Source organism: Notolepis coatsorum (assembly GCF_963971535.1).
Source record: "Notolepis coatsorum genome assembly, chromosome: 10".
NCBI classification, from domain to species: Eukaryota; Metazoa; Chordata; class Actinopteri; order Aulopiformes; family Paralepididae; genus Notolepis; species Notolepis coatsorum.
In genome coordinates, this window is record NC_140174.1 from 93,370,777 (window position 1) to 93,442,865 (window position 72,089).

The following is a 72,089-nucleotide window of genomic DNA, read 5'->3' on the forward strand; positions in this document are numbered from 1 at the left end:
GACAGGAGTAGGAGGGGGGGGGGGGGTAGAATCCGGCTGCCTCGTCCGGCCAAGGGTATCCCAGGTGAACCCACTGTAGTGCCGTTCAATGCGCCGGCGATCCTTGGACCACAGATGAAAGCAGGTGGACTCTTTGTGGGCCGGCTCTCTCCGGTCCACGGGGGAGAGACGTGAAGCGACCTCGTCTTGCAGAGCGTCTCCTCACCTTGCGTCCTCTCCAGGGGGGGGGGGTTCCAACACACGGCAGTGTCGGGGGTCTTTATCCATGGAATAATCAAAGTATACAAAGCATAATCCGTGCCTGGGAAGGCGTGCTGTCGTCGGTAGAATAATCCGGTATACAGGTCCACTCGCTCGTCGGCTCTGGGGCTCCTCGGGTGCAGCTTCACATGGGGTCAACCACCCTGGGTAAGCAGCCAGTTCTCTGCCCGAAACGATGGGGTACTGACTACGGTAGTATTCTCACCGCACGAAGCACTATATATTAACAGACTATTATTAGCTTAATAGACTACGTCCAACTCGACGATATAGTGCCAAATATGACTATTCAAATATTAATATACACGATGTCTCAATACCGATGGTAGGCGAACTTGGCCTTACTCCCACACGTGGCGTCGCGGGGAGGCTTTACGTCTGTGACTCTATTGGAGGGTAAGAAACTGGACTGAAAAGGAAGTCCTACTTTAGTAGCGCAGTATATATACGCACTATGAACAAATAGTCCCATTAGTGGTGCGGTAGCCAGATTCCTACGCGGAACTAGGACTTGTTCGTACATGTGGAGCGGTACGTTTGAACTGGGTCTGAGGGGTATGGCAGCCTGGCACCAAGGTCTCGACCAATAGTAGAATGGAGACTATTATGGGATGTTCAGTAGGCTAGAATGGATATTCAATGCATATTGTACAAGGAATATACAAGGGATATCAGGGAATATTAGAGAATATACAAATACAATTAAATATATATATATAAATAAATATATATATTCGGTTTAATCTGGCCCTTCACAACACATAGTGTTGATCAGTTGTGAGATCTTGAATGATCTTCTCAGGCAGCTTGATCAGCGGAGGGCCAAGAAAGATCCTGGTGAAGTTAGGATTGATCTCCAAGTCTGTAACAGAATCAAGGAGCTGTCCTATTGGCCCAGACAATTTGTTGTCTGACAGAGTAGCCCCATCAACTTCAACAATGAGACGGCGCAGTGGAAGTTCACCAGTGTGCAGGTTGCACACCAACCAGACCAGCTTTCTCCCCAGGTGCAGCTCCAGCTTCCGCATTACACCTGCCTTCACTCCAGTGTTGACATTGGTTGAGTCTCCTCCAATGGCCCACAAGGTCTTATCAGAACCTCTCTCTTTCAGCCAGGCAAACAGGACCTTAGCAATCTTCTCTGCATGGGACTCCTCTTTAGTTGCTTTCTCTGGTGTAAAGTGGAACAGATAGTTGCTGCCAGGCTCACTAGCAACACTATAGTGTTCTTCCTTGATCTTTGCAGGAAAAGATTGGTCACTGCCCTCAGCTTCCATTATCACATTGGTCATGTCAATCCGCCCATCAAAGAGGATACAGGAGATCCCCCCCTCCTCCCTGCACTTCTCCTCAAACTCTTCCCCCAGCTCTTGCATCAACTTTTCTTGTGCTCTCTTAACCTTGTTCTTATCAATCACTTTACTTGTGTCATCTTCTAAGATGAGTCCTGCATCAATCAGAGCTGCAGTTGCTATAGCTGCAGTTGGCCTTAGACCTATGCCATACTTTACACTAGCAAGGGCGATGTTTGGAATCTCATCATAATTTTTCCGTAGCTTTGCTGAAGCTGCAGGGTCAGTTTCAGGAATGAGCTCAACTTCAGGGACTGTAAGGAAGCTCTCAACATCCTTCCTGGCGACCTTGTCTGCTGCTGCAAAGCTTTCATCTTTGCCCCTTCTCCTTTTCTCTGCCTTATTTTCCATCCCCTGCCTTTCCAATGTTTTCACCTGTCTCTTGTGCTCAGGCAGATCAGCTCCAGCCATTTGGTGTGGTCCTTTACTTCCAACCATTTCCCTCTGTCCCTTGATGTAGGCAATATCTTTCACAGGAATCTTTTTGTCTTTGCTGCAGCAACAGTTAATGTGGGCTTGCATGTATGGCCAAGGGGTGAAAAATGGTAAAATCGGCCATTTTGAAATCCAAAATGATGCAGGTTAGAGTTATCCTATCCCAAAAATGAACTCATATTTGAATTCCCCATTAAGAAACACATCATTTAGACACCTTGCATGTTAGGATTTCCTTCAGATTCATGTTGGCATCCATGTATGGCCAAGGGGTGAAAATGGTAAAATCGGCCATTTTGAAATCCAAAATGATGCAGGTTAGAGTTATCCTATCCCAAAAATGAACTCATATTTGAATTCCCAATTAAGAAACACATCATTTAGACACCTTGCATGTTAGGATTTCCTTCAGATTCATGTTGGCATCCATGTATGGCCAAGGGGTGAAAAATGGTAAAATCGGCCATTTTGAAATCCAAAACAATGTAGGTTAGAGTTATTCTATCCCAAAAATGAACTCATATTTGAATTCCCCATTAAGAAACACATCATTTAGACACCTTGCATGTTAGGATTTCCTTCAGATTCATGTTGGCATCCATGTATGGCCAAGGGGTGAAAAATTGTCAAATCGGCCATTTTGAAATCCAAAACAATGTAGGTAGGAGTTATCCGATTAGAAAAACAATCCCATATTTGAATTCCCCACAAAAAAACACATATTTTAGACACCCCACTCGATTGATTTTCCAAAAAAAAAAAGTATGGCCCGCCCTAATGTTATAGGCTCACACTACCTAAATGCAGCACTGAACGGCACAGGAAGTCCTTCATTCCGACAGCCATCAGACTATACAATGCATCACTGTGCCTCACTGCATCACTGAGCACAGATTGACAGTTACCATCTTCCTGGACTTACACCTACTGTAGACTTCAGTATATTTTTACTGTATTTATTTACTGTATCTTTTATTCTATTTTTATTCTATTTCATTTTATTCTATTCTTAGGCCATTTGTTTTGTTATTCTTATTTGTGACTTGTTCTGTCTAAATGTTTAATGTTGAGTGATTTGCAGTGTCAAATTTCCCTCAGGATAATACATTTCTATTCTATTCTATTCTATATCTTTGAAAAGTCTCCATTTATTCAACACTTCTGAATTCACTGACAAACTGAACTGAACTGACAAAAATAAGGTGCATAAAAAAGCAAACAAAATTCCTCCACAGGCTATAAGTAGAGAGGCAAGCGGTGTTTGGGGACAGAGTGAAATCTTCTTAAAACACTGCCCCTCCACTCATTCCTGAACTTTTTCGTTAAGTCCTTCTCAAATGCCAACTGAATTAAATTGGCCTTAGTTGCGTCGATGAAGCATACTAAGGCGATGTTCTGTAAAGACGTTCTTGAGGGTAGAAAATGAATTCTCACAGAGTGCCGTGCTAGCTTCAGTAATGTTGTTGTTGACATCAGTGCCCACTAGGGCTGTCCCCGACTAAGGATTTGGATAGTTGACTTTGATTAAAAAAAAAAAAAAAAAAAAAATTTTTTTTTTTTTTTTTTTTTTTTTTAGGGTGGGCACAGCTGACTCAGTGGGCGGGCCCGCCCCCCTAATGCCAGCCCATGGCGCCGGGACTGCATAGATTACACAATCCAACGTTGTGTAAGAGACTAAGACATTCGCCGTGACAGAATCGTTTGATATTTAGTCGTTATGACGCTATCAACATATCCATTTGTTAAAGATTATTGTCCGCCATCTTGTGATCCGGCGGAGTGATGTGATGTGATTCGGTTGTGGGCGGGTCCTGGGACCAGCAGCGTGGAGTGTTCCCTATACATACGTGTAAATGGACTGTTTCAGCCAATCAGAATCGAGAAATTTGCATGCCGTTGTATAATATGGGTTAAACTCACTCTCACCCTTAAAAGACACATAGACACGTTGCAAAGCAGTGAATTCACCTCTTGGTTTAGTGGTCTGTGCTGTGCTGCCGACCCGTGGAGCGGCAGACCACGGGTTTGAAACTCCCTCGGGGCATCGAAGTTAAGGTGACGATGTCACAACCGTTACATATATATATTTATATATATCTTTGTATTCTTATATCATGTTCTTATTTTCTGCCAGTAAAACAAAATATGTGTGCTTATAGGCTTGCACTCAGAAATTCCAACCAATTTATGGCAACATATATTTTATACACTCCCCCTCCCAAGCTAGCTAACACCTGAGCCTTGTCACCTTGTCAGCTAATTGGTGCCTGTTTTGGCTAGGTTAAAGAAATACTACTATGGGGCGCCCCAGTGGCGAACCACATAGCGCGCTCAGCCGTGACACGGCCGACCCGGGTTCGACTCCCGAACCCGTCGTTATTTGCCTAATGTCTTCCCCCCACTCTGTCTCCCATTCATCCTCTGTCTCTCTCTACTAGACTGCCCAGTAGCAATAAAGCGATAAAACGCAAAAAAAGAAAATCTTAAAAAAATTAAATAAAGAAAATACTACTATGTGGCCACTGGTCATTTACAAACGTATAGCCTAAATATCGCCTGGTTGTAACCAAGATATTTGCTGAAAAACCATTTACTTCATCCAAGGATGTATCCACTGCAGTCGTGAAGTCTGTTATGCTCAATGAATTCCTGGCAAGTAATGTTAGGAAAAACTAAACGTGCCTCACAGCTCACACATGGCGATACATTGGCTAGTATAGAGAAACAGAAAATAGTATTATTCCTACTTTCATGTGATGACATGTCCAGGAATTAATTGTATGATGACGCCTCACCAACACACACAGTGACTTTATCATTTTCACAGGAGAGGGCTTCTTTCAGACTCATGGTATAACATACAACCAGGACTAGCAGCAAAGGGAGGGCTAGCTAGTATCTAGCTACTAGCTTACTACTTAGTATGACTGATCTGTAGGCTAGCTAGTGTCCAGCTTTGTAATGGATGCCACTTAGGAATGGTCAAATCCAATCCTTCCTGATATCAGGTTCTGCCTGTCTATCCTGTTTACCTCAGAAATATGTCACGTTAAGGAAGCTTGATGGGTCTAAAATTACATTTCATTGGGACTTTAATATTTGCTACTCAATATTTCAGTTAGCTTTCATGAATTAATCTGAATACCCTGCATTGTATGGCCTGTGAAAGCCTTTGTACAAGACAACATGTAACCATTGAGTAGCAAACATTCACTGACATTAGCAATGCTGATTGTGATTAGCGCAATACTAACGTTCATCTACTGTACTACTTCTGTTCTCAATTCTGTTTCAGTGTAATCATCAGCTTTGATTGGTTGTGTGATGTCAGGACAGACAGACATATACAGTAGCCTATACGGGTGAGGGTAGAAGCCCTATTGTGGAGTGCACACCCAGAATGCTGTGTGGTCCGAGAAGGGCAGAGCGTGCCCAACCGCCATTTTTAAATACCACAACAGCACAACCGTGGTCCAACAGACGAAGGCACAGCAAACGTTTTCGGCTTGATTTGATCGTTTATTCCATGGCAGCAAAACATTTTAAAATAGCTGTTTTTGATAATAGTTATTTTTAAACAATTATATAGACCTTTTCAGAAGTATTTTGTTGCTAGGGGAACAGCGTCGACTGTTTATTGCCTGTCAGCAACTGTATTAAAATATAATGGATTGTGGCTTGGTTGAGCCTGTAACCTGTAAAATGTCATAAACAACTCACCATCCATGTTCTTATATGATTCATTTACCCTGATATGTTTTAAAGATAATGGATTGTGGGTTGATTGCATGATAAAAATGTCAAAATGACGAACACAATAAAACAAGAAGCATATGGTTGAAGCCAAACTATCAACCTTGCATGCTAGTGAAATAGACCCATTTGACTGCAGTTAGCAATCTAACGTTAATGTTTAGCAGCTGGACAATGCTACGGTGATTTTATATTATTTAATGTTCCATTTGATACAACAGAGCATCAGAACCAAGTGGTAACATTAGCGACTGGCATGATATATATCGTAATAGCTTACGCTCTGCTCGTAATGGAACTATCCCTTTATCCAGTCTAAAAATGAATCATTTTCTCCACATGCACACACCCATCCGCCTGGCCACACCCCCATCCGCTCCTCTACATAAGCGGGGTCGTGGCCACACCATCAGCTCCTTCCCTATTTTCACCACCGAAAAAGTGTCTGTAGCACACCACTTTAGGGTTTAGTGCCGAAATTGTTATTGGAGAAGAGGAGCTACGTTGACATTGTATCTTTGTTTTCTCTCTCACAATTTTTCGAGGAAATACAGCGATAATGTCTTCGCTGTATTTCCTTCGCTGTATACCCCCTTCGCATTAGGGGTGCGCGGCGCTGAGCAATCCCCGCCGGCATTGTCTCCGGCTCTGCAGCTGGATACTATATGCTTGGGAGGCGGTTGGCTGTGTGAGGGCTGACGGCCTCTCTAGGCGGGTGATGTTTTTTGCGACGCGGGCGCCAGGTGTGTCAGTTGTGGGGGAACAGCTGCACAGCTTACGAAGGTCGGCTCCAGGCTAGAATCCTTTTCGCTGCCCCTTAGCGGCGTGGAGGGGGTTCTAGTCTGATGCCCCACAATAACATTGGCTCCTCCTCAGTGAAGTCGTAGCTTTGTTTTCCTGGGACCGTGATTCCGAATCTGCGGTTCAATTCCCCGGGTCTCTGGACAAACGGATACCCTCTGCCGCCGCACTGCCCCCGCTTTTCAAGATGAAAAACACCTGGCGCAAGGAGGGTGAGCTTGGTGTTTTCATTATGAGAATGTCTCCGAGCTCAGGTCGGCTGCAGCCCGCGTACAATGAGGGGCTTGCTGCCGATACCGCTGTGTCTGGTAAGCACCGTTATGTAAGAGGGGCGTGTGTTGCCTTTTTTCCTTTTTTCTTCGGATAAGAAGAGGAAAAGACAGCGGCTGTCTGAAGTGTTGGCCTGTATTGCTATTTCTCACGTTGTACAGCTTTCAGTAGTAGCCGCTTAGCTTGCCACTGCGTTAGCTGGCGGCTACGCTCGGCTAGAAACGTTAGCTTGATGTTATCAGTTAGCCTAGAGTTAGCTGTTTAGCTTATGCTACAACCATTGACGCTAGCCGTGAGGATAGTGGGCCCTGGCACTCTGACTACGACGTCATCTCTGGCAGAAGATGTCGTCGGGCTGCAGGAGGGGGGCGTCACGCCGGAGCAAGGCTCCAGCCATTGCCTCTTCTGGCCTTGCCAGCGAGAGGCCTTCGTCAACGTGGTAGACCAGACCTGTGTTGCGGCCTTTCGTCCTGCGTTCGTAGGTGCAGGTAAGATGTCCGTAGGACATTGCTCCACTCTTCCTTCCTCCCCCTCCCGAATGTTTTGGTTAATAATAATAACGATGTCTTTGTTTAAACGTTTATATGTTGCTTCACTACATTTGGAGATACGACGTGTGGTATGAAAATTGTCTTGGTCGCTTTGTATACAGTTGCAATAAAGATTATTCAACCCCCATTGCATATTGGGCTTTTTGGCAAACATTTTAAATTGTCAGCTGTTTGCAATAAACAAAGTAGACAAGAACAGTTTAAATAGTTAAATTAAATGAAAATTACAATGGTTTTTATCAAAATTCAACACAAAATGCTACCTTTAATCACTACTGCAGTCTCAAAATTATTCAACCCCGTGTCTCAAGATTATTTAACCCTGTCTTGTAGTGACTACATTATTGGTTCGAGTTCTCCTCTGACTGTGTTGTGTTGTGTAGTGGGGGGGAACTACTAATCTGGCACCGCGGCCAGAGGGGACATCTATTGCGGTGGCACTCGCTGTTGTCATTCATTACTGTGCCGGCGATTACATGTGCTGTTGTTCTGTGTTGACTGACGTGGCTTTGTACATTAAACAAGCATTACGTTACCTCCGTTTATTCCTCTTTCCTCCGGGCACTACACTGGTGACCCCGACGTGGATTTTTGTTACGGTGAATTGTGTACAATAATTAGCGAACGAACATTCTTACAAAATGTCCGGACGAGGAAGACGTTCTGGCCATCGGCAGCCATCATCATCCCCCGTCAGGGAAGCGCGTGGTGCACGCACACGCTCAAGCTACCTGAGTTCTGGGAGTCGACTCCGGCTGCATGGTTTGCTATTGTGGAGGCGAACTTCAACAAGAGCAACGTGGATGACGACAACGACCGGTACAACCACACAGTGGCAGTGTTGGGCAGCTCCACCGCAGCTCGAGTGGTAGGTTTTTTGTCTGATCCCCCGGCGACGAACAAATATGAGCGCCTCAAGACCCTACTGCTAGATACATTTGAACTGTCCGCTGCAGAGAGGGTGCGCCGCCTATTTGCTATGTCGGAATTGGGAGACGAGAGACCTTCTGCCCGCATGGAGAGGATGCTGAATCTGCTGGGGACAGAAGACCCCATGATCCTCTTTACGGAGCTGTTCATGCGCACGCTGCCGGCACAAGTGAGGATGGCACTGGCCAACACCGACATCGTGGGCCCCCGCGCCCTGGCCAGGGAGGCGGACCGTTTCGTGACCGCGACCGCCCTGCCACCGGACCGCCGCAGGAGAGCGAGGGATGACGCCAGGCCTTCTGGTCAACACGGTAACGCAGCGGGCCATTGCTTCTTCCATGCCACGTTTGGCGCCAAGGCCAGACGGTGCCGCTCACCCTGCACCTTCGGACCTACGGGAAACGGCGGGGCCGGCGCTCAGTAGTGGCCCTGAGCGCTGGCGTAACCAACAGGCTGCTCTTCATCCGAGACACCGCCTCTGGTCGCAGTTTCCTTTGCGACACGGGTACCCAGTGGAGCATCATTCCGGCAGAGAGGTCGGATGTGGCAAAAGAAGAGCGCGGTCCGCAGTTGGCGGGTGCGGACGGCACGCCTATCTGCTCTTACGGCACAAGGGCGGTGGACGTATGCTTCGGAGGACAATGTTTTTTGTGGGATTTTGTCGTTGCGGCTGTCACATTCCTCCTCCTTGGCGCGGATTTTCTGTGCGCCCACAACCTGCTAGTGGACGTGGGGAACAAGCGCCTGGTCAACTCGCAGACTTTCGCTTCCTTTGCATGTAAGCAGGGGGAGGCCGTCTACGGCGGGTGGTCCAATACACTCGCCAAAAGTGACCAGTACCTTCGGCTGCTCACTGAGTTCCCCAACCTGGGCAAGCCCACTTTTTCCGCGCCCACGGTGAAACACGGGGTGGAGCACCACATTGAGACCAGCGGGCCTCCCCTCTACGCCAGGGCCAGACGCCTCAACCCGGAGAAGCTGGCCGTCGCCAGGGCGGAGTTTGCGCACATGGAGCAGGTGGGCATCGTTTGGCGCTCGAACAGCCCCTGGGCGTCTCCCCTGCACATCGTCCCTAAGTCAGACGGTGGGTGGAGCCCATGTGGGGACTACCGCCGCCTCAACGACGCATCCAAGCCTGACCGCTACCCGGTCCCGCATGTCCAGGACGTTGCGGCGAACCTGGCAGGCAATCGCTTCTTCTCAAAAGTGGACCTGGTACGTGGGTACCATCAGGTGCCGGTGCACCCCGAGGACGTCCCCAAGACGGCCGTCGTCATGCCCTTTGGGCTTTTCGAGTTCCTGCGAATGCCGTTCGGCCTGAAGAACGCGGCGCAGACCTTCCAACGCCTCATGCACTCGGTGCTCCGGGACCTACCATTCCTCTTTGTCTACTTGGACGACATCCTCGTAGCGAGCGCCAGAGGAGGAGCACCTGTCCCACCTCCGAACCCTGTTCTCACGGCTCAGCCAGCATGGGCTGATCGTCAACCCGGCGAAGTGTGAGTTCGGGCGGGGCGCCATCGACTTCCTCGGGCACCGGGTCTCCGCAGAGGGGGTGACCCCCCTCCCCTCGAAGGTGGAAGCTGTCGCCGCATTTCCGCGCCCCCGCACAGTCAGCGAGCTCAAGGGGTTCATCGGGATGGTGACCTTTTATTATCGCTTCCTCCGCCACATCGCTCACATCCTGCGGCCTCTGTACGACGCCCAGAAGGGCAAGACGCTGAAGCAGCCGGTGGACTGGACGGCGGAGCGGGTCAAGGCTTTTCAGGACACCAAGGAGGCCCTGGCCCGCGCGGCCATGTTGGCCCACCCCTCGCCCTCGGCGCCCACCGCTCTCACCACGGACGCCTCTGATTTTGCTGTGGGAGCGGTGTACGAGCAGTGGGTTGGGGACGCCTGGCAGCCGCTTGCCTTCTTCAGCCGCCAGCTGTCGCCCAGGGAACAGAGGTACAGCACGTTCGACAGGGAGCTCCTCGGGCTGTGGCTTGCTGTCAGGCACTTCCGTTTCTTGCTGGAGGGACGCGAGTTTACGGCCTACGTGGACCATAAGCCGCTCACGCACGCCATGTCCAAGGCGTCAGAGCCGTGGTCCGACTGCCAGCAGCGCCAGCTCGCCTACGTGTCCGAGTTCACCACGGACATCCAGCACGTTGCTGGGAAGTCCAACCAGGTGGCAGATTGTCTCTCCAGGGCGGTGGTCGGTGTGGTGCAGCTGGGTTTGGACTACGTCAGCATGGCTGCGGACCAGGCCGCCGATCCTGCCGTCCAAGCTCTCAAGTCGTCGGACACTGGACTGCGCCTGGAGGAGGTAGTGTTCGGTGACGCGGGGGTTACGCTCTTGTGCGACGTCTCCATGGGTCAGCCGCAGCCGGTAGTCCCCGCCAACTGGAGACGCCCTGCCTTCGAGGCCATACACGGCTTGTCTCACCCTGGCAGGAAGCCGTCCTCGCGACTGGTGTCGGAGAAGTTTGTGTGGCCCGGGCGTTCATCGCGGTGTGGGTCTCCCGCTACGGCACCCCGGCTGATCTCTCTTCTGACCGTGGCTCACAGTTCAATTCGGAACTGTGGGCGGCGGTGGCAGAGAGTCTGGGGGTCAAGCTCCACCGCACGACCGCCTACCATCCGCAGGCGAATGGGCTCTGCGAGCGTTTTCATCGCTCCATGAAGGCCGCCCTTCGAGCCAGCCTCACGGACGGCGACTGGCTGGACAAGCTCCCGTGGGTCATGCTGGGGCTCAGGACGGCGCCGAAGGAGGACCTCCAGTCGTCGTCGGCCGAGCTGGTTTTTGGACAGCCGCTACGGGTCCCCGGTGACTTTATTCCCAGGTCGACAGAGCCCTGGTCAGCCGCTGCTCAGCGCGCCTCGCTGCTGGACAGCGCCAGGACTTTCGTCCCGGTCCCGACTACGCAGCATGGGGTCCCTACGTCGAGGATGCCCCCGGAGCTGCACTCGGCAAGGTTCGCGTTCATCCGTCACAATGGCCACAGGACTCCGCTACGTCCTCCTTACGACGGGCCTTTCCGCGTCATCGAGGCCAGGGCCAAGAACTTTGTGGTCGACGTGGGGGGTAGGCCTGAGTGTGTGTCCGTGGATCGCCTCAAGCCGGCCCACTTGGACCTTGAACTGCCCCTGGACTTGGCCCGGCCCCCGGTCCTACCTCCCCTGCCACGCCGTGGCCATTCTCCCCTGCGACCCCTCAGACCCCCCGCAGCTCGCAAGCGTCTGGTCACTGCCCCCCATCCTGCTCGGCAGGAGGATGTGACGGACGTTGTCACACCCCCTCCCGCACCTCCTGACTTTACCTACAATCGTAGGGGCCGGGCCATACGCCCTCCTCACCGTGAGGATTTCGTATATTGAGGTGAACACTGGGGGGGCTCGTGTAGTGACTACATTATTGGTTCGTGTTCTCGTCTGACTGTGTTGTGTAGTGGGAGGGAACTACTAATCTGGCACTGCGACCAGAGGGGACATCTATTGCGGTGGCACTCGCTGTTGTCATTCATTACTGTGCTGGCGATTACATGTGCTGTTGTTCTGTGTTGACTGACGTGGCTTTGTACATTAAACAAGCATTACGTTACCTCTGTTTATTCCTCTTTCCTCCGGGCACTACAGTCTCAAGATTATTCAACCCCCTGTCTCAAGCACACCTGGTGCAACTAATCAAGGGCAATTAGTTCAAGTGTGCTTGAGATAGTGCTTGAGATAGAGAGTGACGTTTGATTGCATGTTAGAAATTATAGCTAAGTCAAAAGAATTGTCCAAAAAGTTCAGAGAAGAGATAATTGCCTTGCACAAACAAGGAAAAGTGTTATGGTTTGTAACCGACCCCAATCGCACAACACAAGACAGGTATGAGAGTAAGCCAAAACAGGGCATTTATTTCTTACATAACAAAAAGCGGCACAGTCCCTTTAAGGGAAAACACAAAAACACTAGAGTCAAGGAAAAATGGAAAAGCGGCACTGTGCCTTTAAGAGGCGAACAGGCTAAGGGACTAAGGCTAAGGGCCAGGGCTAAGGACCAGGGCTAAGTGTCAGGGCCAGGACCAGGGGCACTGGAGAGGGGGACAGGGACAGAGGCCCGGAGAAGCGGGCTGGAGACAGGGACAGAGAACAGGGTTAAGGCCTTGGACAGGGCGAGGGCCAGAGCTGCTTACAGGGATGAGGACAGGGTTCCGACGGCGGAGGCCTGGCACGGGGACAGGGGCCCGATGGCGGAGGCCTGGCACGGAGATCCTCTTCGTCCCTACTCGGATGCTGCAGACGGGCAGCGCAGAACAAAGGGGGTCCCAGGGGACCGGGATGGGAACACGCCATCCTCCCGTGGAATACTAGGGAGCGACGACGAGCCTGGGTCCAAGGGGAACGGGATGGGCACACGCCGTCCTCCCGTGGAATACTAGGGAGCGACGACGAGCCTGGGTCCAAGGGGAACGGGATGGGCACACGCCGTCCTCCCGTGGAATACTAGGGAGCGACGACGAGCCTCACCCCAGGAACGAGGATCACGAAGAGACGCCTTCCTCCCGTGGAATCGAGAGCGATGACGAGCCGCCTTGACGTCTGGAGTGGGAACACTGGAAAACCTCCCGTAGATAATTAGAGCGCGAAGACGGTGTCCCACTCCAGACAAACGGCGACGCGGCAGGTGATGGTGACGTACAGAATGGTAACGTCCAGAACTCCATGAACAATGAACACAGATACAGAGTCCAGAACACAGAACGACCCGACAAGGACTGGAGGGGAGTCTGCAACCTATGTACTCTCCCGAGGTGATTGCAAACTCCCAACAGGTGCGTGAAGGTAGAGGATCAAGGATGTCCAAGGGTGGGGGCTGGTGAAGAGTAGAGGAGAGTAAATCATCGCAAGGGTGGGGGCTGTTGAGGAGAGTAGACAGGGAAAACACAGGAAAAAGGGTCCAGGGAACAGGCGAATCCTCACAAAAAGGATACAAAAAGATAGCAAAAGCACTGAATGTTCCTAGAAATATTGGAAATTGGAAGCATAGTTCACAAGTTCAAAGTTAAAGGAACAGTGGCTACACTACCTGGACGTGGCAGAAAGAGGAAGCTATCAGCGGCTGACACCAGATTCCTGAAGAGGCAAGTGGTCAAAAAACCCTTGAGTGACTGCAAAGGACCTGCAGCAAGACTTGGTGGCAGCAGGCACTGAGGTTTCAGTTTGCACAGTAAGGCGCATCAGTGTTTCCCTGCGGGCCGCCACAGTCTAATTGGTCCCGCCACAGTTTTATAACGAACCAAAAAAAATTTATTAATAAAAGACAAAAATATTATTATTATTATTTTTTTAATATTGTTTTTAATATAATGTTTGCCAATAGGGATGTATCGGTAGTATTGGCAGTGATAGTAGTCGTAATAGTAATCCAGTATATTTTTTTATTTTCTAAAAAATAAACCAGTTCAACACAGGTAACCACTTTTGCTTCATTTCTTTGATGGCTCAAATGTATGCTCTAGTCGATTTTGTGTTTTGAGCACAAAGTTCATCATAGATCTAGCTTCTTTATTTTGCTCTCAAAGTGCACCAGATTGATGCATTTAACTTTTAAACAAAACAAACAAAAGAAAAGGGGGGCATGCCCCCGGACCCCCCTAGAGGGGCCGAGGTTCACCCACCACAGTCTCACAAAATCCTGTGGGAAACACTGCGCATACCAAACACTGAAGGGTTCCATGCCCGGACTCCAAGACCTACACCACTACTGACCCAAAAGCACAAGAAAAGTCGTCTCAAATATGCTCAAAACAATATAAATAAGCCACAGAGGTTTTGGAGTTCTGTTCTGTGGAGCGATGAAACAAAACTGGAACTCTTTGGGCCTATGGATCAGCGGTATGTCTGGAGGAAGAAGAATGAAGCATATGCTGAAAAGAACACCCTGCCTACAGTGAAGCATGGTGGTGGCTCAGTGATGCTCTGGGGCTGCTTTGCTGCCTCTGGCACTGGAAACCTGCAGCGTATGGGGGGCATCATGGATTCAGTCAAGTATCAGGAAATCATAGGAGGAAACGTCATGCCGTCTGTGATGAAGCTGAAGCTTGGGCGTCATTGGACCTTCCAACAGGACAATGATCCCAAGCATACCTCAAAGTCCACCAAGGCTTGGTTTCAGAAGAAGAATTGGAAGATTTTAGAGTGGCCATCACAGTCACCTGACTTGAACCCCATAGAGTCTAGAGTTGAATAATAATAATAAAAGTACCATTTTGTGTTTAATTTGGATAACAATCCCTGTAATATTAGTTTCATTAAACAACTTAAGCAGTTCTTGTGTAATTTGTTGGGAAATTGTATATTTTGCCAAAAAGCCCAATATGCAATGGGGGTTTAAATATGATTTTGTTTACAAAATGTGTGTTGATTCACTATATTTTTGGGGATACGGTGTAAATCCCTCAGCTTCTGCTGGGGTTGTGCTCTTGCTTAGAGAGAGGCAGTTTTCTCTGAAAATTGTTTGGTCGCTGTTATGTAGACTTAGCAAGGCCTGTGACCAGCACTTGATCGAGGACTTATGTATTTTCTCATCATAAAAAACGGCGTTCCTCTTGCAGTAGTGAGAGTGAACTTTTTGCCCTTTTTTATTGTGATAGAGGGTTGTGTGTATCGTGTTTTCACGTTTAAGTAAACGTGGCATTGAATCCACAAATGGGTTAGGTGTTGGCCTACAGAAGTTTACATGTGTAGCTCTTGTACCAAGGCCTTTGGCCCCTCTCTTTGGTCTGTGTTTTTCTTACTTTAGGGTAAAGGTGTAAAAAATTCAGGTGGCAAGTTCGCACATGAGCCTGAAGCCATGTATAAAGCCAGTTTTTGCACAGACAAGGTTATCATCTGTGGCTGGCTTGCAGAATGTGAAGCTGTTACCCTAACAGGTATAATGCGCTTTCATGTAGCACGCTACGACTGGAGTCATGGCTCTGCTTTGTTGTTGCATCGTATCAGGGGTGAGGGGTCATAAGGGGTGGGCTAATAAATCCTTTCCCCCCCTTTACTGATTGGCCGGGAGGTGGGACCTCCTGCCTGTCAGTCTCCCTGTCGGCTGAGGGGCAGCGCGTCACAGGGAGGGGGAAGGGGGGGGGGGTTCCCTGGTTCCACTCCATGTTAGGATGGGTGGGTCACAGGATTTCCCCCCGGCCATGGGATACCAGGGTTTCCGTTAGAAAAAATTGTTGCCGGTCTCAGGGTCCGGTAGATTAAAATCTACCGGTCAAATGAGAGAAATTCCGGTCAGAGTTTATTGAGCTTAAAAACAATTGATAGGCAGACTATATAAAGAATGACATCCTCAAGGCATGTAGATTTATAATATTTAACTTAAAACTAGGCTACTTTTGCTTATACAGTCATTATATTCCAAATAAAATAAGTCCCGAGACTCCGTGCTGCTGCCGACTTTAAATCAAATAGGTGTCTGTGGGCAGTCGGCCCGACATTAATAAACAGCAGTCTGTTATAATCACATTTTTATGAGCTAACAAATTCCGTTATATTGGACATTTGTATTAATTATATCAAGCGAAGAACTGAGAAATTTGGCAGAGAGAGACGGCAACATTATCGTGGGTTTGCGTGAAGACCTCCCAACGACTTATTTGCGAGAGTATGGCGCTGCAGAGCAGCAGATTCAGCTGTTTTCAGGCTCTATCTGGGGACCGCTCAGCAACGCCCCTCACCCAACAGCTGAATTGCCAATGGCTGAATTGGAGTACTGCACAGTGCCGGCACTGCTGGTGTGCAGCTCCGGCTCTGCAGCTGCACATGCACTCGCAAACCCAGCACTAAGCTTTCGCTGACAACGTCATTGTCATAGACCTGCTTGGTGAAGCAACGATGAAACAAATGTAATGATTGTTTCGTTCATCGCATAGGCTATTTAATTTTAGCCTATTTTAATACAATTCAAATAATCAAATTGTGCTTAGAGGGAATTATTTTCACCGGACATTAAGACCGGAGAGATTAAATATGTCGGACTTCAACAGATTTTGCCGGTCAAATACCGGTAATTACCGGACAACGGAAACCCTGTGGGATACGTCACTGGGCGCGTTTTCCTATTGGCCAGGAGACATCCATGAGGTTACAGGCTCTGTGCTGCAGACCGCTGTCTTTGTCAAAGTTGGATGATGCGATGCATTCGAAAACTTTTTTTTTCTGCTCTGCTCTCTATTACAGTGTGTATTGGGCCGTTGGTCACTTGGCCGAATTATTATTACATGTATCTTTTTCAATTGTTACTCACGTAGAGGTCTCTCTGGGGGAACTTCTGTCTTCCCCTCTTATGTAAGGAGCAGAATTGACGGGTTTGCCCTCAGACGTGTCATATAAGACCCGTGTCTGTGTCTTATTGTGAGGTTTGGTTCTTTCCCCACCACGGGCTTCTTAAAGTACTGTGATGATTGGTCCGCTCCCCACCCACTCGCTCTGTTCCTTTAAGATATTTCGGTTAATTAATTGCATTCTCCTCTCCACACGCTTCTTCCTGTAGATGCCGTTGATTGGTGCTCCCCCAACCACACGCTTCTGGAGCAATGATCAATCTCATCCCGCAGCTGTCACAGCTTGTCATTAAGCACCCCTTGGCTTTATATACCCTGATTCCCCATTTATTGATGTTGGATCGTTCTGAAATATTCTCAGCATTTGCCGTTTCCTTCCGTCGCTGCTTTCCCTGTTCTTTGCCTTCCAGGACTCTCGAGAAATATTCCGTTTGGAGAACCTGCTTCCCCGTTACGAAGCGCTCGCCCTGTTTGATCCGCCCGCTTCACGCACAGCGCTCTGGTGAGTTTTGTAAAGACAGTCTTTTGGATTCAATCGTTTTTGTGTGTGTTAAAGCACTGAAGAGATCCTGTTTTTCGTTCAGACTGCTCTCACCCTTTTTGCCTGTTGGATATTCACTTTGGATTTATTATTGTTTGGACATTGCTCACTGTGTGTTTCACACCGAAGATTCTGTCACTTGGATTTTTTGTTTGGACATTGCTCACTGTGTGTTTCACACCGAAGATTCTGTCACTTGGATTTATCTGTTTGGACAAGTCACTTCACCTGTCACCTGTCAGTTTCCAATTGTGCACTGAGCTAACTCGGACTCTCTCTCTCCCTATCCGCCACCACCCCGGAGTATATGCTGGGAGGATTCTGCAGAGCGGCTCAGACGTCACGGACAGATTCCACAAACGTAACCCCCCGGGAGAAGCTGCAGAGCAGCAAACATTCCTCACATGCCTGTTTCCCAGTTTGTTCTGTTCTCCACCAAATTCTTTCTGTTTACTCAGTAAATAAACAAGCCCTTGATTTTGGCTAACTCTGAAACAACTCTCTCTGTGCCGTTTGCGTTTGGGGTCGGTGTCAAACCATAACACTTATTGACCGGCTTCCTGCTGCTCATCCCAGACAGCATGGAGGGAACGTTGTCTGGTGTTTCTTATTAGAATTCACCATTGATGTGTTTCGGGTTCTTGACGTGCATATAGAGCTGGCCCTGGGTGCTTCCAATGTGGAACCACGTTATGGGCCGGCGCGCCTTGGTTGCCCAATTCATAGAAACAGCCTTATTATGCGAGCGACTACGAAGGAGATTTTTATCTCTACCGAGCGCCAGTGCACTAGGTTAGACTCGATGACTCACGTGCATCTTTGGGGGGAGATGACGGAGTAGATCATTACATTGGCGGAGGGGTCTCACGCCCCCAAGAGGTGGGCCGCCAGGAGCAGCGCATTCACGTTCTGTCCATCTTGGTGGCGCCCTCTGTGATGTTTTAGATCGACACGCGTACCTACCCCCCTCTTAGGACTGGGGATGGTGGCGTGATTAGGACGCGGGACTGGTTCTGGTCGTGCCGGACCAGGTCAGTTAACCCGTTGTCCGCCGGGGCGCAGATCTGCTGTTCTGGTACCCCGAAGGACTTTGTGCTTTTCCGGGGGGAAAATGCCGGGTCGGTCCGGGCATCGCGGGGATTGATGTCATGGATGTGTGTGTCATATGTATGCCACTACGACTTGCCCATAACAGTGACGTGCTTGGTCCATACTGTGTTGTACCTTGCGCTGTTAGGGGGCCTGGTCCTTCTCCATTTGTTTCACCCCTCCCTCCCCCTGCTGGGCGGGGATGGGAGGGGGCTGTCGGGGTGGTTGCTGTCAACCCCTCTAGGCATCCATGTGTAGGTCCTGGTCCGCCAGGCCCAGGTCCGGACTCATTCTCGTCGACCTGTTGGCCTGGGTTAACCCTTTGAAAACTGAAACACTGCTTGTATAGCCTGTGTATACGCAGTTATGTTAAATTTTCTTGGTTGGTTAAGGGAACAACCACCTCCTGTTAAACTAAACATAGGGAGGTGGTTGGTTCTCCGGTGTGTTGGTAGCAGAGTCGACTCTCGGGTTGAGGCCGGGCTTGACCCTGTCTGCCCGAGAGTATGCCCCGCATCTTTCATGACGTCTGCCAATTGTGTCAGCCTCTCCTTTGAACCTCGACCCTGCTGGAGGGGTCGGGTTTGTGGAGGTCATGACATGGTGCACAGCATACCGAACACCCCTTCCGCCGGGTACTGTTCTCACAGTAGACCCCTTAGGTGCCTGTCTAGTCTGCAGTGCTCCAGGCACAGGTCGAGTTCTGGCCTGTTGCCTGGATTGAGGGATCAACCCCCTTGGGGGTTGTCTCCCCGGCGCGCCGTCTGGCCCCACAGTATTGTGGGGGGGTTGCCTCTTGGGGCTTACGGCCATGCCAACCTGGACACGCCCGATCTCGTCAGATCTCGGAAACTAAGCAGGTTCGGCCCTGGTTAGTTCTTGGATGGGAGACCCCCTGGGAATACCAGGTGCAGTAAGCTAGAGTGCTTCAGAGCGGCGTGCCAAAGGGGGGAAGGGCCTACTCTTGATTTGGGCCCTGTCCAATACGCTGGCGATGTGGGGGGTGGTGTCACCAGTGACCGTCTGGTGGGGTCCCGATGCTACGGCATCGTTGACCTCACCGGGCCCCCTTGTTCCTAGGGCTGGGTCCTCCTCCGCACTCCGCTGCTACGGCCTTGCCACGGGGTTGGGTTCTTGACCTTCGACCCTGTGATGTTGGGGACTGTGACAGGGGTGTTTTGCTTCCCGTCCATTCCCTGGTGGCATGTGGGATGCGCGCCTGAGTGGTCGCGGGTCCTTCTGTGTGAAGGTAAGTCCCACGGTCTGCTCACCCTGTGCGTTTTGAGGTGCTAAACCCTCTTCGCACAGTCGGATCCGATTCCCTCCCGTCCTCCTCTAGGGGGGTCCAGGGGGCTCGGGTCCTCCCCGGTTCTTATGGTTGTGGGGGGCCTCAGCGGGTACATCTGTCGAGCTTCCGCTCTGCTCAGCTCCTGTGTTCCACTACGAGCAGAGCGTAAGCTATTACGATATATAACATACGGTTATTCTATAACCATATTTATATGAGTATAACGAGCGCTCTGCTCGGACTCACTGAGGGCCCCATGGTCTTCGCCTTCGGTGGTGAAAGACTTGGGAAGGAGCTGATGGTGTGGCCACGACCCCGCTTATGTAGAGGAGCGGATGTGAGTGTGGCCAGGCAGATGGGTGTGTGCATGTGGAGAAAATGATTCATTATTAGACTGGATAAAGGGATAGTTCCACTACGAGCAGAGCGCTCGCTATACTCATATAACTATGGTTATAGAATAACTGTATGCTATGTATCTTGACTTTGCTGGGTCTATTGTGGCTAGCTCTAGTAACGTTACAATCACAAAGAGGGTCTGACTGTAGTATGCATGCGTTAAAAGCATCCCGATGGGTCCTCGGTCTTGCTGGCGTGCGCTCTGTCCTAAACTGCTGCAGACATGGCGCAACATTTTGAGATTGTTGGTTTCGCAGGAAAGAAAGTTCTACTTTGGTCACTATGCAAAAGTGATATTTCTTATCTTACGTAAATACGACAGTCTCATGTAAAAGTAAATACCTGGCGCCCAAGTGGCGAACCATGTAACGTGCTGGCGCTGCGTCGCGAAGCGGCTGACCGGGGTTCGAATCCCGGACCTGGCGTCCTTTGCCGAATGTCTTCCCCTCACTCTGTCTCCCGTTCTTCCTCTCTCTCTCTCTCTACCGGACTGCCCGGTAGTAAAAACAATAAAAAATCTACCAAAAATATAATTATTATAATTATTTTTTTTAAGTAAATACCTATCTTGTTTTATACAATGTGTTAGTATTACTGGTATATTCTAGCAGATAGGCTATACTTATTTTCTATAAAGGATTTACAGCCTTGGTCAATATAGGCAACTCTCGTTTCTGTTAGGGTTTGAAACCGACCTCAACCGCACGGCACAGACAGGTAGTTCAGAGTTAGCCAAACACTAGGGCGTATTTATTTACAGAATCAAAAAGAGTCAAGTAACAATTCTGAACAACAAAAAAGGAGACTGCCTTCGGCAGAGTTATCTGCGGCTCTGCAGATCCTCCCGGTGTTAGAGGTGGGGAATCGGCGTAGACGCCGTTGCGGCTCTGCAGATACTCCCAGCTCCAACTCGGAGTGGAAACGGAGAGAGAGAGAGAGAGATCAACAACAGTCCAACAGTACACAGAGGCAGTGCAGTTCAGTCCTCCCTTAGCTGAGTCCAGAACAAAACCAAACGGTACTTCTTCAGTGTTTATCCAAAACACACAATTTAGCTGAGTCCAGTGCAAACAAAAACGATACTCTTCAGTGTTATCCAAAACACACAATTTAACTGAGTCCAGTGCAAACAAAAACGATACTCTTCAGTGTTATCCAAACACACAAAACAGATAATCCAAAAAGGGTTTGGTTCCAAAACTCACCAAAGCGCAAACGCGTAAAGCGGGCAACGAGGCGCAGCTCCAAACGGAGGATCAAGATATTCACCAGCGGCAATCCAAAGATGTCCTGGAGGGAAAGTAGACGAGGCACAACAACGGGGGGAAAGCAGGCAGAAGCAGTAGTATTCAAAACGACCTGACATCGATTGAAAGGAGGTCCCAGTATATGAAGCCTCTAGAGCGCTAATCACAAACTATGACAGGTGCGTGATGGAATTGGTAATCGCTCCAGAAGCGTGTGGCGGGGAATGCACCAATCAACACAGTACCTTAAAGGAGCGTGTGGCGGGGAACGAACCAATCCTCACAGTTTCGGTCATCTACCTTGTAAAACTGGTGTGTGTTAAAGTAACGGCTAAGTGGGGAGATTGTTCAGCCTTGCTGGAGGTCTGCACTCTAATGGATTCTTCTGGTTATAATTAGCATGATAGGTTGGTATACATTAAGTGGTCTGAGAAAGAATAGGGAGGTGTAGTCTGACCACTACACCTCCCTATTGAGTGTACTCTGTGATTATCCTATACCCTGGATAACACTGCTGATTTATGGATTAGTTATGAAGGTGTTATGACACTGTTATTCCACAAGCATAGTAGACAAATGCATTATGAGCATCCAGTTAATGTACATTTTTACCAGATAGGGTACTTTCTATTTAGTCAAATGGAATCAGGTGTGGAACATTGCCTTTTTCTCTTTAAATTAATTCATAATTACAAGTGAAGCCTGTGGTATTTGAATGTACCTAGAAGCAGAGATGTTAGCAGTGTTGAAATATAACAAATTAGACATTTTAATCTAAACAATCAAACTAAACAGAAACAGGTAATGTTGAATTTCCATGCTATTAGTGTACATTGTAATTACTTACATTCCCAGATAGCGAACCAATGGGCTTCACTCCTAAAATCCCCCGACTTCGCTTCTAGAATAGGATGGCATTGGCGGCGGATCAGATAAGGCAAGTCGTACTCAATGTTTCTGGTCATGTGGTTCTGTTGAGTAGAAGGTTTGCGGTTCACGTTTAGGTGAGTAGCCTATTTATCTAAATCTAGCTACGAAACCTGAGTCTTCATGCTGCGGTCTTCATGTACAGTACAACACTTGGAGCCAGTGTTGTAGTATACTCAAGTCCAGGATTCGGACCCGACTCGGACTTGGACTAGAGCGTTGACTGCATTGGGATTCGGAAGGTGCAGACGAGGACTTGTTAATTGATAAATACCGTTTTTTTTTTTTTGTAATAGGCCCTAATAATTTGGTATAAGATATTGATGGCGAGTGAATGTGTCACAAAGTAAATAAACTGCCTTTGAAATGGTGACCGCTGTGTCATTTATGTTTAATATAGACCTTTTTTTATTTGTATGTCAGCTCTTTGACTGCCAGAGTGGAGTGGACTCAACCTTGATGACTTGGACTCGGACTCGGACTAGGGTAATGGGGACTCGACTCAGACTCGACTCAGGCTCATCTTTGGTGGCTCGAATTTGGACTCGGACTCGAACACTGGGGACTCAAGACTCGACCTCGAGATTTAGTGACCCGACTACAACACTGCTTGGAGCAGATAATATCTCAACTCGTTCTCTTCCACTCGCTGAGAAGAGTTCCGTGCGGTAAAAGCACTCATTCCTGTTTATTCCATGATCGTTTCTTCTCCACAGGTTTCTTTGCCTTCCCGTTTCCTCCACGAGCAATGTATGAGCCGAGTCTGTCTTCCCTCTTTCAAGAACTGTCTTTATGCTGTGAACTGTGACAGCTACATATGATGACTCCAGAGGTATATGGCTGTGGTTCCAACCAAAATAAGAACTGCGATGGAATAACAGATAGAAATCAGCAATATAAATTACAATGTTGCTTATATAATATGCATCTTTTGACTACAATACTGCTAGTATTGTACTGTACTAGTATTGTACTGCTAAAACAAAATTACTGTTATTTCAACAACAAGCTTGGAAGTTGGCATTGGCTGATAGTTGCTGCCTCTGAAGTCAGGGCTCCTTGTGGCGTCTGAGGCCCTGTTTCCACCTGGCATTGAGATCCGATCTGGGTGGTCCGATCACAAGTGGACAGCTCTAAGTACAGGTGGGAACGCACCCAAGACACAGTGAGGACACGTTGAGAAAATGTGTCCTCAGGACAAACAATGCATTATTTTCGGGAACAATTTTAATCCCTAGTATGGAATAAATACATAGGGAAAGTGCTATGTGATTTTATGATAGGTCTACCAGCTTTTGTAGACAGTTGTCATCACTGGAGAGAGACATGGTCATCCTTCTTGGATAACAGAAAAGCTACATTCTTGCAGAATGCAGGCGAGGTGTAGGCTAAGATTCACAATGACGATATGGAAGGAGTGGATAGCCCACCCCACACCCCTATATCATGCCCATGCTCATCGGCGCACTGCAGGATAGTGTGTCAGTGTCACGATAAACAGGTACATGAAAAGGACACGCCGGTATGAAGGTGCAGTTAAGGTGCTCTACCAGCAGGGAGCGTTAACCCCAAAACAAACTACCAGCAGGGAGTGTTAACCTACCAGCAGGGAGCGTTAACCCAAAACAAACTACCAGCAGGGAGCGTTAACCCCAAAACAAACTACCAGCAGGGAGCGTTAACCCAAAACAAACTACCAGCAGGGAGCGTTAACCCCAAAACAAACTACCAGCAGGGAGCGTTAACCCAAAACAAACTACCAGCAGGGAGCGTTAACCCCAAAACAAACTACACGAAGGATGGGTTAACCCCAAAACAACTACTAGCATGGAGCAGGGTTCGAAATTAACGGGGGCTTGGGGCATAATGCCCTTGAAAATGGACAAAATGCCCTCGAATATCAGTTAAGGGGGGCACTTAATGCCCCCGACAGTTTACTAATTATATATATTTATCCGGTAATGGAGCGTCTGTGTATCAGGTTCAGATGACGCGCAAATAAAAAAATTAATTTGGCGGAGCCGGTGTTCTGCACTGGCTGCAGGCAGCAGCACTGCAGCCAGCCAGGTGCTAGTCAGTTTGTGTAAAAATGGCACGCACAATATAAATCAATCTTCATTACGACTTTAAAAACATAGCCATTAACATTACATAGGCCTACACACATCTTGCCATAGCGTTAGCAGTTTGTACAATGTTTGTAGCTGTTGGCTAGCTAGCCCTTCACAACAACAGCTAACACCGTAGCTACTAGCTACTGTAGCAGAGGAGGAAATGGGAGTCTGAGAGGCGGGTTGTTTAAAGACAATGATAGGCGTTTATTTAACATCCAAGAAGGCACACATACAACTGTGTTTTACTAACTCCAACCGGGACTATTATCGCTTTCGCGCTGCTTGTTGATGTTATGAACTGCTCCTAACGTGACCGAAGCTGAAGGTGCCACACGCTAAAATGTCCGTGGGGACCCGGCGCCAACCCATAGATAGTTCCAACTCACCGAATTACGTAATCCACCACAGTTGCACTCAATATTTAAATAATGTTAGTCTAAATAAATGTAGACAGAAACATAATCATTTCAAGCCGAAAACGAATCTTTCCATTAAGAACTGACAATCAGGGAATTTAAACATGGTTGACATTGTTTTTGTGTGTTTATATTAATTAAAGAAAGGAAAGTCTAGTGCTGGCTGAGCATATTGTTTGTTTGCACTAAGTTAATACTTTGACAAATGTAGCCTATATTTTTCAGTCAGTTCGGTCTTTGTGTGCCAAACATTATTTAAGGCTGTAAACACTGTAACCCTTTTATTTTATTTTTAATAAATGAGAAGCATGTTTAGATTTGAGTGTTACATTTTTTTTTAATAAAAATTAACGTATATCGAACTGAAAACCGTGACCCCAAAATCGTGATACGAACCAAACCGTCCATTTTGTGAACCGTCCCACCCCTACCGTTTATCATAAAAATTCAGTGCCCCCGAAATACAAAAAAAAGTGCCCGAAAATCAATTAAGGGGGGCAAAAAAAGCCCTTGAAAAAAAATGTTAATTTCTAACCCTGGCATGGAGCATTAACACCAAAACAAACTACCAGCAGGGAGCGTTAACCCCAAAACAAACTACCAGCAGGGAGCGTTAACCCCAAAACAAACTACCAGCAGGGAGCGTTAACCCCAAAACAAACTACCAGCAGGGAGCGTTAACCCCAAAACAAACTACCAGCGGGGAGCGTTAACCCAAAACAAACTACCAGCAGGGAGCGTTAACCCCAAAACAAACTACCAGCAGGGAGCGTTAACCCCAAAACAAACTACCAGCAGGGAGCGTTAACCCCAAAACAAACTACCAGCGGGGAGCGTTAACCCAAAACAAACTACCAGCAGGGAGCGTTAACCCAAAACAAACTACCAGCAGGAAGCGTTAACCCCAAAACAAAATACAAGCAGGGAGCGTTAACCCAAAACAAACTACCAGCAGGAAGCGTTAACCCCAAAACAAAATACCAGCAGGGAGCGTTAACACCAAAACAAACTACCAGCATGGAGCGTTAACACCAAAACAAACTACCAGCAGGGAGCGTTAACACCAAAACAAACTACCAGCATGGAGCGTTAACCCCAAAACAAACTACCAGCAGGGAGTGTTAATCACAAAACAAACTACCAGCAGGGAGCGTTAACCCAAAACAAACTACCAGCAGGGAGCGTTAACCCAAAACAAACTACTAGCAGGGAGCGTTAACCCAAAACGAACTACCAGCAGGGAGCGCTAACCCCAAAACAAAATACCAGCAGGGAGCGTTAACCCCAAAACAAACTACCAGCATGGAGCGTTAACCCCAAAACAAAATACCAGCAGGGAGCATTAACCCCAAAACAAACTACCAGCAGGGAGTGTTAACCACAAAACAAAAAAGAAATAAGTTCCACTACCAGGACTTAAACCAGCAGATTAACGGTTATGTTTAGGATTAAGGTTAGTTTTAAGGTTTGATTAATGGGTATGGTTAGTTGAATGTAATAGTGTGGTTAAGGTTAGGGTTTGGGGGAGGATGTCATTAAAGTGTGTCTCTGACGGTAGTGTCGAGGTCTGAGGTCTATGCACTCGCCTACTAACCAGGTTCATCTCCCGCAGATGTACAGGGTACACTACGGATAGCAGCGAGCGCCAAACACAGTGTGTGAAGAACACATGCCTAAGGGTGTATGAGCCTGAAGAACACACTGCACTCATGTGCGCGGATCATCTCGCCTCCTTATTCATTTTCAACGTGAAGGTAGTTGATGAGAGACAATCAAGACGAACATGTAATGAAAATCATAACTGGCCAGCAGGTTATTTAGTGTGATGCCCCTTCATTATCACATGTCGGAAAGCATTTGAAAAGGGACAGTTGTCATCACTGGAGAGAGACATGGTCATCCTTCTTGGATAACAGAAAAGCTACATTCTTGCAGAATGCAGGCGAGGTGTAGGCTAAGATTCACAATGACGATATGGAAGGAGAATAATGAGTGGATAGCCCACCCCACACCCCTATATCATGCCCATGCTCGTCGGCACACTGCAGGATAGTGTGTCAGTGTCACGATAAACAGGTACATGAAAAGGACACGCCGGTATGAAGGTGCAGTTAAGGTGCTCTACCAGCAGGGAGCGTTAACCCCAAAACAAACTACCAGCAGGGAGTGTTAACCCCAAACAAACTACCAGCAGGGAGCGTTAACCCCAAAACAAACTACCAGCAGGGAGCGTTAACCCCAAAACAAACTACCAGCAGGGAGCGTTAACCCCAAAACAAACTACCAGCAGGGAGCGTTAACCCAAAACAAACTACCAGCAGGGAGCATTAACCCCAGAACAAACTACACGAAGGGAGTGTTAACACCAAAACAAACTACCCGCAGGGAGCGTTAACACCAAAACAAACTACCAGCAGGGAGTGTTAACCCCAAAACAAACTACCAGCAGGGAGTGTTAACACCAAAACAAACTACCAGTAGGGAGCGTTAACCCCAAAACAAACTACCAGCAGGGAGCGTTAACCCCAAAACAAAAAAGAAAGAAGTTCCACTACCAGGACTTAAACCAGCAGATTAACGGTTATGTTTAGGATTAAGGTTAGTTTTAAGGTTTCATTAATGGGTATGGTTAGTTTAATGTAATAGTGTGGTTAAGGTTAGGGTTTGGGAGAGGATGTCATTAAAGTAGTGTCGAGGTCTGAGGTCTATGCACTCGCCTACTAACCAAGTTCATCTCCCGCAGATGTACAGGGTACACTACGGATAGCAGCGAGCGCCAAACACAGTGTGTGAAGAACACATGCCTAAGGGTGTATGAGCGTGAAGAACACACTGCACTCTTGTGCGCGGATCATCTCGCCTCCTTATTCATTTCAAACGTGAAGATAGTTGATGAGAGACAATCAAGACGAACATGTAATGAAAATCATAACTGGCCAGCAGGTTATTTAGTGTGATGCCCCTTCATTATCACATGTCGGAAAGCATTTGAAAAGGGATGTAATCTCTCTTCTTAAAGGGGTTTCCCAGTAACACTGCTCGCAAGGGTTCCCCCCCGATAAGATAAACCCAATGGAAAAACATGCACAACAATAGATCGCTAACGCTGTGGCGTCCTTGACGAAGACGGACAGGAGCACTTGGATTGGTCCCCTGGCGCGGCTCACGTTGACGCCTGTCTGCTCCCGGCTGCCCTTGGGGGGGAAGGACGACGGGATGGGTTAATCGCAGATACGAATTGCATGCATGCATCGCATGTGTGCCGATTGATGACCTCTGAGCAGGTCCTAAATTATTATTATTATTATTAATTGTAATGGAAACACTGCATGCGCTCTCTTATATTATCTAATCCGCATGCGTCTTTAGTGATGTAGGCATAGGACTAAGTGTTTATTTGCATATTGAGCGGGAGAGCGAGATCCAATCACAAGTGGTCACTCGAGACACATGCGGAGACACATTCTAATGCCAGGCGTGATCAGATCACCCAGATCGGATCTTAATACCTGGTGGAAACAGCCTCTGAGTGTTTGCTGCAGGTTCTGTCTTGGTCCGGACATTGTGTACTGTATGACAGCAATCGAATATGAGAACGATGAAAAGGCGCTGTTGCCTCACAGTCACAGAGCACGCCGGTGTGGAACTCCCGTTGTGATCACATTGGAACATTTGACCTCCCTACCTCTATGTATAACCAGAGAGAGTCTAATAATGAGGACAGGGATCACTGTGGGAGTTTTGAATGGGGAAATGTGTACCACTAAAGATGACGGCAAGGACAAAACTAATTGCTACAGAATAAACATTAAAATGATTAAATGCGATGTGATTTTATGTCGAGTAAAATTATAATTTACTGCATCCTGAGGTAAAACTTTAGTTTAAAATGAATAACGATCTCTGTTCAAAGATAAACAGCAATATTTGTGATTCAGTTGAGTTGTAGTCGAACTTCGGCCTCCTTTCCGACTCTGATTATTCTTTCATAATGTCTTGTAATCTTGTGATAACCGTAAGTAAAATGTCTCTCTTTTAATCAGTAATGAGCTCAGGGCAAACTTCAGCTTGGATGCAAAGTGGTCCGTAATCAGAAAATCAGTCCAACCACCTAAATGTAAATTAATGCAAAGCTGTCACGTTGCAAGGTAACAGTAGGCCTGTTCACTCTCTGTAGCAGATTGTCCTCTCACTGAACTCTGCCCTCCATCTCCAACCCCATGCCAAAGTTGGCTGTTGTATGCTAAAAATAAGGTGTATTACCTCCTTCAGCCTGACAAAGGGATTCATTATCCTCCATCCAATGGAAATATAAGGAGATATACTCTCCTCAAATGTGTTTGTGGTATGGCTACGTTCCCAAAGGAAGAGTCTGCAAAGTGCTAACAAGGACAGGACTAACTTCCAAACTCATGAATACACACAGTGCTCGCCAGGCACGTGCACACATAGAGGCCAAGGGGTGCTTGAGCACCTGCCTTTTTGAGCCTCATCAAAAAAGTGCCCTTTTTGAAAAAAAATAAATAAATTTAACGATTTTATTTTATTTTTATTTATTTTTCGTTACGCATATAGACTGCCCTTCCAACTGAAAAATTTCAGGATAGAATAAAAATATTAGGTAAAGAGTGAGAGATGCCCCATATTCCATTGCCGTTTGCACGGCCTCCTCAGCGTGCCTCTCCGCGGACCTATATATTTTATGCATAGCGTGGGTGGTAATGATGATGATAGAAACCGCTGTGGCGCATACAGTTGAATGCTGGTATTACACTCATTGAGGGACACGAAGAAGTCAAGTCCGATGGGATTTGGGAATCTCAAATACAAATCGGGATTGGAATAAAAAATGCATTTATATTAAACAATACAGAATATACAGCACTTCTTGGGGTCTGTAGGGTAAGCACTTATTCCCTCCCCCCTGAACATTTATGGAGATGTATGGACCTTTTAAGTCAGTGATAAACGTGTCTTTCAAGGATAAGTGAGCTCCTGCACTGATTAGTTCAATATTCAATATTTGATCACCAAAACCCCCCAAAAAGCATAAAAAGGTTAATATAGGTTAATATATACACACAAGTGTAGTGCCCTTTTCAGCCTTTGAGCACCTGCCCCTCTAAAGTCCTGTGCACGTCCCTGGTGCTCGCGGGATATTAATAACAGCAGAAACATACTGCAGACCCACCACTTAGTCGGTTCAGAACCATAGCAAAAGCAACAAATAGCCTACCCAGAACTCGGATTCATGGAAAGCATTATATTTAGAGCTGACTGAAAGTGATACTTTCTAAACAATGGTGTTCTCTTGAAATATTGAGAATTCTAAAATTGTCAACAAACAAGGAGCAGAACATATTCAAGTGCAAATCCACCCTGGTGTTTATTTATATAGTATTTTACGGTTAAATCTTGATTTGAGATCCAAGTGTATTCCAGAGCTTTAAAAAAAAACAATAAGTTAAAGAAACAGAAGAAAAAGAGAGCTAAGACTCCCTTGGTGATGTCATCAAGACACGAATCCTGGAGCTGCTCCTTTGACTGATAATGAAAGACAGATACTCACATACTGTTCCCAACTGTCAAGGTTTGGAACATGGCTTGGATCTCTAGTAAGGAATATCTGTGAAAGGTTAATGACAGCTACAACAACGGTTGTTAAGGTCGGGGGGGGGGGGGGGGGGGGGGCGTTGTTCCACTGTGGGCTTGTGAAACCCATTGAGACATGTATTATTGTGATATCGGGCTATACAAGTCAATTGGACCTGACTCGAGGGTTGCGCTGAATGAGGCATGTGGCCTCCGAGATAAATGACGATGTGCATGGTTCGAGTCCTGTGTGCTGCCACGGCTGCTGCTACTGGCTTGACTCCTCGCCAACATTCTGCAGGCTTGAGGAGCGGAGGAGACAGTAATAACAGCTATCCACTTTGTGTCAATAGCACAGGTAGTTTATCTCCGTGTTAAGTAGATTCCCCCCAGTAAAATCAACAATGGCGTCATTATTAACCGTGGTTCAGCAAAATGCCAATGTGATAAAAAGCCCGGGTCATTTGACTATTCGGGCTTGGTATTTGAACAAAGACGTTTAAGTATGACAAAGTACGCACCACATTTGACTAGAACGCAGGTTGGTAGAATAACTATTGGTCTATTAGTGGAGTGCATTACACAATATGTTTCATCCAGTCACCCGCTTCGTCTGTTCCCTCCTGGAGCATCTGTGAGTAGATGTATGAGACCAAGGGCAAAGTGGCAAGGTCATTAGACAGGTGACAGTATGGTACTTGTAGGTCATTATGAATTTTGAGAGGTGTAAATCCAGATTATATTACCTTTGTTCATCTGAGCCGGGCCATATACTGTACATGCATACCAGTATATATGCAATTTCAAAATATATGTCCCCCTTAGAAGCATTGCCCGTATTGCAAAGCTCGCGACAGTGCCATGTCAGTCATCCATAAAGCATGCATTGCATGTTTTGTATAGATCAGCAGTGGAAAAAATGAACCAATAGGCTTTGTTATTACAACAAACTGTTGAAACAATTCGTGGATTTGTGTATAATGGATAGCCTGCAAATCTAAGCCAAACTAACAAGGAAATGGTCAGAAGAAAAATATTGCCCAAAACCTTGATGCTGATCTGCAATGCACTGTGAAATGATTTTGTCAATTAGTAGTGGAAAGACTTGCACGGTCTTGAAAACTGCGCTCTGATTGGTCCAAACGGGGGACTCGTAATATGCAGCAGTCCCATATAAACCCATGCAGACTTGACATCGGTGCTATCTGTCATGCAAGTCAAAAGGATATAGTCTAGAGTCAAATGTAGAACAGCCGCGTTATGGTCGCCTACTTGTAATAATAGCCTACATTTATTCTAGTGAAAACACACGCGTTATTATAGAAGCTTTGGAGCAGTACTCTTATGAATCATCAATCAATCAAGAAACCTTTACTTACATTTTGTTCTATTATCTGTGTTGAGGGGACGATGCCTTTGAGGAGCGGACTTTTTCTTCTGATGGTGCTGATCGCATCTGCATACGAATTGGATCAGAACGAGTCCTATTCACCCAGGAGAACACGTTTCTCTGCCAACAGCCCTTGTAAGTAACGTTGTTGCTCTCACATCTCAGAGAGTGCACAGTTTTTTTTAAACACCGGCGATACCTATACAATTAACAGCCTCACTGCAGCCTACCTGTATGTATGGAGAGAGATTATCTTCTCCTCTATAGACAATAGCCAATAGGCCTATGCAGCAGCCCTTTTTCTTGTTCAAATCAACGCCTTGAATAATCACACTATAGGCAACGGAACGAGCAGGAGCGACTGTGCTTTGCCGGTGTTCTACCGGCAACAGATGAGCACGAGCTTCGTGCTGCTGACACATGCGTGCGCGTGGAGACCGTGTCATCGTTATTGATGCCGGTGTTGGAATAATACCCGGTAGAATAGAATAAAATAGAATATTAATTAGTACTTTATTAATCCCGAGGGAAATTCAGCCTCACAGATCGCTCACAATAAACATGTAGACAGTAAAAAATAAGAATACACAGATATACATTCTAAAATATGTACATTTTTAAATACAGTCCAAACATTACAGTCAAATGTAAAATGTACAGGAAGATATACAAGGATAGCCCCTTTCTGACGGCTTGGCTCCGTATAGGTCCGGGACTCCGGGCCGTCCGGCGTTTCTGGCTAGTTTGAGAGGCTTCCAGGAGCGCATTATCAGTCAGCCGACTCATGTAGTCCATAGCGGGCGATTGATTGATTGATTGATTGAAAACTTTATTAACAGATTGCAGAATGGATACAATACAGTACAGTACAGCTCAACACATACAATTGTTAAGGGGATGCAGACCAGAGAAAGACTTTCGTCTTGTTTACATCAGGGTCCCCCATTTTCAATTCATCAGGACATATGACATGACATACATGACATACAGATAGACAGTACTGCTACATCTATACATTTATGACATACCAGTACTGTTTGTGATACAAAAAGAGTCCAGAAAAGAGAGTATATACATTTGACGTAAAAACTGTACATTGGAGGAGGTTGGGTGGGTGGGGGTGGGGGGGGGGGGGGGGGGGTTGGGTAGGAGGGGTTGGGTGGGGGACACTGTACAACTGTACAAGCAAAACTGTACATTGGAATATTGACAACCATACTAGGTAATTTACTGTACATTGGAGGGGGTTGGGTTAGGACATTTACAGGGGCCAGTTTCGAATTGCAGTCTCCCGTAGGTGTTCTTTGAGAGTGGTTTTGAAAGTGGTTAGTGATTCACATTCCTTTACAGCTTTGGGTAGGGCGTTCCACATTGATGTGGCATAATTGCGAAACGTGTTTAGTCCCTTGTTTGAGCCGAATCTGGGTTTAACATGATTTGTGGAGCTCCCTCTGGTGTTGTGATCGTGGTATTCACTGACCTTTGGGAAGTATTTTGACATGTACATGGGTATCTTGGTCGTGTAGTGTATCTTGTAGACCAGGCCCATTGCAAGTTGCTGTACTCTGTCGTCTACTCTAAGCCATCCTAGGTTGTCAAAGTGGGCAGGGGTGAGGTGGGTTCTAGGAGTCAGGTCAAGCAGTAGTCTGACCAGTTTGTTTTGAGATGTTTGTAATTTTGTTTTTAGCGCCTTTGAGGTGCTTTGGTACCATGAGGTGCAAGCATAGTCGTAGTACCCTTGAATGAGTGCTCCTGCCAGAGTCTTCAGGGTATTCTTGTTTACCAGAGAGGAGATCCGGTACAAGAATCAAGTTCGTTGGTTGACTTTTTTTATTACATTGGATGCCATTTTGTCACAGGAAAGATTAGCCTCTAGGATGGAACCCAGGTAGGCAATTTCATCTTTCCTTGTGACAATATTGTCACCCCCTGTAACTGAGAAGCCGTCGGTCTTGCTGAGTTTGTTATTTGAACCGAAGAGAATGGACTCTGTTTTGCCCAGGTGTAATGATAGTTTGTTATCAGCGAGCCATATGCAGATTCTGCCTAGTTCCGAGCTGAGGGTTTTTTCAACCTGTAACTTGTTCTTGTCAGAGACCAGCAGGGCTGAGTCGTCCGCAAACAGGAACAAGTTGCAGTCACAAGATCGCGAGATCATGCCTGTTAGAGTTAAAGTTACAAGCTCAATCTCTCGGACACGAGAACTCCTGCTGGCCAGTCAGACTGCATGGGGCCTCAGGTTTGAATCCTGTCAAGTTGGCCAAAGCTACTTGGATGTATTTCTTACTAGCTGTTACAAGGTGATTTGGGGTTTATTGGATGGAGAACGTGATATTTACACAATTGAAGATCGTATTGCCATTTTCAACAATCAAGCTGAATGGGATTTGATTCAGTGCAGCTCGGTTAAATAATGTGCATATCTCCAGACAGTGTTTGGAGGGCTCAATTTACATAATGTAGCCTACAGTAATAATTGCAGTAGGCATTATATTATAGTACAATAGTGGCGAAGGTGTCGGAGCCATGGCTTGCATGGGTAAGGTAAAAAGTGAGGATTGTCTCTGTCATTTAGCTTATCTTCATCTGGAATTACTGTGATACACCTGCAGCAAACTTGAGCATCGCCTAGGCTATTTGTGTGATAGTTACAGTAAGCAATAATTACGTGTGTGTGTGCGTGCGTGTGTGTGTGTGTGTGTGTGTAGGTGTAGGTGCGTGTGTGTGCGTACAACTACAATCTATAGACTGTTCTTGCTTGAATTGGAGTTGGAAAATTAAGATTCTGGTCCCTGCTGTGGATAATGTGTGTGTGTGTGTGTTTGAGAGAGAGAGAGAGAGAGAGAGAGAGAGAGAGAGAGAGAGAGAGAGAGAGAGAGAGAGAGAGAGAGAGAGAGAGAGAGAGAGATTACTAACACTAACACTGCTGAAGATGAATAATGTCTGTGTGTTGATGGGCAGTGGACCAGTTCTTGATAATTAATGGTATTCTGAAGTGTGTTGGTGGTTGTGTAGGCAATGCCTTCCAATTGAGTAATATCTTGTTATTTTATGCCGGTCTATGTGTGTGTGTGTGCGTGTGCGTGTGCGTGTGCGTGTGCGTGTGCGTGTGTGTGTGTGTGTGTGTGCATGCCTATGTCCATGTGTGCATGTGTACTTATATGTGTGTCTGACTAACATCATTTTGACCATGAATCCATGCCAGGAGATAGGGATGTATAGATGCTGATACCAGGCTAAAACAGGGTATCAGTATCAGAGAATTCCCCCAATACTAACACAGAGACCCATGTGTTACATGTCTGTAATCAAAGCAACAATGGTGTCAAATTCCTTAATTTTTTTTCTGCAACCAGCAGCTCTATAGGTCACTCTCTTGGTTGGTTGGTCCACAAAAAATTCCCCACCCTCTAGCGGGCACAGGTTTCACCCTAGGAGGCTGAAATCAGGCATGGAGGCCAATTGGCTAAAAGGGGGCATGGCAATGGGAGTGGCCTATTGGATAAAAGGGGGCGTGGGAATATGAGTGGCCTATTGCAACTCCACGCTTGTTTCCTGCATACTGTAAGTGGCCGAAAGAAACATGTTAGAAATAGATTCTCTCTCAGTCATTTCCGTCCAGTGACCCCAAACTAACGGTCTATATAAGTCTGCACTGTAAAAGCAGTGGATCGGATCAGTATGCAGTTCAGGACTCAGGAATCTGTATTGACAGTGAGAATGTGGTATCTGTGAAAACACCAGAAGAATCTGTGCAACACCAGAAGAAGTTAGGCTGATAGAACCAGCCAGGTCGCCATGTGTTGCTATACGTTCTCATTTGATCGCGTTGTTGTCGAATTAACCCTTTCACTACCACACTACAGAAGGTTAACCCCTTCACTACCACACTACAGACGGTTAACCGACTGTAGTGTGGTAGTGCCGTCTGTAGTGTGGTAGTGAAAGGGTTAATCTTCTGTGGTGTGGTTGTGAAAGGGTTAACCCTTTGTCGTGTGGCCGTGAAAGGGTTAACATTCTGTATTGTTGCAGTGAAAGGGTTAACCATTTGTTAGTGTGGCAGTGAAAGGGTTAAAGCCTCAGTGGCACTTGTTCAACCTGCACTGTAATGAGTGAGGCTCATGTAAAGACTGTGACGGACATCTTCAGATATTTTTTTTCCCCACAGTCTTTACAGAAATACTTCAAATACTTCTAGTACTTCTTTTCAACATGATTCCAGATGTGTTGTTGTTGTTTTTGTTGTTGTTGTTGTTGTTGTTGTTGTTGTTGTTGTTGTTGTTGTTGTTGTTGTTTGTGTTCTGTATTCTATGTGAGCGACCCGACAGTATGTGAAGCAGGTAACGTCCGGTACGTCCGATAAACCAAAGCCGGTTGTGATTGTGGTTCCTTCCCTCTGTTCCCACAGCGGATGTGGCACGCTGCCTCCACAGCGCCCTCCAGGTGGGGTGTGGGGCCTTCGCCTGCCTGGAGAACTCCACCTGTGACACCGACGGCATGCATGACATCTGCAAGGCCTTCCTGTACAGTGCTGCTAAATTTGATACTCAGGTATTGAATCTATAATGTGTGTGTCAGTGTGTGTGTGTGTGTGTGTGTGTGTGTGTGTGTGTGTGTGTGTGTGTGTGTGTGTGTGTGTGTGTGTGTGTGTGTGTGTGTGTGTATGTGTGTGTGTGTGTGTGTGTACCCATACATGTTTAGCCCTTTCACTACTACTACTACCAAAGGGTTAACCCGTTCACTGCGACAATACAGAATGTTAACCCTTTCACTGCCACACGACAACGGGTTGACCCTTTCACAACCACGCTACAGAAGGTTGACCCTTTCACTACCACACTACAGACGGTTAAGTGTGGTAGTGAAAGGTTAACCTTCTGTAGTGTGGTAGTGAAAGGTTAACCTTCTGTAGTGTGGTAGTGAAAGGGTCAACCTCCTGTAGTGTGGTAGTGAAAGGTTAACCTTCTGTAGTGTGGTAGTGAAAGGTTAACCTTCTGTAGTGTGGTAGTGAAAGGTTAACCTTCTGTAGTGTGGCAGTGAAAGGTTAACCTTCTGTAGTGTGGCAGTGAAAGGTTAACCTTCTGTAGTGTGGCAGTGAAAGGGTCAGGAAGTGCTGGCGCCTTACGAAGCAGGAGTTGTGAAGCAGTGTTGTGTTTTTCTGTCCAGGGTAAAGCGTTTGTGAAGGAGAGTCTCAAGTGCATCGCCAACGGCATCACCTCCAAGGCCTTCCCCTCCATCCGTCGCTGCTCCACCTTCCAGAGGATGATCTCGGAGGTCCAGGAGGAGTGCTACAGCAAGCTGGACATCTGCACCATCGCTCGCTCCAATCCAGACGCTATTGGCGAAGTGGCACAGCTGCCCGGTCACTTCCCCAATAGGTGAGCTCTCCTACGGAACGTGCAAACAGCCACTGTTTTTGAATTGTAAAACGCTTTTAGCTGCTTTTTGATTTGATGCATTAGATCAGGGGGGTGTCAAACTCGATTATCAAGCGGGCCAAAATTTCAAATACAGATGATTTTGTGGGCCGGACACATAATACCTAAAAAGAAAAATTAGTCAGAGGTGCGCTTGATTTCTATCACAGGCCAGTTGAATTGCGCATTGGGAATTAGGCAGCGGGCCAAAATGAACCGATAGGTGAATTCAGTCTGGGGGCCCGGATGAAAATGCATTAGATGTTCCATTCTCGAAACTGTGATCTCACGTGTGATGACATCAGTAGTACGCTACACACACCAATGGGTTAAACGCAGTTTCCGGTGGGGCGCATTGTTTTGTGTGTGTGTAGGTTCTACGGGAAGCTGCTCCAGAGCCTCATGGACTGCGACGAGGAGACGGTGGAGCGCGTGAGGATCAGCATGGTGTCGCGGCTCGGCCCCGAGATGACCATGCTCATCCAGCTGCTGCAGAACAAGCCCTGCCCCTCCACCGCCGTGGCCGCGGGCGCCTCAGCCGCCGCCGCCGCTCCGACCGGCACGGAGGGCCGCGGGAACTGGCGCTGGTCCATGGGTCCCCACATGTACAAGATCCAGCCGAACCTGCGGAACAGAGACTCCTCTGCCGGTCACTTCGGCAAGAAGCGCTCCGCTGCCGACAGCTCCTAACTCCCGGAACTTCAGGAACTCCAACGCACTTCAATCATGAAAAAAATGAAAAATGAAAAAAGCAAAGCTCTGCTGCTCTCCAGGGCTGACTTAAAAACTAAAACACCATTCCGTAACCAGACTGGACGTTACAGTAACGTGCACCTCAAGAGAAATGCCCGTTGAGTTCCGAGTATATTTGATATCAGAGTTTGATTGTTGTTGTACTGTATATCCTACACGCTTTAGGCTTGACAGGACCCCCCCCCCCCCCCCCGTCGACTATTTTTCCAAACCTTTTCACTCGCAGTTAGTGTCGAACGTGCGATTGTTGCATCGGTTGCAACACGGTCATTCCTGTTCACCTACCTAAGAAGAATCCTGAAGAGGTCTAGTGATTCCAAGCACAAAACAGCCATAGTGGTTCACGCCTCTAGAGCACAAGTGGTCCATACTTTGAAAGATAAAAAAACAAACATTATAGCATTGTTCAGATATTTGTTCGTTAATAGAAATCAGTGGTTGGGTCGTTAGTTAATTGACAGGAAGTGCAAAATGGTTGTCAGATGCATCTGATATTTCGTTGATTATATTTGATGAGACCAAACTAATTGTGAGCATGTGCTGTTTGTTGAAAGAGCGTCATATCTAACTGATGACCCTGACATAATACTTTTATGTACTGTAGCCTGTATAGCCATAGACAGGCCTCTGAAAGAGTGCTTGGAAAGAGAGAGGTCCCTAGAGGTTTCCACGATAACCTTTTAAAGGGATGTTCCTTTAAAACTGACCAAAAAAAATAACTGCCCTGAATGCTATTCATGAAATACCAAAATAATGTAGAGCTACAGTATAACACCTGTATTTGTTTTTCCTGGTGACAGATCAAGACGCGCTTCTCGACTGAAATCCTTTTCGATTCATCGTCGTTCCTCCGTTTCAAATACAGAAACACGGCAAAATCACGTTCACGAAAGTCCCATTTTGTATCTCGTCACCAGACACCCTTACTGCACAAGACTGTTGAGCTCTACACTATAATACACAGGACCACGCTTGGTGGGATCCTCATCCATGTTTTTGATTGAAGGTGAAACAGTTGTGTGTGAGATCCACTAGTTAAGTTCAGCCGTGAGATTGAGATCAGCCATCTCCTGCTTGGACCGATGATCAACATTCTCTCTGATATGAAAAAAAAGAAAATGACAAAGGGGTCGCGTCATACACACTGGCCTCCAGTGCTGAGAATCAGAATGACTATTTAAAAGCCTTGTGGGTATGATATTGATATTTATTTTCATACAATATTATTTAATTATTTTTTATTACTTTATGGCATTGTCGCAGTTCTTGGTTAGTTTACAGATAGATATGTTAAATGCAGTTTGGTCACGGCTGCTATTTGTACATCTGCGTATGTCAAATAGAGCGGCCGCCATTCTCCGGCGACTGAATAGGACCCATGTCATGACTCTGTGCTGGCCATAGGGGAACAGGTTGGTCATTCACGTCAGTTGATCTACTTTGTGTGTGTGTGTGTGTGTGTGTGTGTGTGTGTGTGTGTGTGTGTGTGTGTGTGTGTGTGTGTGTGTTATATGTTATATGGGACCACGTTTTAAAACAATATAGTTTAGTATAAGTTTGACATTTACTGGTGCAAAAGTCATAATTGCAGCTGTCGTGATGTGGCTGAAGCTGGGGGCTGTGTTCTTACTTTCTAGAACAGAAATGAAAGATGTGCAGGGTGTGATAAGAATAAAGGAAACAGCCAACAGAGGGCTAGATCCACAAAGAATGGATTGCACGGTGCTAGTTGCACCCTACTTACAATTCATTATAAATTGAAAATGGGGGACCCTGGTGTAAACAAGACGAAAGTCTTTCTCTGGTCTGCATCCCCTTAACAATTGTGGAATTAGCTCAACCATCCCAAGGATTATATACTAATTACCACTAACGTAGACTACCATGCCATGCATGTCTTTCTCTTGTCTTTTAATTTTTTTTAATTAAATTGTATGTGAGATAAAATTTTTCATACCATATGTGCTTTATCTCATAGTACACAGTTTAGAGAGAGAGAAACTGCACGTCAGATGGGAGATGAGAGAGAGAGAGAGAGAGAGAGAGAGGGGATAGCATGCAGTAGTATGGCGCCTAAACACTCAACACACACACAACATACAGCAGATTTATTATGGCCCATAATCTCACGCATATCCCAAAACGACAAACGGTCTCGTGCAAATTAATTCGGTTTGCGAGTCACTGAGTCAACCGGTTGGAATGTGTGATATCACAAATTCCAGGAAGTATCAATTACAGCTTAGTGAAATGAAGAAGAAACAATATCAAGACCTTAGTGAGTGATTAACAGGTCCTGAAAAGGCACATGGAGAGAGGGCCTTTATTTATTTATTTAAGTTTTTTCATAATTTCACTGAACTGTATTTCATATTTCTTAGAATATGGGACACCATGATAACGTCACACATTCCAACTCTAACTCAATAAACTCTCAAGACCAATTTAATTTGTACACGGCAGTTTTGGCAAATGTGTGAGATTATAGACATAATAAATCAGATGTATTCTTTTTTTTTCTTTTTTTTTGTGGTGGTGGCGTGTTCCTCCCATGTGTTAGAGGACGCACCCCGCTATGTGTCCTCTCGGATGGGAGCATCTTCGTCCGCGATAGCCAAACTCCCATCAGCAACGCACAGCCACCAAGTGAGAAAGCCACCTTCAGAACCTGTAAGCTGCTGCTAGAACCAGCCGTCGCTAGAACCAGCCAGTGCTAGAACCAACCGTCGCTAGAACCAGCCGGCACATCGCAGCGTATCACACGATCGCCACCGTGAATATTCCTTCACTTTTTGTCGCTTTGTCACAAATACCTACCTACAACAGCCACGACCTGATGCTGTCTCTTTTTTTTTTTATCTACTTTTTCTCCCCCTTTTTACTGTATTTTTCTCCCATCCCAATTTAGTCGTTATGCCAATTCCCTTCCCTCCCTTCCTGGTCATTGCACGCATTTGCCCCCCACTTGCCGGTCTGGGGAGGGTTGATGGATACTATCACATGTCCCCTCCGATACATGTGGAGTCAGCCAGCTGCTTCTTTTCACCTGACAGCGAGGACTCTCACTGGGGGAGCGTAACGCGTGGGAGGCTCACACTACTTCCCCCAATTCCCTTCCTCTCTGAGCAGGCGCCCCGACCGACCTGTAGGAGTCGCCGTTTACAACGACCAGGATACACACCCCACCGGCTTCCCACCCTCTAACACTGCCAATTGTGTTAGTATGGACGACCGACCAAGCCGGAGGTACCGCTGACAGCTGGATTCGATACCAGTGTCTCTGCGGTGGTAGGCAGCTGATGCTGTCTCTTTAACCATGCAAGTCGGTAACCATGCAAGTCGGCTCTCATATCTAGACGGTCACCATAGCTGGCCGTTTGTCCGTCGTTAATGCAGCGCTTTTCTTGCTAACCTCGTTTAAGATTTCATAATTCCTGAGATACTGAAACACAGTCTGAGACAGCATTTTCCACTGCCATCAAAGATAATAATAATAAATAATAATAAAAAAGACAAGATAAAATAAAACTGAAATAAAAAGGGCCCAGATTATTATTCTATAGTTAGTGGTATAGTTATCTATATATATATCTTACCCCACCCCCCACACCATTACAAAGCCACCATGACTGAAGGAAGTAGCTATTCTGTTTAGTTTTCCTTTATTCCTACCATACCCGTGTGGACAGTGGGTGGCGCTGTGGGGACGTCCGTTTTCCAACGATACAACAAATGGCTCGGTTTAGTAGAACTGCAAATGTTTGCGAAAAGCCAAATTCTCAGCAAAGGGCGTTCCTTTGGTGAAACGTATACGGGCTAACATGGATGGGAGGACACCATGTGAAGACTGACTCAGAGTCGTGTATTCACAGTGTATATTACACCAGGGCTCATCTTAAGGATCCAAGCGCTACAGACCGGAGGGAACGCGTTTTAACGAGATAAATGTTGGTTTTTCAGTGTAAAACTATCAGCGATGTTAAGAATTCAAAACTATGCAATAATCTCTTCTCACCAAGGATTCCCAGCAACACCACAAATTGACCTTTTAGTTCATTCAGTGCCAGCTGATGCTGTCTGAATGAGACAACAGCGTACGCGCTCTCATGCTCGTACACAGTGGTATGAGGGCGCTGTCCACCCGTAGTCCCCTTCCTGTTTCTGTGTTGTTTTCTTTCCCTGTTAACTTGTTTCTCTGTTTCTGTGAATATATTATGTAATTTAGTGCCAGAGAAGAAACCGGGTCGGAAGGAATCGCCCCGGAAAAGCTTAGAACTGTATTCACACACACTGTGGCGTATCCTACTATTTCATGTTAAATATGCACTTTGCATCTTAACCACTATAAAGGGCATTGAAACATTCAGCACACGTGCAATCGAGGCATACGTTTTATTTACCCAGTGAACAGGAATCAGCTCGAGTGTTTTTGCATTCTGAAGGGTCGCGGGTTTCTATATGTATTATTGATATGTCTGTATCCATGGGTGAATCCAAAACCCAACAGTTGCTGCTAAACTATAGCCTGTTATTTCCATGTGTGATGCTGTCCAACTACAGATGTCCCAATATTGTTGCTATTATGATCCATCGACATTCAATGAACTCAGCATCAGTCTAGAGATATTTTCATTTTTTTAAACATTTAAAAGTCCTTTTTATTTATTTCCTTTCTCTCACGACGTCGCCTGCGTTGAATCTTTTTTGCCGCCAAGGGTTATTATTTTGTGTATTTCTTCACCTTTTGATCACAAATCAAATGTATTGGTTAATAACTTCAGAGAATGTGCCTGTATATTGAATGTCTGTTGTGATGAGGACGCCCCCGAAAACCCATGACCCATGACATCCATTGGAAAAAAGGCAAAGTGGAGAGGAGAAAAAAAAGCGAAACAAGTAAAAAGGCTTTTTGATTTCTTTTTAGATTTGTTTTTAACTCAAGTACAGGGTGCTTAGGGTGGTACTAGATTATTGGTCAACTCAAACCCATGGTGAGATCTGTGAAATTGTCTCATGTTTGTAATTCTCATTGGGCGGCAGACAGAAGATAACGGCTCCCTCAACTCTGGAACTTCACGGTACACCTCTCTCATGACTTGAAATAGAGCGATAAGTGTTGTCGTGCTTTAGCCCGAATCCAAACAGCTTTAGTGACTAGTAAAATTTTTATTTTGTATTCATATAAGTGACCATTTCTTTACTATCCAATTCAAATGCCACAGGGGATTTGAGGAGATTTACTGAAGTTCCTGATACAGAAGCTATGTTACGCATGATTGATCCTTGTGAGTCACTTGCACTTTAAGATATACCCATATACATATATACCCATACTGTGTATATGTTTTTTTTTTCTCTGTACTGAAAAGTCATGAAAGATACAAATGCATCAACTATGTGTCTTTTGCTGATCAGAAATAAAATATTGATCATATCTGGCATATGGTATGAAATGTGCAGCCTGTTGTCATTTCACTAATGGAATCGTGTGCACGCACAGAACTTCAAGTTATTCAGGAGGACCTTAGCCTCCTATATTCTTCTCCATCGTTCCCCCTAAAGAATTGGAGTGGTTCTGCCTTTTCGTAATTTAAACATCAACCCTTTCACTAGTACCACACTACAGAAGGTTAACCCTTTCACTACCACACTACAGACGGTTAACCGTCTGTAGTGTGGTAGTGAAAGGGTTAACCTTCTGTAGTGTGGTACTAGTGAAAGGGTTAACCAACCCTTTGTCGTGTCGCAGTGAAGGGGTTAACCGTTTGGTAGTGCGGCAGTGAAAGGGTTAACATAACTCTCTCCAGATATAGCTTACTAGATTTCTCATGTGTGCTGAATAGACGTTGATTAAAAGTGAATGTAGTTGAGTCTTCTTCTCCTTCTTTTTCATCTTACATCAGCTTTTTAGGATATTTTAGTTCAAGGAGATTTACAGATTTTCTTTTTATATGTACATGGTGCTGGACGTACCTTGAGCTAATATATACCTACCCTGACCCACGGCTGACCCGTCTAGGATAATCACAGCCTCATGAAACTTTTCTCCCGCAAGTTAGAGACCCGGGCCATTAAGAGTGGCGTCTTCCTTCCTCTAGGTGTATTGGAGATGGTGGGTCTCTGAGCTCACCATCCAACTGAAAATCTCCAGAAGTCAAAAGATATTGATGTTATTGATGCATAATGCCATAAGTATTATTCAAGGTCTAGAGGTCTTTTAGAGTCACTTGTGACCATTGACGTTCAAAATTTCATTTGAATAGTCAGAATTCAAAACACAACGTTTATTGCATATTCATGAATACAAAATAATGTCACATATTGTTAAGCTACATCTGAAATTACCCTCCAACCCCCTCCCTCCCCAAGAACCCCTGCCCTGTTCCCCACAACCACCTTTAAAGGGCCATCGATCTCAGCGGGTATGAAAATTAAGCTTCCTTTGGGATTAGCGGTTATCAATAGCTACCATGTTTCCTGTCCGCGTATAGCTGTGTATTCAATTCATCCACTGAACGACTGGTAGATAGCTGGTTTGTTAAATGAAAACCCTCCGCGTGTAACACTGCCACGGCCTCTGACGCCACCCCGGTGCACGGGTGCATGCGACAAACTGAGCAGGACCTGTGAAGAGAGACGAAGGACAAAGAGAGAGAGAGAGAGAGAGAGAGAGAGAGAGAGAGAGAGAGAGAGAGAGAGAGAGAGAGAGAGAGAGAGAGAGAGAGAGAGAGAGAGAGAGAGAGAGAGAGAGAGAGAGAGAGAGGGAGGGAGAGAGGGAGCACCTCCCTGTGAAAAATGAACTTTGTTAAACTTGAACACAAACGAGCTGAAACTGCAAAGTGCCTGTTTGGTTGGAGAGCCTGAGGAGAAGGGAGAGCAGCATAGCTCTCCGTGGCCACTAATCTCAGTCAGAGGGAGATATAATTTCATGCCTATTTAGAGAACAGTCCTGTAGGGCTTTCTCATCTCACATCCCAGTCCCATGGATAGGTGATGCAGCAGCTCTGCACACAGAGATCCTATCGTCCTCTTCTTTAAAGAGACATTCACTCTTCACTCTCAACTCATCAATGGATTTACTTTTACACCCACGATAACCAGTACGGACTAAAGGGTTTTTAAGATTTACGTATAGATGCGGTTTGCGACATGCAAACGTGGAAATCAATGATTGACAATCATGAATGGACTGCAATATTCCGATATTAACCAAGACAATAATCTGAATAAGAAATGTCCCTGAATAAGGTCATAGTTGGAGTGACCAAAAGTCAAATTAAGACATGAAGTATTATGATTTTAGTTGCATTATTGAAGGGCATTTTAGACATGTCTACACCTTAATTGCACTTAATCACTATTGTAACTGAGGGGTACAATTCCCTGACTGTATTGATAAGTATGGTATCATTAAACCACTACCGTCTTATGTACATTCCTACTGGCCATACAGTACACAGGTATCTAATGATGAACACTTCCCCACAATGACTCGGTTCCACACAAAGCTGTATTTAAGTATTTATTAGCAGCAAAAGGTACATAATATACTTTACTTTACTTCACTTTGGATGCGCTTATAAGGCAAAGGAATGTGCGTAGGCAAATCAATAACGAATGTCCATTCTCATATTACGCAGGAGATAATCATACAACCTGAATCTTAGGGAATTATATCTATGGTACACTAGTAATATAGCGGGAGATACTGGTAGGGTCCCCCCGGTTGTAAGCCAGCAAGGGTAGAGGATCTGTCGGTAGTAGAGTCTGGGTCAACGATGATAAGGAGACTCCGAGTACAGGAGACGGTGCAATAAGATCTTGATCCACAGACGAATACAGCTGTTCTCCGTAGCATGTAGCTCCACATGGAAGAAAGCTAGCCGGCCTCAGACTTCTGAGAGGCAGACTCGACGTGGCTCCTCACAGGTTAAATCCCACACACTTGTGGGTGTCGGCGATTCTCCGCTCCATCAATTACAGGACCAAAAGCAAATATAATCCAGCCGAAAAGGGCTATGCAGTCGTCGGTAGGTTATCCAGTGTACATAATCCACACGGTCCTCGTCTAGGGCCCCTCGGGTGAAAGCGCCATGGTAAGCAGCCCAGCCTGGATAAGCACTCTAGCTGATACGAGGAAACGTTGGTGATGCTGGTCACTGTAGAACTTTAGCCGCACGATACACTATACACAAATAGACTATTACTGACTTAATAGAATAGGTCGAACTCGACGGTACAGCGTTAAACTCTGACACTTCAGTTATTAATTCGCACGCGGTCTCAATGCTCTATTTGGGGCCAAACAGGCCATACTTCACCGCACGTCGTATCGTGGGTGAGGCTTCAACTTTAGTTACTAAGAAGTGCTTCTGTATTCACCTGCGCCGTATTTATACGCTTAGGTGAATAAACTAGTACCAGCTTTATTCCTGTCTCATATCCTTGCGCAGTACCGTTCATGTCCAGGCATGTCCCCGGCGGTGACTTTGAACCCGACATTGAAGGTATGGCCATGGCGCCTGTGGACCGCTGTCCAATAGGAGAATGAAATATTATGGTCTGTACTAGGCTAAAGGGATATTCCGTGTATATGTACAAGGAATATGCAAGGGATATCAAACGATATCTAGCATACCGTGCGGCAAAGGGAACTGCTCCCGCCTACCTCCGGTCAATGGTCTCTAACTACACACCCTCAAGACCCCTACGCTCTGCATCTTCTGGCCGCCTCAGACCTACTCCTATCCAAGCTCCGGGAGGGTCATCAAAGAGAAGTCGCCTATTCTCAGTCCTTGCCCCACAATGGTGGAATGAACTACCCACCCCAGTTAGGACAGCCGAAACACGTCCAATCTTTCGCCGTCGACTAAAGACTCACTTCTTCAACCATTATCTAAAAAAAAAAAAAAAAAAAAAAAAAAAATCTAACCCTAACTAACCATACTGTCATGCACTTGTCCTAATAAACTAACCTACACTGTAGCACTCAACACTTTGATGAACATTGTTACTCAGCTGATAGAGTTGTGCTCTTCCTGATGGCTTGTCGTACAGAACTTGTAAGTCGCTTTGGATAAAAGCGTCAGCTAAATGACTAAATGTAAATGTAAATGTATATACAAATATTATGCAATATATATCAATCAATAAATATATATATTCGGTTTAATCTGATCCTTCGTAACAACTATCATATTTTGCAACACATCCAGAGTAAATGGTACAAGGTTACATCACAGCAGACAAATGACAAAGAGATTGAGGTTTAATACTGGAGGGAAACTCGGAACGCAAGATGGAGCAGGATGGAGCAGGCGTCTTCCGCTGTAAATTATACCCTAGAGAGGGAAGGGCATTGTGCAAAATCCATCCCTTCTGTATGATTGGCTGACTGGTAAGTAGACTGGTGTTCAGAGGGCTGGTTGGAAGGACATGTTTTGGAAGGCTCTCCACATCCACAACGTGACTTGTTGTTGAATGTTTGTAGCCAGTTAGCCTGTCGGTTAGCTTCCCAGCGTGCTAGCAGAGGCTTACTCCGGCCGGTGCGTTCCTTGATTTGTAGCTTGTCTGTCTGTACGACATATCCGCCTGGATGACGACCAAGTCAAACTGAAAAATAGAATTGCTCCACCTGCCGGCCAAATCCTCCCCCCTGACCGACCTTTCCATCACAGTCGAGAATGCAGCTGTGACCGCGTCCCAGACCGCCAAGAACCTTGGTGTTGTTCTCGACGACCAGTTGAACTTCTCTGCTCTCATCGCAGCAACAACCAGAACCTGCAGATTCCTCCTGAGCAACGTCAGAAGGATCCGCCCCTTCCTGACAAAAGAAGCCATGCAACTCCTCGTCCAATCAACAGTAATTTCCCGCCTCGACTACTGCAACGCACTGCTTGCTGGCCTCCCGGCCACTGCCACCAAGCCTCTTCAACTCATTCAGAACGCAGCGGCCCGCTCCTCCCTAAAAACAAAATGGCTGCCGTGATAGCTGTGTGAAATGACAGCTCCTGAAAAGTTTGTTGGATTTTATTGGATTTTATTGAATTTTAATGGATTTTTAACATGGAATTGTACTGCCAGTTGAAAAGGTCTGTTTTATTTAATCTGCTTTAAAAACAGTGGACTACTTATACTGTTTTTGGGAATTTTTCTGAAATTGTGCTCTTGCTTGTTAGCAGTAGCCTAGCCTAGCTGGCTCTGTTAGCAATTAGCTAAGAGCTGGAAGACCTGCAGTAGTTTAGAGTTGGAAGAATAATCTCCTGCTTACCTGCCCATCACAACCATCTTACTGCTGCAGTGTGGCTCGTCTATAGCCTAGATCTGCAGCAGAGGCTTATTGCCCTGTGGACTGCGAGATATATTTTTTACTTTGGCCTGACTTGGGCCTCCAGCCTGCTACACCTGGGCCTCCAGCTCTACTGGGCCACTAGCTGCACCTGGGCCTCCAGCTATACTGGGCCTCCAGCTATACTAGGCCTCCATCTCTACTGGGCCTCCAGCCTGCTCTACCTGGGCCTTCAGCTCTACCGGGCCTCCAGCTCTACTGGGCCTCCAGCTCTACTGGGCCTCCAGCCTGCTCTACTGGGCCTCCAGCCTGCTCTACCTGGGCCTCCAGCTCTACCGGGCCTCCAGCTCTACCGGGCCTCCAGCTCTACCGGGCCTCCAGCTCCACTTAGCCTCCAGCTCTACTGGGCCTCCATCTCCACCTGAGGACCTCCAGCTCCACTAGGCCTCCAGCCTGCTCTGCCTGAGCCTACAGCTCCAGGATGACATCGGGCGCCGGCCCCCCACTGGAGTGTTCCACTACTGGCTGTTGCCAGATCGCCAAGCAGTTGGAGGATTTGCTGGAGCGGGTCTCCCTCCTCACCACCATCCATCTGGATGAGCAGAGACATCGGGAGACCATCCTGTCGGCTGACCTGAGAGAAGCACCCCCCCCCCCCCCCCCGCGCGCCCCCCGTTCGGCTGGATCTTCTAGGGAGAGCCTATACAGGAAGCAGGGAGCCAAGCCCAAGCTCTACAGCTCCACTCCTACTCACCCCCCTCCCCAGGCCTGGTCTAAAGTGCGGTCGAGGCGTAAGAGGCGAACCTGGGACTCTCGTCTTAGCCCTCCACCCCATGAGTCTCTCTCACTCTCCAACAGATTCAACATCCTGGAGAGTGTGGAGCTTGACCACCGGACACCAGGGGCCAAGAGGCAACGTCCGGGGTCAGGCTCACCCACTCCTACGGCTAGGAGCTGTCTGGGCCCCCCACCAGAGGAGCGGGAGGAGGATCTGCCAGCTACTCCTAGCATTTCTAGGCGCCCTGGTTTCCCGGTCTTCACCCCCAGACCGAAACCGACCTCCTCTCCCGGGGCGTGGGAGCAGGTGTTACAGCAGACTGGTCATGCAGGAATGTCCTTCACTGCTGCTCCTGGTACCACGCCTGTAGCCGACACGCAGGAGGCGTGGATGGGTCCCCTGCCTCACTCTCTGAAGGATCCCCCTCGCTAGCCGCGCCCCCCTCCCACTCGGAATGGTAAACCTCTACAGAGACCCACAAGGCATGGTGAGCCCTGCACCGCTCCCCCCCCCCCCCTCCCTCTGTGCTTGTCATCGGGACTTCAATGGTGCGTCATGTGGCTGTCCCGAGGGCCAGAACCTACTGCCTCCCAGGAGCCAGGGTCTCGGACATCAAGGCAGCACTCCCTTCACTCATTAAGGACCATCCTCAGGCATCATCCATCATCATCCACTCCGGGTCTAATGACATTAAGTATCAACAGTCTGAGTTATTGAGGGAGGACTTTAGGGCCCTGATCTCCACAGTCCAGTCATCTAATAAATCCTGCATTATCTCTGGTCCCTTTCCCTCCCCTAGGTATGGGGATGGCAAGTACAGCAGGATCCGTGAACTTCATATCTGGCTGAAGGGTTACTGTCGCCTAATGATGATTCCCTATATAGATCATTTCTATGTTTTCTGGAGACGTCCGGAGCTCTTTGCTAGGGATGGCCTTCATCCCAACTGGAATGGAGCCCGGCTGCTCTCCATGGGTATGGACATGGCTCTGAGATCCGCAGTGAGTGGGAGTAGGGAACTGGTCCGAAAACATAGAACAGTGGATGTGGCCTGAAATGGGGTGAGTCCGATCCATCTCATAGTTCCTTGTGTCCATGTTTTTAAAGCCACTCCCAGGGATCAGGCGGATCAAAGCCCTATTGATGGACCTACTCCTAAAAATATCTCTGTTGTATGTGATGGTTTGTCCTGTGGTAGGCGCAGTTATGTAGAAGAGAGGGGTGTGGTCAGGAGTAACCTGGTGGATCTTAAAAATGAGAGATATGTACACCCCTTGTCTCAGGTTTCTGTTCCCATAACCTCTGTACCTAATGATACAGTCTCTGCCACAGTTAGTCTGAACAGCCCATCTGCCTTCAAGGATAGGAAAGGGCTTGGCCTAATCCATTTAAACATACGAAGCCTCCTTCAACAACATAAGTTAGACCATCTGAACATTTTAGTATCTCAGGCTGATCCTGATGTTCTGGTTTTATCGGAAACCTGGTTAAAAAAAATCAGCTTTACAGCACTATAATTTATATAGAAGCGACAGAGCTGGCAGAGGGGGTGGGGTTGCAATGTATGTAAAATCCTGTTTGTCTGTTTCAGTATTGAATACCATCACAGTTCCAAAGTGTTTCGAATTACTTGTGCTGAAGGTTGATTTGGGGCCTTGTAACTCTTTAGTTTTGATTGGTGTCTATAGGCCTCCCAAAGCTGAGGCTAGTGCTACTGATAAAATTATGGATATACTGTCATTATATTATAATTCAGAGATGCTAGTGCTGGGTGATTTTAACTTGGACTGGCAAAATGCTGCTTCTAGTTACCTGAAGGAGGTGAGTGGTAACCTCTGCCTTACTCAGTTGATTACTGAGAGCACTAGACCAAACCCTAAAGATCATGCTAAATCCACTCTCATTGACTTGATATTTTCTAACAGATGTGACAGGATCTCTGCTAGTGGTGTTTTTGATTTAGGCATTAGTGATCATTGTCCTACGGTCTGTGTTAGATCCACAAAGCTGCTGAAATCAAGACCACGTATTGTTCAAAGGAGACATTTTTAAATCTTTAACCCCCAAACCTTTTTGGAGGACATTGCTACTAATAATAGTCTATGTTTAGCAGGGTCTGATAATGTGCAAACTGCACTGGATTCTTTTATAAAGACATTTAATTGCTTTGTAGATAAACATGCTCCTTATAAAAGGACTAGGATTAAGGATAGGGTGGCAGCATTCTTTTCTGAGCGGAACTCTGCGTGGTCACGTGCTAGACGCACTGGGGATACGCAAGACTGGCTTTCCTTCAGACAACTTAGAAATAGAACTACTGCAGCTGTGAGGAAGGCTAAATCTGATAACTTTTTAGACTTAGTCTCGAATTCCTACTCTAACCCAGCTAAATTCTGGGGTGCAGTAAACCTGTCAAAAAATAACCCTGCTACATTGCCATTGTGTATTAATGTGGCTGATTGTAAAATCTCGGATCCTCAGGAAATTTGTCTTGCTTTCAATAAACACTTCATTGAGGCTGGGTCCTTATTTGACAGGTTGTCTACTGGGCTGGCTCCACTGGATGTTGACTCTGACCCTAGCCCAATCTTCGATCATGCCTCGTGTGTACCTACATTTTCCTTCCAGCCATTTTCATCTAGTGAAACTCTCAATATCTTGCAATCCATAGACCCTAAGTGTTCTACTGGTGTGGACAATTTAGACTATTTTTTTTATAAAACTGGCAGCCCCTGTCATTTGTGAGCCATTGTCACACATCTTTAACCTTTCTATTGCATCTGGCATAGTCCCGCAAGTGTGGAAATCTGCCAAGGTGCTCCCCTTGCATAAAGGGGGGGATAGGGATAAGATGGATAACTATCGTCCTATCTCCAAACTATCATGCCTAGCCAAAGCACTGGAGACCTTGGTAAACAACCAATTAAAAACCTTTTTCTCAAGTTGCTCAGTGCTAAGTACTCACCAATCAGGTTTCAGAGCAAATCATAGTACTATTACAGCTGTTACTTTGGTCACTAATGACATTATTTCAGCCCTGGACAATGGGAAGCATTGTGCAGTTCTCTTTGTAGACCTCTCAAAGGCGTTTGATACAGTGAGTAGACCATCACTTGCTTTTGAATAGTCTAGCTAGCATTGGCCTGGATAAAGCCGCTTGTGCTTGGTTTCAGGACTATTTATCTTCAAGGTGTCAATCTGTGAATTCAGGTAACTTTCAATCTGATTTCCTGCCATTGTCTAAGGGTGTACCACAGGGTTCGGTATTGGGGCCGGTCCTCTTTACAATCTATATTAATGATATTGTTTCTAGTCTTTCAGCACTAGCAGGTTGTCAGGCTCATCTTTATGCGGATGATACAGTTGTCTACTGCATTGCGGATACTGTTCAGGAAGCTATTGTGAACCTGCAGCTTGCGTTTGACACTCTCCAAAATGCTCTAGCTAAGCTCAAGTTAGTGCTTAATGCTAGTAAAACCAAGTCTATGATGTTTTCTAGAGCCAGGGTTATAGATTATGACATGCTACACCTAACAACAGCAAATGGTTTGTATATTGAAAGAGTTAGTGAGTATAAATATCTTGGTATATGGCTGGATGATAAACTTTCTTTTAAATTCCATATAGCTAGCTACAAAATTACGGCAAAAGATTGGTTTCTTGTACCGTAACCGCGCTAGTTTTCCTATGTTCTGTAGGAAAATAATTGTACAGGCTGTTTTTTTGTCAATATTGGACTATGGTGATGTCATTTACAGGCATGCGTCTGTGTCTACATTAAGGCATTTGGATTCTGCCTACCACTCCGCCCTAAGATTTATTACGGGTGACAAATATGATACTCACCATTGTCTTTTGTATGAGAGGGTAGGCTGGCCATCTCTCTCGTTGCGACGTAGTTATCATGGGTATCTTTTTATCTACAAAGCAATTATTGGCAAACTTCCACCTTATATTACATCTTTGTTGGTCTGGAGTGCTGGCACCTACCAAACTCGTTCGAATGATCGGCTTGTGCTCAGGGTGCCTCGAGTTCGGTCTGAGCTTGGAAAGTCTGCCTTCTCCTACGATGCTCCGTACACATGGAATACCCTGCAAAAGACTCTAAAGCTCTGAACATTCCCGTCATTCATGGAGTTTAAAGGCATTGCACTTGACCTATGTACTGAATCATGTAATTGTTTTTAATCCATCATTGTAGTAATTGTAATTCATTGTAATTATTAACTGTTATGATATTTGTGTCCTTTGTTAACTCGTCATCACTGTAAATGAGGGAAACCTCAGTGCTTTGACGAGTATAAATAAAGGTTTGAAATGAAAATGAAATGAAAACCTACCGAAGTCGGCCCATGTCACCCCACTTCTTAGGGACCTGCACTGGCTCCCCATTGCTGCACGAATCCGCTTCAAGGCCCTCGACATGACATACCGTGCGGCAAAGGGAACCGCTCCCGCCTACCTCCGGTCAATGGTCTCTAACTACACACCCTCAAGACCCCTACGCTCTGCATCTTCTGGCCGTCTCAGACCCACTCCTATCCGAGCTCCGGGAGGGTCATCAAGGAGAACCTGCCTTTTCTCAGTCCTTGCCCCACAATGGTGGAATGAACTACCCACCCCAGTTATGACAGCCAAAACCCTTCCAATCTTTCGCCGTCGACTAAAGACGCACTTCTTCAACCATTATCTGAAATAAAAAATATATAAATAAAAATCTAACCCTAACTAACCTTACTGTCATGCAGGGCTTGACATTAACTTTTTGGCTCACTAGCCACTGTGGCTAGTGGTTTTTCAAAGTCACTAGACACTCAGCATTTTCACCAGCCAAAAATCACCACACTAAATAATTTTTTCATCAATACGTTCCCATTTGATAGCGTGATGATGAATATGTTTAAAATCAAAATGCATATGATCGGTATCATGTTCCACCATGAATGCATGAAAGGGGGGGGGGGGGGGCGGGGGACGTCGTTTCTGATTATTGATTACCAATAACGGCATTCGTTATTGTAGCATCATACACTGATGTGTCATGATGTCATGTATGTTGTGTATGTCATAAATGTCACTATAAATTGAAAATGGGGGACCCTGATGTAAACAAGACAAACGTCTTTCTCTGGTCTGCATCCCCTTAACAATTGTGTGTATTGAGCCGTACTGTATTGTACCCATTCTGCAATCTGTTAAATAAAGTTTTCATTCATTCATCGGCTGGTTGGCTATGCTAACAAGGCCTGATCAGCATGAAATCTATGTGAAATCGTTCTTACCTGTGGCCGGTTGGATCCCAAAAAGGATTTCCCAGTTATTGATCGCCATCTGGTAGATCGATATGTCCATTGGCTGATGCTATATTCCTTTACTGCATACTGAATTCGGCGTTGCAAAAGGTATTCCATGCGATCTGGTGAAGGCATAGCTTCACGCTAACAGAAAAAGTAGGCCTGAATGAAATTTTTTTTACATCCGGTCTGAAAACAAGGAGTACTCCATTCTCGAGACAGCACCACTACCAGGATCTGGCCGGTAATGCATTTTTCCGAATTGTTGTGGGAGTTGTAGTACTATGTAGTATCACTTGGATTGACTTAATTATTGCCAATGCCTTTTGTATACTACAATGTTTTTTTTTTCATTGAAAAAAGTCACCGGCCACTGTGGCCGGTAGAATGACGGAGTTACCGGCCACAGCCGAATTCTACCAGCATTTGGCCGGTGGCCGGTGTTAATGTCAAGCCCTGCTGTCATGCACTTAATAAACTAACCTACACTGTAGCACTCAACACTTTGATGAACATTGTTACTCAGCTGATAGAGTTGTGGCCTTCCTGATGACTTGTCGTACAGAACTTGTAAGTCGCTTTGGATAAGAGCGTCAGCTAAATGACTAAATGTATTGCTTTTTATGTTTTAGTGAGTCGTTCCTTATCTTCATTGGGGAAAGTCTGGGAGTGTTGCGTATATGGATTTTATGGTGTTTTTTGTTCTGGATCTATTGTGATGTTTCTTCTTGACTTGTAAAGCCTATGGGGGCAATTCCATGTGATCTCGGGCTATACAAATAGATTTTATTTGATTTCAAGCGCCTATCGCTGTTTGGGATTTACCCATAGTGCTAGCTTTGAAGCAGTGCGCTAACTCATATAACTAGTTACAAATGTAACCAGCAATTGTGGTGACCCCATGACATTTCCTTGTGCACCACCATCAGGCCACACTTATTTCATATTCAAATTAGTGTATCTTCTGACCCGTTAGTCACACAGTCACAAAAATCATGCGATGATGATAACATTTAAAATCTGTTCTCCCTTTGTGATATCCCACTAATAGTATGAATATGTATTTTGATAGTTGCTAAGCCAAAATGTATGAACTCAGGTCGAATAAAAAAAATAACTATTTCACCCCTACTGGCTGATCAGATATGTCAAACAGCCGCATCAAGTCTTTCGTATAACCTCTGGTGAAGTTTTTAATGACCAACAAGAAATTAATAAGGCATTTTAATCTTTTTACACAAATCTCTATACCTCTGAATCCGAACGGGATCCCTCATTAATTTGTGAATGTCTTGATAAATGACAAATTACAATAATAGAAAAGTTATAAGGCCAGCCTGGATGAACCTTTTTCTCTTGAGGATTTAACACAAGCAATTAAAAGCATACAAAGCTCCAAATCCCCTGGCCCCAACAAGTTTACTTCTGAATTTTACAAGGCCTCCCTCAACCCCAGTGCTAATTGACGCCTTTAACAAGACCTTTGAGGCCAAAACTCTTTCCCCCACATTTTATCAGGCATCCATATCAGTTATATTAAAGGAATGTAAAGACCCTAAGGAGCCAGGTTTGTATAGACCTGCCAGCCTTTTAGACGTGGATGCCAAGCTGTTGGCAAATAGGCTTGCTACATGATTGGAAAAGGTTCTCCCATCAAGTATATTTCCAGAGTAGACCGGGTTTGTCAAGGAGCACTTTTTGTTTTCTAATCTTCATCCACTATATCATATTTTGACTATATAATGTATTTTTTCGGACCCTCAGTAGGCAGAGGTTCTTGTTTCTCTATCTAGATGCTGAGAAGGCCTTCGACCAAAGATTATTGTGGTATCGTTTTAGAACCGGTATCGTGATATTTAGGCTGGTATCAGTATCAAAGTCAAAATCTTGGTATCGTGACAACAACAATGAATGAATGAAAACTTTTATTTAAAATGGACACCACAGCTACATTGGACCAGTCACAGTGGACAGACAAGATGTGTTGTTTTGCGTGTTTATAGAACAAGTGCTAGTTTTCAACACTAGTCCATTGAGGCTTTTCTAAAAGATAGAATAAAATTAACAGTATAATACAGAATTAAAATCACAAATCAGAACAAATAGTTACCAGAACAAGAGTCCATGATCAAAATAACGAAACCAGTCTGTGTCTACATATGTGAGCACCGCTGCTTTGATTTTAGCCATACCTCGAGGACAGGGAATAAAGGACAGGGACACGACTAAAGGCCGTATAGGCCTTCATGAACAGGTGGGTTTTCAGGGCTGTCTTGAAGGAGTCCAAGGAGGTAGCCAAGCGGATCTCAGTCAGGAGAGAGTTGTATTAAAAACACACTTTTTTGAATGTCAGACCCTTATTTAATGTTATGTACAACCCCTTAAACTGACCCTCATCTGCACCTTTGATTATACTGCTTACTTGCTCATATTCTTATATTGAGAGTTAATTATACTGTTTACACTGCTTATTTTTATCTTTACTATAGTTTTATTGCCTATATTTATGTCTTTCTACTATTACCATGCCTGTACCTGTACCTCCCCTCCCCCCATGCTACTATGACGCCCTGAATTTCCCCAAGGGGATCAATAAAGGACTATCTTATCTTAAACTCAAAGGACCCTGAAATTGTAATCTCTAACACCAAGAAGGCTTTTGATAGAGTGGATTGGGGCTATCTTTTCCGTACTTTGGCAAGAGATTCATTGCTTGGGTCCGTTTACTCTACACTTCTGACAAAAAACAACCACTGGGACTCTTTATGGGGCACGAGGCAGGGATGCCTGATGTCTCCTTTTCTCCTTTCCGTCGCCATTGAGCCCCTCGCTATTGCGCTCCGATCTAACTCATACAGTACAGGTGTGACCACAGAAGGCATTGAGCAGAGGGTATCATTTTACGTGGATGACTTGTTACTCTATGTTTCCAGGCCTGATATATCTATACCCAGTGTGCTTTCTGTTCTTAACTCATTTGCTCTCATCTCAGGCTATAAGCGGAATTTTAATAAGAGTGAACTCTGGATAGTTCCTGGATAGGATTCTTTTATAGTTCATTCGGGATAAAAAAATAATCCAAGAATCCGCAAAGCATACTTACAGAGACCAAGAGGCTGGGGGGCATGGCCAACTTCCAAAGTTGAACTTATTATTATTGGGGCGGCCAACTTCTGCATAATTCAGTATTGGCTGAGGTCAGATAGCTTGCACAATGCCCCAACTTGGCTTAAGATGGAAGCATCTTCCTGTGTATGCCATCGTCCCTGCTGCTTTGGTTTACACCCCTAGCGGTCCAGCCTACTCAGAACACCGTAAAGATATTTTAGTCAGAACGACTCTCAAAATCTGAAATCAATTTAGATGCCATTTTAGATTTCAAACCTATACTATACAGTCTCCTATATTTAAAAATCACACCCCTCTATAGTGGATAGGGCCTATGTGGTCTAATCTTGGCATAGTAATATAGTGATTTGTATATTGAAGGTGTCTTTGCATCCTTCCAACAGATTTCAGCTCAATTTAAAGGGGACATGCATTATAAATGGCTTTTTTCTGTGTTTAGCATGGTTTTATAGTAATAGGGGTTAATGGGTCTGTGTCTCTAATTACCATATTGTCTCATCAGTCTAGTCTCGAGTTCACGAGATCTTCCCTCACTCAACTAAGCTGTTCTGATTTAACAGTTTTGCTGATTTGCATAACGCCCCCTCTATGGTTGACAGCGAAAGCAGAGCGAGTGGAAAATCTTCACTTCCTCAAACAGAGCGAGGCAGTTATATTATCGTACTTGGCCATCGCGTCCCGCTCTTAAGCCTATCGAGATATCCCTTATCTCATGTACCTACTGTACTCCACTAACGAAAAACAAATACGCCCTCACCTGCCGGGTCCCGCCCCTATGGAGGCGTAGCCTTTAAGACACAAGGCATGGTCACCAAACACTCTTCATCTATTTCGTTTCCATCATATTGTTTGATTGAAAAGTTTATTAACAGATTGCAGAATGGGTACAGTACAAGTTTCAAGTTTCTTTAATAGTTGTCATACAGAAGTACAGAATACTTTTGTACAAAATGCTTCTTACTGTTGCGCTCCAGAGACTGTGCAAGACAAGATAAGTATGAAATAAAAACATAGTAAAATTAGAAGTAAAAAAAGAGGTCACAGTGTTCAGTTTAGACATATGTACAATGTTCGATGCAGAATAGACGTAGTTACCATACAATATACAATACTGTGCAGTGTACTAATATACAATACTATATAGTGCAAGGCAGAAATGGAGAAATGGGACGAGGTGCAATTTAGGTACAATTCACAGTAGGTGTACGAGTTGTAGTGCAAATCCTTTATCAATAAATATAAAGTGTAAGTGTGTTTGTGTGATCTAAAGTGTGGAGAGTGGGTGCTGCAGTGTGTTGTTTGTTTGAGTGAGTGTGTGCGTGTGGGTGTGTGTGCTGTGTGCATTTGATGGTTGTTGCATAGTGATTATTGTTCGTTTAGCGATTATTGTTCGTTTAGCAGCCTGATGGCCTGGGGATAGAAGCTTCTTCTGAGTCTTTCTGTGCTCGCCTTAAGACTCCGGTATCGCTTGCCTGACCGCAGCAGTTCAAAGAGGCAGTTGTTCGGGTGGCTCAAGTCCTTAATAATTCTCTTAGCCTTCCCCTTGCACCGCTTGATGTAAATGTCCTGGAGAGTGGGAAGCCCCCCTCCAATTGTGCGTTCGGCTGAACAGGCCACTCTCTGTAGTCTGCTACGGTCTTGTGCGGTGCTATTCCCAAACCAGGAGGTGATGTTGCCGGTCAGGATGCTCTCTATTGTACATGAGTAGAAGTTCCTAAGGATCTTCTGACTGACTTGGAACTTCCTTAGGCGCCTGAGGAAGTAGAGGCGTTGTCGTGCCTTCTTCACAACACTGTCAATGTGTGTGGTCCATGTCAAGTCCTCGGATATGTGGGCTCCGAGGTACTTGAAACTGTTCACTCTCTCAACCGGTGCCCCGTCGATGCTGAGGGGGCTGTAGTCCTTGACCCCCGACCTCCTGAAGTCCACAATCATCTCTTTTGTTTTGCTGACGTTCAGGGAGAGGCAGTTCTCCTGACACCACTGTGACAGGTTCTCTACCTCTTCCAGGTAGGCCCTTTCGTCGTTGGCAGAGATCAGGCCCACCACTACTGTGTCATCAGCAAATTTGATGATGGTGTTGTTGTTCCGCTGTGCTACGCAGTCATGTGTGTACAGGGAGTAGAGGAGGGGGCTCAGAACACAGCCCTGGGGGGCCCCTATGTTGAGCGTGATGGATGAGGAGGTGCAGTTGCCGGCTCTTACCACCTGGGGTCTGCCCGTCAGGAAGTCCAAGACCCACTGGCACCGGTCATAGTTCAAGCCCAGGTCCCTGAGCTTGGCTATGAGTTTGGAGGGGACTATGGTATTGAATGCTGAGCTGTAGTCGATGAACAGCATTCTCACATAGTTCCCCTGCCTCTTGTCCAGATGTGATGCTGCTGTGTGCAGCACATGGGCTATGGCGTCCTCCGTGGACCTGTTGGGGCGATATGCAAATTGCAGAGGGTCCAGGTTGATGGGGAGGGAGGAACAGATGTAGCCCTTCACTAGCTTCTCAAAGCACTTCATGGCTATGGAGGTGAGGGCTACAGGGCGGTAGTCGTTGAGGCAAGCGGGCGTAGATTTTTTGGGTACAGGGATGATGGTGGACTTCTTCAGACAGGTGGGGATGACAGCCTGTTCCAAGGACAGGTTGAAGATGTCAGTGAATACCGGGGCCAGTTGGTCGGCACAGACTTTTAGGACGCGGCCGGGGATGCCGTCCGGTCCTGCTGCCTTCCTGATATTCACTTTTTTAAAGATCCGTCTCACCTCATGCTCTGTTACCCTGAACACTGAGTCTCCATCAGCAGACCCCCCCCCCCCCCATTGCCGTGGTTTGTAGGCTGGTGTTGTTATTCACAGCCTCAAACCTCGCATAGAAGGAATTGAGATCATTTGCTAAGGAGATGTCACTGTTCAGTTTGAGGGGGGTTCCTTTGTAATCTGTACAGCTCAATACATACAATTGTTAAGGGGATGCAGACCAGAGAAAGACTTTCGTCTTGTTTACATCAGGGTCCCCCATTTTCAATTCATCATAACATATATGACATACTTGCCATACAGATAGACAGTACTGCTACATCTATACATTTATGACATATCAGATTTGCAAATACAGTACTGTTTGTGATACAAAAGTGTCCAGAAAAAGAGTGTATATACATTTGGCGTAGAAACTGTACATTGGAGGAGGTTGGGTGGGTGGGGTGGGGTTGGGTGGGTTGGGTGAGGGCTGTACATTGTAGGTGGGGGGGGGGGGGGGTTGGGTAGGGGACACACACACATTTTACACTGTACATTGGAATACTGACAACGACTGACTAACGGTCGCAGTGCGCCTTATGTAACTAGTGTTATGAAAAGATTAGAGAAATTGCGTAATGTTGAAAGCTTACCGGAGGTTTGTTTACCCCTGGAATCTTCGGGGCATGTTTCATCGACACGTCGGGCCTATGTTTATGTTTCCTCGTCTGACGGCAGCAGACCAAGGGGCAGCGTACAAGGTTTGGCTTACGGGCCAGCTTGCTGCAGGTAGGTCCTGTGTCATCAGGCATTGATGTTGGTGTTAGTAATGCTGTGAAGTGTGTTTCGGCGCCAGGGCCGGGGTGGCTTGGTGAACGTTCCACTGCAGTGGACGATTTCCTGGCTATCCTGGAGCATGCTGCTTACACTAATGCTACTAATGCTACTGCTAATGCTAATGTTGATGCTGAAATGGGTCGTTGTTCTAATACTCCCCGCCGAGGGACGTTGTCGCTTTTCCCTCCTCTTGCCCGGTTCATTGATGAAGGTCAGTCGGTTGCTAATGTGGGGGGTTTCGCTGAGTCTTATTTACCTTTTTTACGGGTAAAAGGGCTAACAACAGGGTGCAGGCCGAGTGTACCGTGGCTGCGTAGCCAGGTAGCTTTGATCCTGTGTCCCGGCGGGGATGAACGATGTCCCACCCGGCCGATGCTTGAGAGCGAATCGGCTCGGAGGGTGGCAGTATGGACGGATGAGTGGTATACTGCTGCAGGATGGTTTGTAGCGGCGGCCAGTGTTATGGCTCAGCTGGCTAGTTTCCTATCCACATTGGCGTCGGGTAGTGGGGCTATGGGTCCAGCCGACATTGTAAACATGTTGCATGTTTGTGGTGTTATAGAGATCTTGACTCAGTCGCAAGCTATAACTGCGGGGAGGATTAGGATGCTATCAACGTTTGTTGTTAGGCATGTTTGGTTGGAGCACTCTCCTCTTGGGGAAGAGGATAGGTTTTCTCTCCTCACGACTCCTTTTTTCCACGGAAAGTCTTTTTGGTCATTCTGTGGAGGCGCAGGCGGTTGTTGATCTGGGTCCCACACCGCCTCACGCTGTGCAGCCAGAGGTGGGAGCACGGCCTCGTCAACGACTGTGGCGAGGCCCTCGACAGGCGGCCATGTTTCCCCCGCCAGTGGTGCCCTGGGCGGAGAGTCAACAGGGATCCACAAGGCCGACAGCCTTGGCGGCCGAGGGATCGGCCATTTTGGGTGCATGCGGCTTGGATAAAACAAGACGTTGTCATTCTGCCGCGAGCAGCCCGCTCCCCGTTCAATCCTCTCTCTGTTACCCTCTGGCCAACCCGTATCCACCACCACATCTGGGATCCAGGAGATGGCGCCACAGGAGACGATCTTCCACGCCGGCAATGGGTTCTGCTGAACCGTTTAAGATCTGGGGTTGGTCGCTTTAAAGCATCATTAAAGAAGTGGGGCCTGGCAGACAGCGCTGCATGTGAGTGTGGAGAACCTGAGCAGACTGTTGACCACATCCTGACCATCTGCCCCCTATACAAACCACCCTCGGAAGCCAGCCTCTTTGATGTGGGACCAGAGTTAAGGGCATGGCTACAAGATACGGAGTTGGACCTCTGACGTTACACGAAAGAAGAAGGGGGACTCGAGGCCTCTTCTGTTGAATGCACAGCAAGGGTTACCACGGCCTCGCCTTCGCCAGGCGGGGTATCACGCTGATGCCTCCCACTCCCGTGAGTGGTCTGCAAAGAAGAGGCGAGCGTGATTTGGGTGATAGCAATATCACTGCAGGGCTTCGGCATGTAGGAGCCCATGGGGCTCTCATGCCTTGCGTGTCTAGCTGTAGAACAACTCCTCAGCATGCGCTAGAGGGGTGTTCAGGGGGGGGGTGTGTGTCAACCAGTTTGATGACAGCTTCTCCCGTATCGAACCGGCCCTTTCTGTCGGGGGCCCCCCTTGGGTGCGTCGCACAGCGGGAGGGACCGGGCCAACTATCTACTGTTCCTTGCGGCCCAGCGTCAGTTGACGGCGGGGGCGCTGTGGGATTATTTTCACATATGGCGACAAGAATGCCGTTTGGGGGTGTGGATAGAGAGAACGTTGAAAGAGGGGCTTGTGTTGCAGTTCGCGCAACCCCAACCTCCGTTTTCAGGTTTGGTGCCGACCCTATTGTCAGGGTCAGAAGCAGTGACAGCCCTGGCCGACGAGATCCGATCTCTGTTGGCGAAGCAGGCCGTAGTCGTGGTCCCGAGAGAGGACGCGATGTCAGGCGTCTACTCCCGTTATTTTCTGGTGCCCAAGAAAAAAGGGGGGGTCAGACCTATACTGGATCTGTCCGCGTTCAATCGGTTGATTGTAGCGAGACCATTCAGGATGTTGACCGTCAAACTCCTTCTGCTTGCTGTCAGAAGGGGAGACTGGTTCACCTCCATAGACCTGAAGGATGCGTATTTTCACATCCCGATTTTCCCTCCTCACAGGAAGTTCCTGCGGTTCCTGTTTCAGGGCGTAGCGTACGAGTACCAGAGGTTGCCGTTCGGCTATTCTCTGGCTCCCCGCACATTCACCACGTGCATAGCGACTGCGCTGGAGCCTCTACGTCGTTGGGGAATACGGGTTCTGTTCTATCTCGACGACATTCTACTCCTCAGTCGTTCGGAGGAGGTTGCCAGGTCTCATACCAGGCTGGTGGTGGAATTCCTCACCAGGCTGGGTTTTGCTGTGAACTGGAAAAAGAGTACGCCTATTCCCAGTCAACAGGTGGAGTACTTGGGCTTGACGTTGAGGTCAAGGCCCATGATTGTAACCCTCTCGGAGCAGCGGCGGGTGTCTATCCTTCGCGCGCTCAGGGGTTTCCATCTGGGAGGGACGGTCACAGCGCTGCAAGTGATGCGCCTGCTCGGTATGATGGCATCTGCTCACACGGTGGTTCCTCTTGGCCTCCTCTTCATGAGGAGGATACAGAGGTGGTTTTTCTCTATGGGAATAGATCCGGTGAGGGACAAATGGAAACGGTTGACGGTTCCTTTGTCGATATGGGGAGATCTCGCCCATTGGAGGAGGCTGGGTATCCTCACCATTGCGGTCCCCATGGGCAGCAGGCGCTCACACATCACGGTCTTCACCAATGCCTCTCTCACGGGTTGGGGGGGGGACGTGTCGGACCCACGCAGTGGGGGGCAGCTGGACGAAGGTCCGTGCTGGCCCGTCTACCCCGCACATCAATGTGTTGGAATTGAAGGCGGTCCTCCTGGTCCTCAAACGGTTCGACCACCTGGTGGTAGGCGAGCACATTTTGGTCAGGACAGACAGTATGACGGCAGCGGCGTATATCAACAGGCAGGGTGGGACTCGTTCCATCCGCCTGCACCGGGCGGCGGTCGAACTTTGGCTATGGGCATCTCGCAGGCTGTGCAGTCTGAGGGTGCTCCACATCCCTGGTGCAGAGAATGTGGGCGTGGATATGATGTCTCGGGGCGGTCCTCGTTACGATGAGTGGGAACTCCACCCCGACATAGTCAGACAGATCTGGGATCGTTTCGGGGAGGCCTCGATAGATCTGTTTGCGAGCCGACGCTCTCACAAGTGCCCCTTGTGGTTCTCGGTCAGTCGAGCAGATCATCCCCCCTTGGGGGTGGATGCCTTCTCGATCTTTCCATGGCCGCCCGGTCTTCTGTACGCCTTTCCTCCTGTACAGCTGTTGGGTCAGCTGTTGGAGCGGATACGGAGGGAGCGCAGGACGGTGATCCTGGTCGCGTCGGACCAGGGCACGGCAGTGTGGTTTCCGGTCTTGATGCAGCTACTCGTCGCTCCGCCTTGGGTTATTCCTTGGTCGGCGACGGCCCTCTCTCAGCAACACGGGTCGCTGTTCCAGTGCCCGGTGTTTGGCCAACGCCTGTTGGTGTGGCTGGTGAGAGGGTAGGTCTGGAGAGGATGGACCCTTCTGTGGTTAATACCATCCGGAATGCGCATGCTCCCTCCACTGTCGCGCTTTACGCGGGCAGATGGCATATGTTCCAAGAGTGGTGTAAGGCGGGCCGGTCTCCTGCCCCCTGGATGCTGTCCTTAGTTATCTTCAGTCTCTCCTTGGTAGACTGTCGGCTTCGACGGTGAGGGTATATGCAGCAGCTATATCCTCCTATCATGAGGGGTTTGAGGGGGATGTCTTGTTCAGCCACCCTCTTGTGAAGCGTTTCCTGCTTGGCGCTCGACGCGTTAAGCCGGTGCAACGCTCTTTGGCTCCGAGTTGGGATCTTCAATTGGTCCTCGGTCGGTTGTCCTTGGCCCCGTTTGAGCCGCTTGAGCAAGCGCCGTTGGGACAGTTGTCCTTCAAAACCGCGTTCTTGCTGGCTGTCACCTCCGCTAAACGCATGGGTGAGCTCTGTGCTCTTTCGGTACGTCCAGAGTGCCTGTCTTTTCGTTCCGATTGCGGTGCCACTCTGCGGCCTAATCCTGCTTTCGTGCCTAAGAATATCCGGAGTTCCTTCCGCTCCAGGGATATTGTGGTTCAGGCGTTTCGTCCGCCTCCTCACGCTAGTGAGTTAGATGCAGGCCTTCACCTGTCATGTCCGGTCCGTGCTTTGGGAATTTACCTCAGCCGTACTCAGGACCTCAGGGTTACCGATCAGCTTTTTGTCTGTCACGGTGGTTCTCGTGCCGGTAAGGCACTATCGAAACAGCGCCTGTCCCATTGGTTGTGCAAGGGCATTGCCCTCTGCTACACGTTGGCCAGGCTGGATCCCCCTGGGGGCGTCAGGGCGCACTCCACTCGTGGGGTGGCTGCCTCTGCCGCTCTGCTGGGTGGGGCCTCGGTGGAGGACATCTGTGCTGCAGCTTCATGGTCCTCCCCGGGCCCCTTTGTAAGGTTTTACCTCATGGACATGACCGGGGGTTCTGTCTCCCAGGCGGTTCTGGGGTCTGTGGCCTTTCCTGCTTCCCGTCCTTTGGTAGGGTAGCAGGAGTGTGTGGGTATGGGCCACAGTGTGTTAGTTCACACGTGGTTCCGCCTGTGCTGTGTGTTCAAGGGGTTCTAGTTCCCTCTTGCTCGCACTCGGGTGGAGTTGACTGCGCCCCCCTTTCATTAGGAAGGATGGGGTGACGGGACTCCCCAACCCCTTGATGTGGGCTTACGGGTCCTCAGGGGGTGCATTTGTCGGGCCTTGCGTCCGCTCTACCCCATATCTCGATAGGCTTAAGAGCGGGACGCGATGGCCAAGTACGATAATATAACGTAAGGTTATGTATATATCCTAGTTATATGAGTACTGGCTGAGCGTCCCGCTCTTAACGGCCCTGAGTCCCCGTTTTGAGGAATCTTTTCCTGGAAACGGGTTTTTTGGTGAGGAAGAGTGTTTGGTGACCATGCCTAGTGTCTTATAGGCTACGCCTCCATAGGGGCGGGACCCGGCAGGTGAGGGCGTATTTGTTTTTCGTTAGTGGTGTACAGTAGGTACATGAGATAAGGGATATCTCGATAGGCTTAAGAGCGGGACGCTCAGCCAGTACTCATATAACTAGGTTATATACATAACCTTACGATAGTGTAACCCGACACTTCCTCAAACGAGAAAGTGCTCGACTGCAACTCTGCAAGGGAGAGAGAGAGGGAGAAAGGGAGAGATAGAGAGGGGGACCAGTCTTCTCTCACACACGCAGCGTTTACACAGTGCTCCGTGTGTCCCTCTATCTCTCCCTCTCTATCTCTCTCTCCCTCACAGTCGAGCACCAGCATATCACTGTAATATCTTTGCGCATGCTCCCACGCGCACGCCTGTATTCCGATCCGTACAATAATAATCACAGTATCCCCCTCAGGCCCTGTTTAGACGGAAACGCTAGCAGGTGAATCCGCAAAAATATTTTTCCGGATGTGCCTTTTGTTTATACGGCAACAGCGTTTTTACGGGGAGAAACCGCAAAAAAGTGAGACCACCTTCCTGTGTGGAATTCCTAGAAACGATAAACCTTCAAGTTTCAAGTTTCTTTAATAGTTGTCATACAGAAGTACAGAATACTTTTGTACAAAATGCTTCTTACTGTTGCGCTCCAGAGACTGTGCATGACAAGATAAGTATGAAATAAAAACATAGTAAAAATTAGAAGTAAAAAAAGAGGTCACAGTGTTCAGTTTTGACATATGTACAATGTTCGTAGACGTAGTTACCATACAATATACAATACTGTGCAGTGTACTAATATACAATACAATACAATATAGTGCAAGGCATAAATGGACGAGGTGCAGTTTAGGTACAATTCACAGTAGGTGTACGAGTTGTAGTGCAAATCCTTTATCAATAAATATAAAGTGTAAGTGTGTTTGTGTGATCTAAAGTGTGGAGAGTGGGTGCTGCAGTGTGTTGTTTGTTTGAGTGAGTGTGTGCGTGTGGGTGTGTGTGCTGTGTGCATTTGATGGTTGTTGCATAGTGATTATTGTTCGTTTAGCGATTATTTTCGTTTAGCAGCCTGATGGCCTGGGGATAGAAGCTCCTTCTGAGTCTTTCTGTGCTCGCCATAAGACTCCGGTATCGCTTGCCTGACGGCAGCAGTTCAAAGAGGCAGTTGTTCGGGTGGCTCGAGTCCTTAATAATTCTCTTAGCCTTCCCCTTGCACCGCTTGTTGTAAATGTTCTGGAGGGTGGGAAGCCCCCCTCTAATTGTGCGTTCGGCTGAACGTGTCACTCTTTGTAGTCTGCTACGGTCTTGTGCAGTGCTATTCCCAAACCAGGAGGTGATGTTGCCGGTCAGGATGCTCTCTATTGTACATGAGTAGAAGTTCCTAAGGATCTTCTGACTGACTTGGAACTTCCTTAGGCGCCTGAGGAAGTAGAGGCGTTGTCGTGCCTTCTTCACAACACTGTCAATGTGTGTGGTCCATGTCAAGTCCTCGGATATGTGGGCTCCGAGGTACTTGAAACTGTTCACTCTCTCAACTGGTGCCCCGTCGATGCTGAGGGGGCTGTAGTCCTTGACCCCCGACCTCCTGAAGTCCACAATCATCTCTTTTGTTTTGCTGACGTTCAGGGAGAGGCAGTTCTCCTGACACCACTGTGACAGGTTCTCTACCTCTTCCAGGTAGGCCCTTTCGTCGTTGGCAGAGATCAGGCCCACCACTACTGTGTCATCAGCAAATTTGATGATGGTGTTGTTGTTCCGCTGTGCTACGCAGTCATGTGTGTACAGGGAGTAGAGGAGGGGGCTCAGAACACAGCCCTGGGGGGCCCCTATGTTGAGCGTGATGGATGAGGAGCGCATCTAAACTGTCAAACCGCATAAAACTATGACGAAAGGGTTCTCAAGGCTCTCGTCGCGCGTACTGCTTACATCACAGGCATGCGCCAGTAGCCTAGAAGCGTAAACAAAGCATGTCTGATTCTATCCATGGCGATCACCTGAAGGCTACATTGGCAGTACTTTTAAATACACAAGAATCTGTCCCGCGGCTATCGCAACTATTAGTGACTGGAGCCACTGTCTGTGAGTGACTCTGCTTTGGTCCAATCACATTCCCCCACCCACAGTCTGCGAATCAGAGGCAGAGTAGGGCGGGTCTTCACAGCACGTCATGTGACATACAGTATGCGCCAATCGTGTGACAGCGGGGCTCCGTCGTCTCGAGTCTTTACAGCCTCGTCTGCACGCAGAATTCCATCCCAAAACACTAGTCTAAACGCAACATTAAAAGTGAGACCGCAACATGGCATCTAAACATGGCCTCAGTCTATCTCTATCTCTCTCTGTGCCAGTCGCAGACTGTGTGGATGACTGTCACTCAAAGTGCTTATGGGCGGAGCCAGGCCAACACAGCCTGAAATCCAAAGTGAGAAAATGTTTGGCTTTTGAGTATTTGATTAGAAATATAAAACAATGAATTTTTTTTTATAAAAGCTTACAGATGTGTTCAATAGACTCACAGGAATTGTGTAAAGTTGCCCAAATAGTGCTAGGAATAGCAATGCATGTCCCCTTTAATATCCCAAAAACGGATCTTATTAGACACCTGCAGGTTTGTACCTTTGTTCAGGACACAAGCTCCCAATCTCCCTCTCGGCCTGTAAGCCCCACTATTGATGCTTTTTTATTACCACCTCCTACCTTAAAAGGTCTCATCTCATGTGGACATGAGAGAATATTCTCTCTCCAGAGTTCCTCACTAACAGCTGTGAAAACATTTTGGGAGAAGGACATAGGCGTAGAAATTAATAATGATCTATGGGGTTCCCAAAGTGGGGGTCGCCAGCCGCTGTGGGGGGGGGGGGGGGGGGGGGGGGGGCGCCAGATGATTAAAAATTAAATTAAAATAAAGGAGAGATTTCCCAAAAAAAATATATATATATTTTTTTATGCAGTCAGGCCACTGAACTTAGGCCAGGCCAATAGTTAGATAACCTAGGTGGGGAACAACCAGGAGATCACTGCAACCCACACAAGTTGGAAAACTGTCTCTCTCTATCTCTCTTGCTCACACACACACACACACACACACACACACACACACACACACACACACACACACACACACACACACACACACACACACACACACACACACACACACACACACACACACACACACACACACACACACACACACACACAAAGGGAGCCGCATGTGATTGGTGGAGGCGGGACCCTTACAAAAAACAAAAATCCATCAAAATCAGTGTTGTCGCTAATCATACATAATGCTAGCTTGTTTTTTAACAATAATTTGTGATGCCATCACAAACACTGGCATTAAAGGGTACAAATAAAAAAATGCCTACACCAGAATGCAGGAAATTAAGTTTTTGTAACTAAATGTCCTGGTGGGGACCCCCAGACCCCTGCTTAAAAAGTGGCCTGACTGGGGCTATATTTCGCACTATATTTCCTGGCCTGAATGATTTCCCCAGTCCGGCCCTGGTTAAAAGCCTCCAATGCTTATTAGTGTGTGTGCGTTTGAACGTTTGCATGTTTCAACCATACATTTCCTGTGAGGATTCGCCTGTTCCCTGAGCATTTTCCCTGCCTCCTACTCTTCACCAGCCCCCACCCTTGTGAGAACTTTTGCCTGCCTCCTACTCTTCACCAGCCCCCACCCTTGGACATTTTGTTCCTCTACCCTCACGGGTTAGAGTGTTCCCACTCCAAACGTCAAGACGGCGCGCATCGCTCCCTATTTCCACGGGAGGATGGCGTCTCTTCGCCCCGGTCCCCTGGGACCCCTTTGTTCTGCGCTGCCCGTCTGCAGCATCCGAGGAGGATCTCCGTGCCCAGGCCCCCGCTGTCGGGCCCCTGTTCCCGTGCTAGGCCTCCGCCGTCGGGCCCCTGTCCCCGTGCCAGGCCTCCGCCGTCGGAACCCTGTCCTCATCCCTGTAAGCAGCTCTGGCCCTCGCCCTGTCCAAGGCCTTAACCCTGTTCTCTGTCCCTGTCTCCAGCCCGCCTTCTCCGGGCCTCTGTCCCTGTCCCCCTCCTCAGTGCCCCTGGTCCTGGCCCTGACACTTAGCCCTGGTCCTTAGCCCTGGCCCTTAGCCTTAGTCCCTTAGCCTGTTCGCCTCTTAAAGGCACAGTGCCGCATTTTCCATATTTCCTTGACTCTAGTGTTTTTGTGTTTTCCCTTAAAGGGACTGTGCCGCTTTTTGTTCTTTAATAAAGATTTGCCCTGTTTTGGCTTACTCTCATACCTGTCTTGTGTTGTGCGATTGGGGTCGGTTACAAACCATAACAGTACGACCCGACCAGTCGACGACCCCAGCCAGCACAGACAGTGTATGTGAGTTAGCCCCTGTTAGTTCCCTCTAGTTCCCTCTAACCGACTCTAGCCCCCTCTAGTTCCCCTGTTGGTTCCCCTGTTAGTTCCCCTGTTGACTCCCCTGTTAGCTCCCCTGTTAGCCTCGTTAGCTCCCCTGTTAGCTACCCTGTTCCCCACAGCTAGGACTGTCCTTCCAGCTAGCTTGTTCTCCTTTGCTAGTCCAGCCCTGTCTGCTAGCCTAGCTCCGCCAGCTAGCGCAGCCTCTATGCTAATGTAGCAGTACAGCTAGCATAGGCCCTGTAGCTAGCAATGCTCTGGCAGCTACCCAGTCCCTCTGCTAGCCCCATTTTAGGTGTAGCTTCCCCTGCTAGCATGGCCCAGTTTTTTTTTGTTTGTTGCTTTGTCATGTCCCCTGCCCCGCTGTCTGCTTTTTCGGTCGCCCGGTGGCTCCCGTGAAGGGGGAGGTACTGTGAGGATTCGCCTGTTCCCTGAGCATTTTCCCTGCCTCCTACTCTTCACCAGCCCCCACCCTTGTACATTCTGTTCCTCTACCCTCACGCACCTGTTGGGAGTTTGCAATCTGCTGGAGAGTACTTAGGTTGCAGACTCCCCTCCAGTCCTGGTCGGGTCGTTCTGTGTTCTGGACTCTGTGTTCGTTCTGTATCTGTGTACACTCTGTGTTCATGGAGTTCTGTACGTTACCATCCTGTACGTTACCATCACCTGCCGCGTCTCCGGCGTGAGACGACGTGCCAGCCATCACCACCTGTCGCCGTTTGCCTGGAGTGGGACACCGTCTTCGCTCTCTAATTCTCTACGGGAGGTTTTCCAGTGTTCCCACTCCAGACGTCAAGCCGGCTCGTCATCGCTCCCGATTCCACGGGAGGAAGGCGTCTCATCGTGATCCTCGTTCCTGGGGTGAGGCTCGTCGTCGCTCCCTAGTATTCCACGGGAGGACGGCGTGTTCCCATCCCGGTCCCCTGGGACCCCTGTGTTCTGCGCTGCCCATCTGCAGCATCCGAGGAGGATCTCCGTGCCAAGCCTGGAGTGGTGTTCCCACTCCAGACGTCAAGACGGCGCGCATCGCTCCCTATTTCCACGGGAGGATGGCGTCTCTTCGCCCCGGTCCCCTGGGACCCCTTTGTTCTGCGCTGCCCGTCTGCAGCATCCGAGGAGGATCTCCGTGCCCAGGCCCCCGCTGTCGGGCCCCTGTTCCCGTGCCAGGCCTCCGCCGTCGGGGCCCCTGTCCCCGTGCCAGGCCTCCGCCATCGGAACCCTGTCCTCATCCCTGTAAGCAGCTCTGGCCCTCGCCCTGTCCAAGGCCTTAACCCTGTTCTCTGTCCCTGTCCCCAGCCCGCCTTCTCCGGGCCTCTGTCCCTGTCCCCCTCTCCAGTGCCCCTGGTCCTGGCCCTGACACTTAGCCCTGGTCCTTAGCCCTGGCCCTTAGCCTTAGTCCCTTAGCCTGTTTGCCTCTTAAAGGCACAGTGCCGCATTTTCCATATTTCCTTGACTCTAGTGTTTTTGTGTTTTCCCTTAAAGGGACTGTGCCGCTTTTTGTTCTTTAATAAAGATTTGCCCTGTTTTGGCTTACTCTCATACCTGTCTTGTGTTGTGCGATTGGGGTCGGTTACAAACCATAACATTTCCATTTATAAAAAAGAATTATAATAATTTTACCTCCTATAATAGTGGGGGTCGCGGCTCTCTGACACTGTTGTTAAGTGTAAGTGTTAATATGATTGTATGTAACTGCACTTTAACTGTTCCACAGTAAGAG

At 47.3% G+C, this 72,089-nt stretch overlaps 1 protein-coding gene across 1 annotated transcript; it reads left to right on the forward strand.

Annotated features, from left to right (window-relative positions):
• Nucleotides 1–31,511: 31,511 nt before the first annotated feature.
• On the forward strand, nt 31,512–37,808 carry stc1 (stanniocalcin 1). Its single transcript, XM_084322773.1, has 4 exons — nt 31,512–31,799; nt 36,073–36,215; nt 36,831–37,042; nt 37,456–37,808. The coding sequence occupies exons 1-4, from the start codon at nt 31,619–31,621 to the stop codon at nt 37,769–37,771; spliced, it is 852 nt and encodes a 283-aa protein (XP_084178899.1). The 5' UTR covers nt 31,512–31,618; the 3' UTR covers nt 37,772–37,808.
• Nucleotides 37,809–72,089: the final 34,281 nt, after the last annotated feature.

Coding starts and splice junctions, on each gene's coding strand:
- stc1 (XM_084322773.1), top strand. CDS start 31,619: ATGAATCATCAATCAATCAAGAAACCTTTACTTACATTTTGTTCTATT. Junction 31,800..36,072: donor TTTCTCTGCCAACAGCCCTT/GTAAGTAACGTT, acceptor CTGTTCCCACAG/CGGATGTGGCACGCTGCCTC. Junction 36,216..36,830: donor CTGCTAAATTTGATACTCAG/GTATTGAATCTA, acceptor TTTTCTGTCCAG/GGTAAAGCGTTTGTGAAGGA.